This window comes from Tachyglossus aculeatus, chromosome X1 (assembly GCF_015852505.1).
Source record: "Tachyglossus aculeatus isolate mTacAcu1 chromosome X1, mTacAcu1.pri, whole genome shotgun sequence".
Classification (NCBI taxonomy): Eukaryota; Metazoa; Chordata; class Mammalia; order Monotremata; family Tachyglossidae; genus Tachyglossus; species Tachyglossus aculeatus.
In genome coordinates, this window is record NC_052101.1 from 123,324,223 (window position 1) to 123,390,385 (window position 66,163).

Sequence of the window (66,163 nt, forward strand, 5' to 3'; positions counted from 1 at the left end):
TATTTACCCCAGTGCTTAGAACAGTGCTTGGCACATAGTAAGTGCTTAACAAATACCATCATTATTATTATATTTTCTTCAATTTTAAAGAGAGGATCCCAAGGGCTCAGGAAAGCCAAGAGATTGCTTAGGTTTGGATGGCCAGTTGACAGCAGGGTCAGGAACATTGCCCTCTGGTCTCCTACCCCACAATCAGCAAATTGGCTGATGGGAAAGCTCACTAAGTTGTAGGCTCCTCGAGAGCAGGGACTGTGTCTACCAACTCTATTGTTTCATGCTCTCCCAAGTGCTTAGTACAGTGCTCTGCACACAGTAAGCACTCAATAAATATCATCAATTGATTGAGTGAGAGATTGATGGGGTGTGGGGTCGTTTACCCTTTGGAAGCAGGAAAAATACTGAGAGTGTCCTTAATGAATTGGGAAATGGTCATACAAAAAAAGATGGATTCCAAATGACAGAGGCTAGGGAGTGAGCGTAGGGGGTGAAAAACAAACCCAAAAAAGGATGGGAAGAGAGATTGGCGGGTACAATTACAGAAGGAAAAAGACTACCTAGTCATCATTAAGCAGAAGCTAAATATGAGTCAGCAGTGAACTGTCGTTATTTTAAAAACCAACTTGTTACTGGAATGAATCAATAGGAGGATGATCTGCAATGAAATAATCCTTCCAGTCAACAGCACTACTGGACAGACCACATTTAGCATTCTGCATCCAGATTTGCTTACCACATTTTCAACAGGTTGTAGAGAAACTGCAGAAAAGAATAAAAGTAATCGAATGATTCTGAGGAGCAAAGGTGAAATGAATTGAGGTGTTTAACCTAGAGAAGAAAAGGCTGAGGGGGCTGTCTTTCAGCCAGTGAAGTGTTTTTATTAGGAAAATGCTGGTCCGTTGAGGACTTAGATTAAAGCATCATATGGAAAGAGAGACAAGGGGGCAAAAGAGAAAAGAATATCAAGCGAAGCAAACATTAAGCATAACAGCACAAAAAGGCACGGGCTTTTTGGGTGCCCAGTAATAATAATAATAATGATAATTATAGTATTTGTTCACTCATTCATTCATTCAATAGTATTTATTGAGCACTTACTGTGTGCAGAGCACTGTACTAAGCGCTTGGGAAGTACAAGTTGCCAACATATAGAGACGGTCCCTACCCAACAATGGGCTCACAGTCTAGAAGGGGGAGACAGACAACAAAACAAAACAAGTAGACTGGTGTCAAAACTGTCAGAATAAATAGAATTATTGCTATATGCACATCATTAATAAAATAGAGTAATAAATATGTACAAGTAAAATAAATAGAATAATAAATCTGTACAAATATAAACAAGTGCTGTGGGGAGGGGAAGGAGGTAGGGTGGGGGCAATGGGGAGGAGGAGAGGAAAAAGGGGCTCATTTTGGGAAGGCAGTGAAGTGTTTTTATTAGGAAAATGCTGGTCCGTTGAGGACTTAGATTAAAGCATCATATGGAAAGAGAGACAAGGGGGCAAAAGAGAAAAGAATATCAAGCGAAGCAAACATTAAGCATAACAGCACAAAAAGGCACGGGCTTTTTGGGTGCCCAGTAATAATAATAATAATGATAATTATAGTATTTGTTCACTCATTCATTCATTCAATAGTATTTATTGAGCACTTACTGTGTGCAGAGCACTGTACTAAGCGCTTGGGAAGTACAAGTTGCCAACATATAGAGACGGTCCCTACCCAACAATGGGCTCACAGTCTAGAAGGGGGAGACAGACAACAAAACAAAACAAGTAGACTGGTGTCAAAACTGTCAGAATAAATAGAATTATTGCTATATGCACATCATTAATAAAATAGAGTAATAAATATGTACAAGTAAAATAAATAGAATAATAAATCTGTACAAATATAAACAAGTGCTGTGGGGAGGGGAAGGAGGTAGGGTGGGGGCAATGGGGAGGAGGAGAGGAAAAAGGGGCTCATTTTGGGAAGGCCTCCTGGAGGAGGTGAGCTCTCAGTAGGGCTTTGAAGAGAGGAAGAGAGCTAGTTTGGCGAATGTGTGGAGGGAGGGCATTCCAGGCCAGGGGAAGGATGGGAAAGTCAGGGAGAGGACAGGGTTTGGGAGGGAAGATAAGGAGTTCTCAATGGTGGGACAGGCAGGTTTTGGTGACGGATTGGATGTGTGGGGTGAATGAGAGAGCGGAGACAAGGATGACACCAAGGTTGCGGGCTTGTGAGACGGGAAGGATGGTAGTGCCATCTACAGTAACGGGAAAGTCAGGGAAGGCACAGGGTTTGGGAGGGAAGATAAGGAGCTCAGTCTTGGACTTATTGAGTTTTAGATGGTGGGAAGACATCCAGATGGAGATGTCCTGAAGGCAGTAGGAGATACGAGCCTGGAGGGAGGGAGAGAGAGCAGGGGTGGAGATGTAGATTTGGGTGTCATCAGCGTAGAGATGATACTTGAAGTCGTGGGAGCGAATGAGTTCCCCAAGGGAGTGAGTATAGATAGAGAACAGAAGGGGACCAAGAACTGACCCTTGAGGAACCCCTGCAGTAAGGGAATGGGAGGGGGAAGAGGAGCCCGTGAAGGAGACTGAGAATGAACGGTCGGAGAGATAAGAGGAGAACCAGGAGAGGACAGAGTCTGTGAAGCCCAGGTTGGATAGCTTGTTGAGGAGAAGGGGGTGGTCCACAGTGTCGAAGGCAGCTGAGAGGTCGAGGAGGATTAGGATAGAGTAGGAGCCATTGGATTTGGCAAGTAGGAGGTCATTGGTGATCTTTGAGAGGGTAGTCTCAGTGGAGTGTAGGGGACAGAAACCAGATTGGAGGGGGTCTAGGAGAGAGCTGGAGTTGAGGAATTCGAGGCAGCAAGTGTAGATGACTCATTCTAAGAGTTTGGAAAGGAAGGGTAGGAAGGAGATAGGGTGATAACTAGAAGGGTCAGTGGGGTCAAGAGAGGGTATTTTTAGGATCAGGAGACGTGGGCATGTTTGAAGGCAGAGGGGAAGGAACCAGTAGAGAGTGAGCAGTTGAAGATGGAAGTAAGCACTTACTATGTGCCAAGCACTGTTCTAAGCACTGAGGGAGATACAAAGTAATCAGGTTGTCCTACATCGGGCTCACAGTCATAGTTCCCATTTTACAGATGATGTAACTGAGGCACAGAGAAGTTAAGTGGCTTGCCCAAGGTCTCACAGCAGAATAGTGGTGGAGCTGGGATTAGAACCCAGGTTCTCTGACTCCCAAGCCAGTTCCCATTCCACTAAGCCACACTGCTTCCCCGCTGCTTCCCCGCGGGGAAGTATGGCTGGGAATCTGGATCCCGCATCCATTTTTTCAGCCACACCCACGCTCATAGGTGAACTTCACTGTCAGTGGTGTCAATCAATCAATCAATCGATTGATCAATGACATTTGTTGAGCGCTGACTGTATGCAGAGCATTGAACTAAATGTTTGGGAGAGTACACCACAACAGAGTGGGTAGACATGTTCCCTACCCATAGAGAGCGCAGATTGTAGAGGGGGAGACAGATATTAACAAGACTAAATAATTTATAGATATGCACATTATAGATATACACATTATACATTATAGATATATCCCCTCTAGATTGAACCTCGCTGTGGGCAGCAAATGTGTCTACCCACTCTGTTGTACTTTCCCAAGTGCTTAAACACTCAATAAATACAACTGATTGATTAAATGTGATTAATATACATGTGCATACACGTATGTATATACATATTTCTATACATTATAGATATCTACATATAGATATGTGCATATGTACATGTGTCATCTTTGAATAGTAATCAATTGCATTTATTGAGCACTTAATGTGTGCAAAGCACTATAATAACAATAATTATGGTATTTGTTAAGTGCTTACTATGTGTCAGGCAGCGTACTAAGTGCTGTACTAAGCACTTGGGAGAGTATGGTATAACAGAATATGAAAGAAAGCTACATACAAAGTTATATGTCATTATATTCAGTAAAAGTTTTACATAAATTAAAATAAAGATTTCAGTTAATCCTAAGGGAAGAACTTCTTGTCTGTCAGGGTGATAAAAACCTGAAATCACCATCCCTGTGGCTCTTTAAAGAAAGAGTAGATACCCTGCTCCTGGATAGTTAACCACTACCTTCTATCCAAACCGCTACCTTGTTAGTACAATCACTTATCATATCCCGACTAGATTACTGCATCAGTATTCTTTCTGATCTCCCAACTTCCTGTCTCTTCCCACTTCAGTCTATACTTCACTCTGCTGCCCAGATTATCTTTGTACAGAAACTCTCTGGGCATGTCACCCCCCTCCTCAAAAGTCTCCAGTGGCTGCCTATCAACCTTCGCATGAAGCAAAAACTCCTCACTATTGGCTTCAAAGCTCTCCTTCACCTTGTCCCCTCCTACCTCGCCTCCCTTCTTTCCTTCTACAGCCCAGCCCGCACGCTTTGTTCCTCTAACGCCAACCTATGCCTCCATCTCATCTCTCTCACCTCCAAACCCCTTGCTCACACACTCCCTCTGGCCTGGAACTCCCCCTTCATAGGCAATCGACCACCACTCTCCCCATCTTCAAAGCCATATCTCCTCCCAAAAGCCCTCCTTGACTAATTGCTCATCTCCCCATTCCATCTCCCCTCATGACTGCATCATCTCTGCACTCGAATCTATGCCCTGAACACTCAGGTACTCACTCCGCCCCCACCTCCACAGCACTTATGTACATCTCTTTATATTCTTCTGCCTCCCTCTACCTGACATTTATTTTAGTGTCTGTCTTCCCCACTAGATTGTCAGCTCCTCGAGGGCAGGGCTGGTGTCTACCTACTCTATTATCCTCTCCTAAGGGCTTTGTACAGGGCTCTGCACTCAGTAAGCACTCAATAAGTGCCAGTGATTGATTGATTAGTTGCTCAATTAAATCCTGTTGCTGATGATAGCGACTATAACCTCTCCAGCTCTCTTCAGCTCTGGGATGCTTGGACCGTCTTGCTTGCTAGTGCACCGGGCAGAAAGGATGGAAATTGTCCACCCAGCCTGGCCCAAACCTCTCAGTTCCCACTCCAGGAGACCACATGGTAATGACATTCACCCTACCCTCAACTCCTCAGCACTTACGTCCATATCTATAAATGATGTATTATAAATGATTTATTTTTAGTAATATCTGTCTCCCCCTCTAGACTGTTACCCCTTTATGGGCGGGAAACCTGTCTTCCAGCTCTGTTGTGTTGTATTTTCCCAAGTGCTTAGAACAGTGCTCTGCACATAGTAAGTGCCCAATAAATACCATCGTTTATGATGATGATGATGATGACGTCCAGGAGTTACGTAAGGGAGCTCAGTCTGTGTCTGAGTAGGCCCCCCAGAAGGGATGGGAGGGATTATAGTGGTGCCCACCAGGGGACACTGATGACCAGTGAGCCTTGACAGCAACGGTCGCGGGGGGCGGAGGGGGCCGCTAAGATTCCCCAGCAGCCAAGTGGGCTGCTTTGACCCAGTCTGTAGCTCCTTGTGGAGCTGAACTCCTCGGTGAGCCTCAGTGACAAGGCCTGATTCTCCCAAGCCTCTGAGACAGCAGACACGGAAAATACTCATCCTGCACGGTTCCAGACACCTCAACTGCTGCCACTCCTCTCCTTCTGCCCTGGCCCCTGGTTAGCACCATGAGAGATGGGCCAGGGGCCTCTGGGATGGGCCTGAATTTGCTGAGCACTATGGGGTGGGAGTTGAGGGTGGGGATTGTTGGGCTGGGAATTCTCCCCTTTGGCACCCAGGTGCGACCGAGAGAGCATCATGACCCGTACAGAGGTGGGAGAAAGCAGGGGCCGGGTTGTTGGGAGAGGAGAAAGCAGGATCGGAGGTGTGGCAGGGAGAGAGCAGAGAATTGAAGGGACTAGAACAGGACTGAGTGGCATTGAGGGAACAGAAGTGCTGGGAAGAGATTCCAGACTGGGTTTGGTTCCAAAGCACCCTGGGCCGTAGGCAGATAAGGACCCGAGAAAGGGGACTTGGGTATGGGCGGGGCCGTTAAGTGGCTGCTTTGCCCTCCCCCTCCTCTCCCCATGGACTGGTTAGGAGGGGGAGGCCAAAGGCCCCCTGGACTCGAGGCAGGGGCTCAGGGCCACATGGGGAGGGGGAAAGAGAAGCAAGAGGAGAAGGGGCTCAGGCTGGGACGCCCTGGATGGCTCCTTGGGGAACCAATGCCCAGCTACGTAGAGAGGGTCCTCCCCTTCCCCCTCCCCAACCACCCCCATACACTCACGCACACGCCCACACACACACACACACACACACACACACACACACACACACACACACACATTCTCACACCCACACTCGCACTCACACAGGGACAGTGACTGAGGGAGATTGTGCAATCTCCTTCCCCAAAGGGATTTAAAAATAGGAGCGTTGTTCCTCCGTTGGGAGGATTGAAGGCAGCTTTGCCTGGAGGCCGGGGGGGATGGTCTCTTTCAGACATACGGCCTCACATACGGACACAGGCACTCGCCGTTAAATACAGAGACACGCATGCACCACATAGAGACGCACACTCCCAGACAGAGACACAGATATACACGCACATACGCACTCACAGACGTGCACGAACATATTCATAGACGTAAACCCACACACAGACCCACAGTTCAATTGGATTCAGTAATATTTATTGAGCCTGTACTGGATGAGAGCGATGCACTAGGCTCTTGTGAAAGTACAAGAGAAATTAAAGGCACAGTCCCTGTCCCTGAGGAGATGACACCCATACTCACAGCCACTCATACTCACTCACACACCCATTCCCGCCCACACCCACACACACCCACACACATCCACACGCACTCTTCCCCGCCTCCGTTTCCACTAGCCGCATCACACCAATATCACAGCCCCTTCCACCCCCCATCCACCCACTGCTAGCGCCTCCTTCCACAGTGGCCTCCTTGGCCACATGGTTGGCTCTGGTGTGTCCTCAGGGGTCTGCTCTCCACAGCAAGCCTACACCAACGCCGTACCCCAGCAGGGCTCCCATATGGAGGTCCCCTATTCAGGGTCCCTGAGCATTTCCCCCACCCGCCCCTCAAGGCTCAGTTCTCCCGTCCCCCTCCCGCCTCCCCAAATCCCACCATTCCCACCGTCAGTGCCAGGGATAGGACTGAAAGAAAGACAGCAAGGGGGTAGGGGGTGGCCGCCTTTCACCGTCTTCGAGGAGCCCTGGATGTGGAGCCCGGAGAAAATGGTCCCCGGCCGAGCCTCCCCCCGCCCCACCATCCCCGTGCATCTCCCGGAGGTTTACCCCCGCCTCCCGCGGCCAGCTGGAGCCCGGAGGAGGGCGATCCCAGCTCGGGGCCTCTGCCCCCTTGGCCCCGGGCCAGTTCCCGAGGCTCGCGTGGTGCAACATCCTTCCCGGCAGCATCCTTGTCTTCTGGCCGGCGGTGCCAGCTGCCCACTTCCTTCCACCTTCTGGGCCGGCGGACGGCCCGCCGCGCTCAGAGGCTGCGCACGCTGGAGATACTGGACAGGGGCTCCCGCGTGCGCAGGCTGAGGGAGTGGGAGATCCGGAGGCTGTCCCGGGGCCGCAGGGAGCTCTCGGTGGAGGAGCCCGAGAGCACCTGGGCCCCGCCAGCCCAGCAGTCCCCGGGGCCCAGCCAGCCGGCCCGCAGGCAGCCGCAGCAGAGGAAGCCCAGCACGGCCCGGCGCACCTCGAGGCTGCGGAAGGAGTAGATGAGGGGGTTGATGGCCGAGTTGAGCACGGCCAGGGTCAGGATCCAGTCCATGCCCCGCAGGTACTCCCGGGCCCAGGCGGCCGAGCCGAAGATGTCGGCCAGCAGCAGGGCGAAGAGCGGGCCCCAGCACACGAGGAAGGCCACCAGGATCATGAGCACCGTGGTGAGCAGGCGCTGCGACTTTTGGCGGGCCCGGCCCCGGGAGGCCTGGCGCCCGGTGACGCGGACCAGGCGGAAGATGGCCCCGTAGAGGAGGAGGATGCCGGCGAGGATCAGGCTGAAGATGACCACGCAGAAGAGGATGTACCACTTGGAGTAGAGGGGCAGCAGGTTGGAGCAGCTGGGGAAGTCACACAGGCAGTTCCAGCCCAGCAGGGGCAGCAGGGCCAGCAGCAGGGCCAGCAACCAGCATAGCAAGATGAAGCCGTACACGCGGAACGTCTTGCTGGCCCCGTTTTCGGCCACCAGCCGCACCATGGTGACGAAGCGCTCCACGGCCGTGAAGAGCAGGCTGAAGGTGGAGGCGGCCAGGGCCATGAAGAGGACGCCCTCGCGCAGGAACCACTGGTAGGGGGTCAGCTGGAAGGTGTACCTGCCCGACAGGACGATGTTCACCAGGTAGGCCGTCCCGGTCAGCAGGTCGCTCAGAGTGATGTTGACGATGCAGTAGTAGACCCAGCGGCGGGACCGCATGCGGGTGACAATGGCCAGCAGCACCAGCAGGTTCTCCAGGACCACGAGGCAGCTGGCCGCCACGAAGACCCCCAGCAGGGCGTTGTCACCCCCGCCGCTCCCCTCCTCCGGCGCCCGCCGGGTCCCCAGCCGGCCCGTGTGGTTGTAGTGCTGGAGGATGACCAGGCTGGACTGCTCGCCCTCGGCCAGCTGCAGGCAGGAGGCCCGCTCCCCGAGGGGCGGCGGGGACCCCGAGATGTTCATGCCCGCCCGGGCCCGGGCCCCCCACCACGGACAGCGGAGGAGAGTGTCGGGGGGGCGGGAGGGGGGAAGAAGGGAAGGAGAGACGGCTGGCGTGCGGCGACAGCCAGGGCTCAAGAGGACTGAAGTTCCACCGGCGCAGGGTGGAGTCTCGCCCGGTGAAGGGTTTCCTGTTATTTGACATTTCCTGTTGTGAAGAGGCGAAAAGTCAGTGGCCCCAAGGGCGGAGGGCACTCTCGGGGGTAGGGGCAGCTCTACCCCCACACCCCGACCCACCCGCCCCCTCCCGCCCTCCGGAAGGGGAAGCCGAGGGCGCCCACACGGGCTCTCAGGAGGACCGGGGTTTGGGAGGGGGCGGGGGTGGGTGGGGTCCTAGCGGGGCTCTGGGGGCTCCAGAGCACGGGGAAGTTGGTGATTGAAACCTCCCTTCCCCCTCCATGCCGCACAGACCCATCCTCTTCATACAAATCACCTCTCCCACCGCACACACCACGTTCCCCCCCCCCCCCCGCCCCAAAGAGAAGGCTGAGGGGAAACCGAATTTCGGACTTCAAGTCACCAAAGGTGGTTTTCGGGGAGGATGCCGAGCAGCTGTTCTCCGTAGCCGTCCAGGATCCAACCAGAGAGAATGGCATTTCACTGCAGCAATGGACAGTTGGATCAGACACGGGGAAGAACTTCCTGATGGTCAGCAGGGAGGGCAGGAAAGGGGACTGCTGGGTCAGGTCACAGAAGGTGGCTGTGGAGTCTCCATCGCCGGAGGCCTTTCAAAGCAGAAGGGTGCCCAGGTGTCTCAGAGGGTCTGGGGGTTCCCCTGTCCGCGGGGGGGGGGGGGGGAGAGGGTGTTGGGTGGACCCTCTTGGCTCTGGGAGTCCACGAGTCCAGGATGCGCTCTCTCTCTCTCTCTCTCTCTCTCTCTCTCTCTCTCTCTCTCTCTCTCTCTTTCCTTTTCACAGTCAGGGTTGGAGGGGGCCGCTGCCCACCCCAAACTCCCCACCAGGCAGCCGCTTCAATCAATCACTGGTATTTATTGACTGTTTACCGTGTGTAGAGCGCTGTACTAAGCGCCTGAGAAAATACAATACAACAGAGTAGGTAGACACGATCCCTGCCCACGAGGAGCTTACAGTCTATGAGGGAGAGACTGACATTAAAATCAACTGCAGAGAGGGGAAATTATAGCGATCAGGAATATTTAAAGAAGAGTTGGGGGACCTGGGTGAGTATCAGAGTGCTTAAGGGGTACACAGCCAAGTGCAGAGTCAACCTGATTAAGGAAAGTAAAGAGCTTCATCTGGGAAGGCATCTAGGAGGAGATGTGATTTTAGAGCGGTTTTGAAGGTGGGGAGAGTGGTGGACTGTCGGACATGAAGGGGGAGGGATTTTCAGGCTCAAGGAAGAACATGGGCAAGGGGTTGGCGGTGGGATAGAGGAGAACAAGGTACAGAGAGTAGGTTGGCTTTAGAGGACCGAAGTGAGCGTGCTGGGTAGGAGATCAGCAAGATAAGGTAGGAGGGAGCAAGGTGATTGAGTGCTTTAAAGCCAAAGTTAAGGAGTTTCTGCTTGTTGTGGAGGTGGATGGGCAACCACTGGAGGTTTCTGAAGAGTGGGGAGAGGTGGACTGAGCCGTTTTTAGAGGGTGAAAAATGGACTTGAGTAGGGAGGAAAAGGAGGCAGGGAGGGTGACATTGTAGTTGAGGCGGGAAATGCAAGCTGCCCTGAGAACCACAGAAGGGAAGTTATGGAACCTAAGCCTCCTCCTACTTTCTCTTCACCCCACATGAGGCAGGACCTCACCCCAAGTCATGGAGGATGTTGGTGGGTGAGATCCGCTGGCCAGCAGGGGGCCCTAAAGGGCAAAGAGCCACCCCTCTCCCAGCTGTACCCCATGGATGACCAAAGGCATTCTCGGGGCATCGTGTGGCGGAGGGCCAACGTCTGCACACCTTTCAAAGTTGATGGTTACGTGGCTTCTCTCAAAGGTGGCTGGGTCCTGCCCTTCTCAAAGATGATGGCGAGAGGAGAGCGATCCATTAGCAGGTGGGTAAGTTGGCGTCACCCCTCTCAGGGTCGCACCTGGAGAGTTTCCAGGACTCTACCAGTCTCGACTACGGGAGGGAGAGTCAAGCAGAGGCCTACCCAATCCATTCCTAGCTTGGGCAGTGGCTAGTGAGTGGAAGGCGATCTGCTACCAGTCAAAACTCACTTGTGCTGGGCAGCAGCTGCATGGGAGAGAGTCGAGGGCGGAGACTCAAGTTCACTGTGTGGAAGAAGGCAATGGTAAACTGCTTCCTTATTTTTACCAAGAAAACTCTATGGATACACTTCCAGAACGATTGCAGATGGAGGTGGGACGTTCTGGGAGAGATGTGTCCATGGCATTGCTGTGGGTTGGAGACGACTCGAAAGCATAAGACAAGACAAAGCTGGGGTTTCGGAGTTGAGCTGCTTGGGGCCTGTGGCAGCTGGGGAGGAGTGGCCGTAACGGGGGTCACAAGAACCCAGCAGCAGGGAAAATCCCACATAGGTTGTTAGTCTATTGCCCCGTGCGCACAGTGGGATGGGCCTTGCCCCACTCCATCCTGCCTTTCCCCAACCCCTCCTCCCTATTCCCCTCTCCTCTCCCTCCCTTCCTCCTCCTCCTCCCCATCTCCATCTTTACCCTGTTTCACCCCATCTTCCAGCTTCCAGACGGTCTCCCCACTGGCTCCCTCTCACCTAGCTGCTCTTGCTCCCTCCCCACCCCAACCACCGGCTCTTCCCTCATCTCAGTTCTCACATCTCCTACCTGGTGTGCACACCCTTCCCCTGCCTGGGACTCCCTCATTCAATCAGTCAGTCAGTGGCATTTACTGAGTGCTTACCGGGTCCTGAGCATTGTACTAAGTGCTTGGGAGAATATCTCCCACCCCAAATCTGTCAAAGCAAAGCCCTCCCCTTCATCAAAGTCCCCTAAAAAGCCACCTCATCCAGGAGGCCTTCCCTGATTTATCCCCCACCTTCCCAATCAGGTTCTCCAAATTCCTCTCCTCCTCTCCTCCTTCCCCAGACTCCTGTGTTTGCTCTGCATTGCCTCCTTCTGGGGTCCTCTTCCTCATCTCAGCAAATCCAGTGCCCCAGAATCCCAGGCTGGTGCAGTGGGAGGGTGCAGAGCCCCCCACCAGCCCCTTCTCCCCTCCAGCCCCAGAAAGCCTGTCCCCTGCTTGGGCCCCTCCTGCCAGCTCCCTCCCAGGCAGCAGAAGCAGAAACAGAACTGAAAAGGGAAAGTAACATATCCATCTGCCAGGTGTGACTGTTTGCTCCCAGCCTGGGGCTCTGCAACAGTTTGGTGGGGCTTCTGAGAGTAACACTCCCCTCAGGTCAGTAACTGTGGAGTACCCTCTGGGGGCAGGGAAGTCAGAGCCCAGGAGGGAGAACACAAGCAACACTTCAGGAGCAGAGCAAGACCTGCCCAGTTAACCACCTCTTAGAGACACAGATCCTACAAGCAAACAGGTTGCTTTCATCCTCCCTTTGGAAAGAAAATGCCCCAGGATGTTATCCAGGAGGCTTGGTCCAAGAAGTGTACCACTAGGCCATATAAGTACCCCTGATTGAAAGGGCAGGGCCTTGTGGCAGGGAGGGTAGAACAGGACTCTCTCAGTTGTACAGTATGCTCTCCTCTCTCTCTCTCTCTCTCTCTCTCTCTCTTTCTCCCCACTGAGCCTTCTCTCCTTTTGCATGAAGTAACCTCTCTAAGCCCTCCCCTTGATCATAACACTTGAGAGCAGGGGCACTTCCTCCCTTCAAGGCCCTACTGAGAGCTCACCTCCTCCAGGAGGCCTTCCTAGACTGAGCCCCCTCCTTCCTCTCCCCCTCCTCCCCCCTCCAGCCCCCCAACCTTACCTCCTTCCCTTCCCCACAGCACCTGTATATATGTTTGTATGTATTTATTACTCTATTTATTTTACTTGTACATATTTATTCTATTTATTTTATTTTGTTAATATGTTTTGTTTTGTTCTCTGTCTCCCCCTTCTAGACTGTGAGCCCACTGTTGGGTAGGGACCGTCTCTATATGTTGCCAACTTGTACTTCCCAAGCGCTTAGTACAGTGCTCTGTACACAGTAAGCGCTCAATAAATACGATTGAATGAATGAATGAATGAATGGAAAAGTGGGACTGTAGGATCTCCAAGTTTGTAAGGGCCACCCCACCCCTCACCATCAGACCTGAGGAAGCCTGAAATTGGATGGGGGCATGAGTCACCCTGCTGCAGTCTAAATCAGCTGGAGGCCCATGCATGAGGCCAGCCAGGCCTCCTACTCCTCCTCTTCTAGGAAGTCTTCTCAGATTCACCCCTGCACCTTGCCAGTGCACTCTAGGACTCTCTCCTTCCAAGGAGGCATTAAGACCCTTCCCTTCCTTGGACCCTTATCTCAAGAGACCCAGACAACAGGAAATGCCTTTTCAGGTGGCTGTTGAGATTCTACTCCCTGCTCCTTCCATTTCTCACAAATCCGGCAGGCCCCTGAGCAGTTATGCAGGGTGGAGCCAACCCAAAATCTAAAAATGTGTCATCAAGCATCTACTGAATTTTTTAATAGTGGTCATCCATTCTTCTGATGTTCCATGGGCCAAGGCTGCCGAAGGTACTGCTGAGTCTCATGTCATGCTTTAGCGACTCAGCATGCCTTTCCCAGGCTTCCAACACTACCTGGTTTTCTTGCGTGACTTCAAAGTCAGGCCCCAGGGAGACAGTTCCAGTAATGGTAGGTTAAAATAGTCTCAGGCAGAACAAGAATTGTTAACGCGGGGTGGAGACAGAGGGTTTTTTTTAAATAGTATTCGTTAAGTGCCAGGTACAGGTACTGGGATAGATACAAGCTAATCAAGTTGGACACAGTCCCTTTCCCACATGGAGCTCACAGTCCTAGCCCCCATTTTATAGATGAAGTAACTGGAGGTACAGGGAAGTTAAGTGACCTGCCCAAGGTCACACAGCAGACAAGTGGTGGAGTGGGATTATAACCCAGGTCCTCTGATTCCCAATCTTATGTGCTTTCCATGAGGCCACGCTGCCCCTCGTTGATGCCAGGGGCGGGGTTGGTGGTGGGAAGGAGGCCAAGGGAGCCTGAGGTCTTGAAGGGAAGTCTGTATGAAAGTGGGGCCAAAAAATAACAATAGTAATAATATTTGATAAGCATTTACTATGTGCCAAGCACTGTATTAAGGGCAGGGGTGGATACAAGCAAATGGATTGGACACAATCCCTGTCCTGCGTGGGGCTCACGGTCTCAATCCCCATTTTACAGATGAGGTCACTGAGGCACAGAGAAATAAAGCAATTTGCCCAAGGTCACACAGCAGACATATGGCAGAGCCAGGATTAGAACCCATGACCTTCTGACTCCCAGGTCCTTGCTCTATCCACTACACCATACTGGACCCTAGGGGGCCAGAGAAGGTTCATTCATTCATTCAATTGTATTTATTGAGCACTTACTGTGTGCAGAGCACTGTACTAAGCGCTTGGCAAGTACAAGTCGGCAACATATAGAGACGGTCCCTACCCAACAACGGGCTCACAGTCTAGAAGGGGGAGACGGACAACAAAACAAAACATGTAGATAGGTGTCAAAATCATCAGAACAAATAGAATTAAAGCTATATGCACATCATTACCAAAATAAATAGAATAGTAAATATGTACAAGTAAAATAGAGTAATACATCTGCACAAATATATACAAGGTTGAGAAGCTGCGTGGCCTAATGGTTAGAGCCCAGGCCTGGGAGTCAGAGGACCTGGGTTCTAAACCTGATTCTGTCACTTGTCTGCTGTTTTACCTTGGGCAAATCACTTAATATCTCTTTGCCTCAGTTACCTCATCTGTAAAATAGAGATTAAAACAGTGAGCTACATGTGGGACATAGATTTTATCCAACCTGATTATCTTGTATCTACCCTAGCACTTAGTATCATGCCTGCCACATAGTGAGCATTTAACAAATACCAAAAAAATTTACAAAGTTGAGAAAAGGGAAGAAAGGGGGAAAGGGGAAAAGGAGAGAGGTGGAGGGGAAGGTATGGGAAAAGGGAAAAAAAGGGGGAAGCAAGGGGAAAAAGGCAGAGGTAGGGATGGGGGTGAGGAGGGGATTTGCTTCTGCCACCATCTCCAGCCATCCGCTGCTTTCCTCTATTGTCCACTGGCTCCCAGGCCATGCCAGCTGCAGGTATTCTTGGAGGGTGGCTGAGTGGCTCCCACTGGTATAGCCCAGCACCCCAGAAACATTCCAACTGGAGGGGTCACAAGGCAGCTTCTTCCTCCATTCCACTTCCTGCTACTGTCTTTGGACAGTAGCACCTTGGCTATCTGGTCCCCTCACGCCCCCAGCAGGAAGCAAGGCCTTAATGGATCCTTCCAGGGGCTTTTTAGTGGCAAGACGGAGCCCTAAAATTGGTGACAGGCCCGTTTTTTATTATTATTATTATTATGATATTTGTTAAGTGCTTACTGTGTGCCAAGCACTGTTCCAAGTGCAGTGGGTTGTCTGGTCATGATTAGACTGAACTCCTGGAAGGCAGGGACTGTGTGCCTTAATGCTGATGTGCTCTCCTGAGGGCTTAGTCCAGGACATTGTTTCCAGGAGGCACTTGATAAATAAGATCGGTTGATAGACATTAGAGGGGGAAGAGGGCAAAGGGGAAGTGAGCCTCAGTTGATCAATCAATCAGGTGGTATTTATTGAGTGCTTACTATGTACAGAGCCCTGGATTAAGTACTTGGGAGAGGACAATACAACAGAGTTGGTAGACACATTTCCTGCCCAAAAAGAGTTTGGAGTCCAGAGGGGGAGATAACTATTAAAATAAATTACAGATACCGACAGAAGTGCTGTGGGGCTGAGAGTGGGGTAAATATCAAGTTCTTAAAGGGCAGCATGGCATAGTGGATTGAGCACAGGCCTGGGAGTCAGAAGGTCATGGCTTCGAATTCTGGCTCCACCACTTGTCTGCTGTGTGACCTTGAGCAAGTCATTTCACTTCTCTGGCCCTCAGTTACCTCATCTGTAAAATGGAGATTGAGATTGTGGACCCCATGTGGGACAGGGACTGTGTCCAACCCGATTTGCTTGCATCCACCCCAATGCTTAAGTACAGTGCCTGGCACATAGTAAGAGCTTAACAATAATAATAATAATAATAATAATGGCATTTATTAAGCGCTTACTATGTGCAAAGCACTGTTCTAAGCACTGGGGAGGTTACAAGGTGATCAGGTTGTCCCACTTGGGGCTCACAGTCTTTATCCCCATTTTACAGATGAGATAACTGAGGCCCAGAGAAGTTAAGTGACTTGCCCAAAGTCACACAGTTGACAACTGGCAGAGCCTGGATTTGAACCCATGACCTCTGACTCCCAAGCCCGTGCTCGTTCCACTGAGCCACACACAGTTATTATTATTATTATTATAGATCTTAGTGCATAGATGGTGCAGAAGGGAGAGGGAATAGGGGAAATGAGGGTTTCAGCAGGGAAGGCCTCTTGGAGGAGAAGTGACTTTAGGAGGGCTTTGAAGGTGGGGAGAGTGGTGCTCTGTCGATATGAAGCGGGAGGGAGTTCCAGGGTGGTGGGATGGTGGTGTCACAGTCCCTCTCCCCCCCACCTCACCCCCCACCCACTGGCTCCCTCTTGAGTCTCTCGGGCCAGAGGCACTGATTTTTAGAGTAGCAAGATGGGAGGAGCTGCCATACTGCTCCTTGGGCCAAACCATAGCCCTCCCCTCCCCTCCCTCAGATCTATAATTATATAATTATAGTATTTGTTAAGCACTTACTATGTGCCAAGCACTGTTCTAAGCACCGGGGTAGATACAAGGTAATTAAGTTGTCCCACGTGGGGCTCACAGTCTTAGTCCCCATTTTACAGATGAGGTAACTGAGTTACAGAGATGTTAAGTGACTTACCCGAAGTTACACAGCTGATAAGCGGTGGGAAAAAAAAGTCCACCTCCTCTAGGATCACTTCCCTGACTGATCACACCAGGCTTTGGCCCCTCCAGTAACTCCTCCGCTCATGGAAATGTTTAGATTGCTTGGGTTCTTATGGGCCCTCTGCTTCTGATCTAGGGTTTTCTATCACTCTATCAATGGTATTTATTGAATGCTTACTGTGCACAGAACACTGTACCAAGAACTTGGGAAACACTGTCCCCGCCCACGAGGAGTTCCCAGTCTACAGGGGGAGGCAGACAGTAAAATACATTATGGAAAGGGGAAATAGTAGAGTACAATATTTACAGAAGAATTGTGGAGGTGGGGTATCAAAGTGCTTAAGGGGTCCACAGCCAAGCGCATAGGTGACACAGAGAGGAGGGTGGACAGGGGAAATGAGGGCTCGGTCAGAGAAGACCTCTAGGAGGCGTTGTGATTTTAGGAGGGTTTATGAAGGTGGGGAGAGCGGTGGACTGTCGGCTATGAAGGGGGAGGGAGTTCCTGGCCTGAGGAAGGACGCGGGTAACCGTTCGGCGGTGAAACAGACGAGATCGAGGAACAGAGTAGGCTGACGTTAGAGGTGCAAAGTGTGGGGGCTGGGTTTTAGAAGGACAACAGCGAGGTAAGCTAGGATGGGGTGAGGCGACTGAGCTCCTTAAAGCTGATGGGGAGGAGTTCTGTTTGATGCGGAGGTGGGTGGGTAACCACTGGAGGCTTTTGAAGAGTGGAAAAATATAAACTCAACAGTTTTGTAGAAAAATGATCCAGGCAGCAGAGTAAAGTATGGACTGGAGTGGGGAGAGGCAGGAAGCAGGGAGGTCAGGGACAAGGCTGATGCAGTAATCAACGCAGGACCAAGTGCCTGGATCAAGGTGGGAACAGTTTGGATGGAGAAGAAAGAGCAGCTTCTAGAGATGTTGTGAAGGTAGAACCGACAAGATTTCATGACAGATTGAATGTGTAGGTTGAATGAGTCGAGGAGAATACCAAGGCTATGAGTTTGTGAGACAGGGAAGATGGTATTGTTGTCTACAGTGATAGGAAAGTCAGCAGGAGGACAAGATGAGGAGTTCGGTTTTGGACACGTTAAGTTTGAGGTGTCAGGGGGACACCCAAGTAGAGATGTCCTGACAGCAGGAGGAAATAAAAGAAAGACTGTGGAGAGGGAGAGAGGCCAGGGTTGGAAAGGTAGATTTGGGAATCATCCACATAGATATGGTAGTTTTCTGCCCCCTTTCCAATGGATGCTTTGCCTTCCAGACCCTCCAGGGCTGAAACTTTCTCTTCCCCACCTGCCCTCCCCCCTCCCCACCAGTGCACAGTGCAGCATGGGGGGCAGGAAAAGAGGGGGGTGATGTCCTGTCTTCCCCACCAGATTGACAGCAGGGCCCTGGCTTCAGGCCAAATCTGCCACTTGCCCCACTCCACCCCCGCCAATTCCCTCTGACATCATCAGGAGAGAGTGTGCACACACAGCATAATGCAAAGACGGGACATTCAACATGAGGTGGAAGTGTTTCTCCGTTTCCATAGTGTCACCACCTCTAGGAGAACCAACTTTTCATTTGGATGAGCTTGGGGGTGGGGCTTTAGAAGTGGCAGACAGGAGAGGAAGAGGGGAGAAAAGAGAAAGGGCAGGAAGGAGAGAGAGGCAATAATTCACCAGCCACGACCGCGGCTGTGGATTTGCAGAAATAACCCTGTGGCCGCCGATCCTGGTCCGCCAGCCAATGTCGGCACCAGTGTTCTCTCCACTCCGACAATGAATTCGGGAGCCCCACACCCTGTGCCCCATGCTGAATCGTCCCAGGCCACTGGGTGCTCAGCTTCACCCCGCGGGATGGAGCCGGGATGAGGAGAACTCAGTCCATGCCCCAGACTTGCTCCTTTGCCCAGACCCCGCAGCCCCGGGACAACCAGAAACAGGACTGCGACATCCTCATCATCTTTCTCCACCAGCCAGCGGTGGACGAGAGAACCCTCTGATCTCATCCCAGCTCGCGGAATGAGAGGAGTGAGCTACGGCGGTGGGGACAAAAACGATGGTGTCGTCCACATGGTGCCAAGCTAGGAAGTGGACAACTTCGACCACCCCCATTGTCTCCCCTTGCCCGAGCACCATGGACAGCTCAGCTCTGAGACATTGACTAATGTCCCGTGAACATAGCCCCTTCTGTCCTGCCTCCATCTATCAACAGGGCAGAAAAGTCATGCAGTGGCTATTTTTGAGAAGGGTGGTGATGGCAGCCATCTCGGGGAAGGGGAGGAACACGGCCATCTTGGAGAAAGGCAATGCCTAGCCAGCGTCCTGAAGCCACCACTGACCTGGCTTATTGTCTGAAGCCGGCCATGACGGTTAGCCCCTTGAGAGCAAGGACCATACCTTCTCTTTCCTCTGACCCTCCCTCCAGCACAGTACAATGTGTGGTGTGCATGGTGTATGTGTGAGTGTGTATGCCCCAACAGACTGACAGCCCCTCATGGACAGGGACTGTGTCTTCTCTGTTCCTCCCCTCAGGGCTCAGTGTAGATTAGAAAACAGATGGGTGGACAGACTGAGAGAGAGGTGGGGTGAGCTGAGCTGCAAGGGGAGACAGGGGAGACTCCCCCAGGACTCTTTGGGGAAGGCAGGGACCATACCTCAGGCTCTCCTCTGTGCCCATTCCCTTCTGGGTGGCAGAGACGCTCCGGGTTGTCTGGGCAGGGTGCTAGCCCAGGGCAGGGGCACACCCGGCCTTGGCTTTGGCTGGGCAGGCTCTCACTCAAGCAGGGAGAGTGGGGGAGATAGGAATGGAGTTTGGGGATGGTGATTCCAATATTTCTGATTATCTTTCCCTGTTCAACTTGATGGCAACCATGCTGTGGGCTCATCCCGGGGGCTTAGTGGGTGGGGAGGGGGGACTTTGGGCACCAGAGACAGCAGAGAGAGTGAGATGGTGTAGCTCTGGGGTATTCCTTTGGGGCTACCCATTCTCTTGGCATCCAGACTGGTAAATGGGAGGAGTTGCTAGGTCCCTCCTCCAGTCCCAAGGGGAGCCAATCCCTTGCACCACCATAGCCCCAGTGTGCCCTTCCTCCTGCCATCCTGAATATCGGGCGGGGACTCATGAGCTGTAATGTTTATTTTATTGCAGTGATCTGGACCATAGAGGGTAGATAAGCTAGGCCATTGGTAGCTGATGGACTTGAAGGCCAGAGGAAGCTCTGCCCCAACCCCCACCCCGGGGCTATGACTATGACTACTGCTGGAAGGGCACTAGTGTGGCAGGGAAAAGTTGGAGGAATGGACTGCATGACCTCTGAGATCCCAGGGTTCTGAGCCCCTTTCAGTGGGAAGGAGTCAAGCAAGAAGGAAGCCAGGGGCCCTGTTGGAGATGGGAATGTGGTGGGAGATGGGGCTCTCTCCCCACTGCAGGGAAATCACACTGGTCCTAGAGAAAGCTTCCTGATCAAGAGCTGGATGGGAAGAGCGCCCCTGCTCCCCCGGCCCCTCACATTGGCTACCATGATGACTGCCTGATCCCCTATGATGATACCCTCCTTCTGCAGGAAGCTAGACAGCTCAGGTTCTCACTAGGAGATGGGGGGAATAGGGGAGCCAAGGGCTCTGAGATTTGGGGGGCTGGAGTGGTGGGGAAGAGTAGAGAAAGGAAGCAGCATAATCTAGGGGCATGAAGGCAGGCCTGGAAGTCAGACGATCTGGGTTCTAATCCCAGTTCTGCCTCTGACCTGTTGTGTGACCCTGGGCAAGTCACGAAGCCTCTCTGTCCTCAGTATCCCCATCTGTAAAATGGAGAGAATCAATACTTGCCTCTCTCTACTTCTCAGGGTGGTGGTGGTGAGGATAAAATTAATCAATAACATTCATGAAGCCCTTACTGTGTGCAGGGTACTGTACTAAGTGTACAGTATAACAGAGCGAGGAGACACGTTCCCTGCCCATGAGATCATTGGTGTGAAAACAGCCTGGAATAATGAAAATTTTGCGCAAATTCAAGCTGTTAGAAGTATCTAGGGAATGGAAGCCAGATCCACTGCCCTCCACTCCTTGGGGGAAAGAGTTCTTCCAAGCATTCTGGAGAGGCACTTGCCTGCTGGGTGACCATGGGTGAGTCACTTGACTTCTCTGGGCCTCAGTTTCCTCATCTGTAAAATGGGGATTCAATACCCATTCTCTCTCCCACCCTCTTAGACTGTGATCCCCGTATGGGGCAGGGACTGTTTTTCGCAGCGAGTTCCTTTTCTATGGATACAAAATTTAATTCTCCCCCTTCTAGACTGTGAGCCCGCTGTTGGGTAGAGACCATCTCTATATGTTGCCAACTTGTACTTCCCAAGCGTTTACTACAGTGCTCTGCACACAGTAAGTGCTCAATAAATACGATTGAATGAATGAATGTTTCGATTGTATTACAGTTACCCCAGCACTTACCATAGTGCTCGACACCTAGTAAGCGCAGAACAGAAACCACAGTTATTATTATCATTATTATTGTTATCATTAGGGGAACACATTTGTAGGTGGGGGGAGAGGTACAAAGAGGAAAATTCTGACCTGAGGGCGAGACCCACCTAGACCTACCAGTCTTAATTTCTAACGTTCCAAGTTAGCCCCCAACTTCCTGTTGCTTTCTTCTTTTCCTCTACCACAGCACCCACAGTTTTCTGATCAGCTTCCTGACTTTAGAAAGAAAAGAGCTCCTCATCCTTCTAGGATGGCTAAACCAGGAGGCAGGGGGATGGATGAAGTGACCTTTGGAGAAGCCTTCCCTCCAGTTCCTATTCCTTCCCTTCCAGCTCCCCCCTCCTTTCTTTCCAACAGCTTCTGCCCTGAGAGCTAAGGGGCTGGAGGGAAGTTAACGCCGCGGAAGGAGGTGGGGCACAGAGGGGTGGGGGTCAGGCCCCAGGAGCCGCAGCCCCTGCCCTCCCCCTCTAACCGTCTCCTCCGGCCGTTTAACACTGAATATCCTGCCTGAGTAAAGGGTGAGGTAGGGCAGGGTTTGTGGTTGGGGCAGCTGCAGCCTGGGTGGGTGGATAGATATTATTCTCCACGTAACCTTTGGGCTGGGCTGGGAACGGCTCAGCTGGGGGAGGGATGCCTTAAATCTCACCCCACCGGCTCATTCTGGCCTCACCCCCAGGTGGAGTTAGGTCGGGGGGGGGGGGCGGGGGCGGAGCAGGGAGGCGTGGCTTCTTACAGCCCAGACCCATCCCGCTGCCCACAGTCCGCCATGGACAGATGCAGATCATGGACTAGGCACCTACCAGGGCAGAGGTGACCCAGGCCGTGTCTTCGCCCTGATGTGAAGCCTCAGATTTTAATCTCTTGTCAGTGTTTCTCTTGATTCCCAGGACGGCCCACTAGCCTTTGTTCTGTCTTAGCCTCTTACAGCTAAAGGAGGGACTGGAGGTTCAGATTTTGTAAGGGGAACGATCCTTCCAGGGATTCCCAGGAGATCCAGGCTTTGGTCCATGCTCCGGAAACAGGACAGTTGAAGTGCAGTCCCTCCCGGAAGTAGGAGGAGAAATGTGGTGTTCTTTCACCCCAAGAGTCGGACCTCTCCCTACAAAGTGGTTTCCCCTTCTCCGGGTTTTCCCATCAGCCCTATTGTCACCGAGCTTCCTCACCCAGCGTCTGCTCAGGTCTCCAGGACCTCCCTTCTCCCCACCCAGTGAGTAATAAAAGCAACCGCTTTAACTCAGTCTCTTGCCTGGATATTCAGGATTCCATAGCAGAGACAAACCTCTCTTAGATCCTTTGTCATCCCAGCCAGAGGGAGCAGCTCTTTGAATTTCCCCTTTCCACTCTTCTCTAGGGGATTCCCACTAATGTCCCAGCCTTCTCCCACCTCTAACCTTCCCAGGAGTGGAGAAGGGGAGGAGAGGAGGAAAACATCCAGACATTGCCCCCATATTTTCCCCCCGCTCCCTGTTCCCTACTATCCCTCACAGATGCCAGTCAAAGGGTTCTTCCTCTGGAACCTCATGCCCTAAGACACTTTCCAGCCAATCTTGCTGCCAACACACTCCAATTGTGCCCTCCGCTCTTGTTAGCTCCACCCGGGATGGGGTCAGACTGCCCCATGGGAGTTGGTGAACCAAGATAGGCCCAGCCAATGAAAGTGGCAGGCAAGAGCCCCTTGCCCTCTGTTCCATGCCCTCCCTAGGGCCAGAATGGAGGTTGCCCCAGGCCCCTCTGGCAGATACCGGGCCCAGCACCCCTTCCAAAGGTTGCCCACCACTCTCTACATCAAGCACAAACTCCAAATCATCGGCTTTAAGGTGCTCAGCTAACTCTCTCCCAGTTCTTTATCCTCCCTACCTCCAACTACACTCCAGCCTCCAGGCTTCGTTCCTCTCAAGCCAACCTACTCCTTGCGCCTCACTCACATTTCTGTCGCTATGTCCCCTCCCTGTTCAGGGCCTCCCTCTCATCTGGAAATTCCCTCCCTCCTCACATCGAGCAGACCACTGTTCTCCCCATCTTCAAGGCCCTTCAGAAATTCCATCCCCTCCTGGAGGGCTTCCCTGATTATTTTCTAATCTCTCCTGCTTTTAGCCACCCCCCAACCTCTGCCTCTTCAGCACTTCTGCACCACCTGAGCTAGTCCTCACAACCTCTTGTAGCACTTTTGTATATACCTCACACACTGTATTATACACTGACTTACATACATAGCCCCTTTTCTTTCTTCCTCCTCTCTGTACATTATTTTAGTGCCAGTCTCCCTCACTAGATTACAAACTCATTGTTAACTCCAAGGTCCATGTCTACTAACTCTTCCAAATGCTTAATACAGTGTTCTGCACCCAGTAGGTGCACATTAAGTGCCAAACTGATGGATTGATTGGTTTTCTCTGCCCCTAAGCTGAATTTCAATGACACTGCTGCATCTCTCCTGGGGAGATGGAGCCAGGAGGAGCTGACTGGGAGGGGGCATAGGGATGGGGAGAGAGAAGGGGCAGGGGCAGAGTGACCAGTAGGGGCCAGCCCCTGGGGGTGGGGGGGCAAAGGCAGTGGATAATGTGCAAGTGGCAGTCCCTACCCGGCCTCGCCCACCTCAGTCTCACTGTGACACCAGCGTCTCCCCCAGTTCACCCACCCAGGGCTGGTGAGGGAGGCAGATGGAGTTGGGTCACGTCTAATGAGCCCCCAGCTAACAAATAAGTTTCCATCTGGCTCTCTCTCTCTCTGACCCTTTAATGCCTCTTTAATGTTCTTCTTCCCAGCGGAGGACCTGCAAGACCACTGAATAAATAAGGTAGGGGAGATAATCACTAAGGCATCATGGGCCATCTCCTGGTAAATCATCCAGCCCCCTCGCTCCTGGGGGCCTGTGGGAATTTCCAAGACAATTCGCCACCTTTCTTCCACCTGCTTCCTCCCCAAGCCCCAGACTCCAAAACTGGATCTACACTGTGAAGTAATACCACCAACTCTGATCGGAGCCCCTTGAAAGGGACTTAACCTCCCCCCTTCCACTAACCAGATTCGTTGACTCCACCTCGGGGAGGGGGAGGGGACATGTTGTCAGGGTCTTTTTCTCAGATGCTAATGAATGACTCACTTTGGTTGATTAGACCAGTTCCATCTGGTGGTGCTAGTTGGGCATGGAAAAGTTTCTTGTGCTGTGTAGACTACTCAGAAGTGGGTTACTGGACTAGTGTGGACCTGACCTTGGTTACCCTAGCCTGAGGGCTTCTCAGACAAGGGGAACTGAGCAGGACTAGAGGGGAAAGGAAACGTCTCACACACCCCCAGCCAAGTCTGTGGTTCCTCACCAAATCCAGTCCTCCAGCTTTCTCGGACCTCTTCCCATTGCATTGACCCTTCCACTTAGCTTTTCTTCCCCATCTCCACAAGTCTCCAGGCCCCTGAGCAGTCTGTTCTAAAACAGGTGAACTGAAGTCCCGGCAGGGATAGGCCTACTGCCCGAGGCCAGGGAACCCAGGTGTCCTGCCCCTGGCTCCTACCGTCGCCCCAGGGCAGCTCTGGCTTCCCAATGAGGGGGTCTGTCCTTCAAACTGCAACCAAAGTGGCCACCGGCTGGGATGATGGCCCAGGGCTGCATCCTGGGCTGTAAGATGGGCAGAGCAGAAGGCCTCTCAACCTCCACGTAGCTTCTACCCAAGTCAGCCCTGAAGCACTATGGGTAGGAGTGAAGAGTCAACCCCAGAAGGAGCCCCGTCACTGGGGGCTCCCTTTAAAGTGCTTCTTCACCAGTGTGTAGAGTGGGCCAGGGCTTGGGGGCCTGGGCGGCTATTCCCCATCCCCTCCCTCCCTCCCTCCCTCCCCAACCCCCATCCTCCCCAGCTTGACTGTCCTGAGACTCCTCCCCACTGAACAGCTGCTCTCTCAGAGGGCCTGAGTCACAGCAGATTGATCTCATCTAAGTAGCGGGCCAGGACCGAGTCCCGGACATCCTTGAAGACCTTGCGGATGTTCTGGGTGTCCGTGGCACAGGTGTAGTGGCTGAAGAGACGCCGAGACTTGGAGAACTTCTTGACTGGGCCCTTGTTCTCGTCCCGCGAGGAGCAGCCCATGTATATCTCTGTGTACATGTCCAGGATGAAGCGCTTTGCGGCCTCTATGTCCTGCTTGGGGCCTGTGGGGAGGGAGGTAGAGAGAGAGAATCAGTGGGGCCTAGTGGAAAGAGCCTGGGACTAGGAGTCAGAGGACTTGAGCTCTATTCCCGGCTACACCACTTACCCATTGTGCGACCTTTGGCAAGTAACTTAACTTCTTAGGGCTTCAGTTTCCTCATCTGTAAAATGGGGATTCAATGCCTGTTCTCCCTTCTACTTAGACTGTGAGCCCCCTGTGGACAGGGACTGTGTCCAATCTAATAAATTTGTATCAACGCCGGGGTTTAGAGCAGTGCTTGACACACAATTTGCACTTAACAAATACTATAAAAACAAGAAACGGCCAAGGGAAGTCAACTGAAGGAGGGAGCAAAGCCGTTCCCAATATCAACCACAGGTGATGAGGTAGCACCTGGGGGTGTCCTGCGCTGGGGGTGGAAACATTTTAAATACTCACCTCCAGGGATAAACAGGGTCTGGCTCTAAAACAGAAGGGGCCAATGTGTCCCTCATTGAATCTTGTCCCAGCATCCCAAGCACAGCCCTGCTGAACTGACCAGACTCTGCACTCGCTGGGCAAAGAGGACCTGGCTTCTCATGCCAGCTCCACCACTTGCCCTGCTTTGTGACCATGGGCAAGTAATTCCACTTCTCTGTGCCTCAGTTTCCTCATCTCCCTCCTCTCAAGTGCTACTCTGGCCACCTGTGCTTCTGACCCCATTCCCTCTCATCTAATGAAATCTCTCGCTCCGTCCCTCCTCCCCTCCTTAACTTCCATCTTCAACCGCTCACTCTCCACTGGTTCCTTCCCCTCTGCCTTCAAACATGCCCACGTCTCTCCCATCCTAAAAAACCCTCTCTTGACCCCACCTCACCTTCTAGTTATTGCCCTATCTCCCTCCTACCATTCCTTTCCAAACTCCTTGAATGAGTCGTCTACACGCGCTGCCTCGAATTCCTCAACGCCAACTCTCTCCTCGACCCCCTCCAATCTGGCTTTCGTTCCCTATATTCCACCAAAACTGCCCTCCCAAAAGTCACCAATGACCTCCTGCTGGCCAAATCCAACGGCTCCTACTCTATCCTAATCCTCCCCGACCTCTCAGCTGCCTTCGACACTGTAGACCACCCCCTTCTCCTTAACACGCTATCCAACCTTGGCTTCACAGACTCTGTCCTCTCCTGGTTCTCCTCTTATCTCTCCGGCCGTTCATTCTCAGTCTCTTTTGCGGGCTCCTCCTCCCCCTCCCATCCCCTTACTGTAGGGGTTCCTCAAGGGTCAGTTCTTGGTCCCCTTCTGTTCTCTATCTACACTCACTTCCTTGGTGAACTCATTCGCTCCCACGGCTTCAACTATCATCTCTATGCTGATGACACCCAAATCTACATCTCTGCCCCTGCTCTCTCTCCCTCCCTCCAGGCCCGTATCTCCTCCTGCCTTCAGGACATCTCCATCTGGATGTCTGCCTGCCATCTAAAACTCAATATGTCCAAGACTGAACTCCTTATCTTCCCTCCCAAACCCTGCCTTCTCCCTGCATTTCCTGTCACTGTTGACGGCACTACCATCCTTCCCGTCTCACAAGCCCACAACCTTGGTGTCATCCTCGACTCCGCTCTCTCGTTCACCCCTCACATCCAATCCATCACCAAAACCTGCCGGTCTCACCTCCGCAACATCGCCAAGATCGGCCCTTTCCTCTCCATCCAAACCGCTACCCTGCTTGTTCAATCTCTCATCCTATCCCAACTGGATTACTGCATCAGCCTCCTCTCTGATCTCCCATCCTCCTGTCTCTCCCCACTTCAATCTATACTTCATGCTGCTGCCCGGATCGTCTTTGTGCAGAAACGCTCTGGGCATGTTACTCCCCTCCTCAAAAATCTCCAGTGGCTACCAATCAACCTATGCATCAGGCAAAAACTCCTCACTCGGCTTCAAGGCTCTCTGTCACCTCGCCCCCTCATACCTCACCTCCCTTCTTTCCTTCTACAGCCCAGCCCACCCCCTCCGCTAACCTCTGCCGCTAACCTCCTCACTGTGCCTTGTTCTCGCCTGTCCCGCTGTCGACCCCCGGCCCACATCATCCCCCTGGCCTGGAAAGCCCTCCCTCCGCACATCCGCCAAGCTAGCTCTCTTCTTCCCTTCAAAGCCCTACTGAGAGCTCACCTCCTCCAGGAGGCCTTCCCAGACTGAGCCCCCACCTTCCTTTCCCCCTCTTCTCCCTCCTGCTCCCCCCGCCTTACCTCCTTCCCCTCCTCACAGCACCTGTATATATGTATATATGTTTGTACACATTTATTACTCTATTTTACTTGTACCTATTTATTCTATTTATTTTATTTTGTTAATATGTTTTGTTTTGTTGTCTCTCTCCCCCTTCTTTCTCAGTCTCTTTTGCAGGCTCCTCCTCCCCCTCCCATCCTCTTACTGTAGGGGTTCCCCAAGGTTCAGTGCTTGGTCCCCTTCTGTTCTCAATCTACACTCACTCCCTTGGTGACCTCATTCGCTCCCACGGCTTCAACTATCATCTCTACGCTGATGACACCCAGATCTACATCTCTGCCCCTGCTCTCTCCCCCTCCCTCCAGGCTCGCATCTCCTCCTGCCTTCAGGACATCTCCATCTGGATGTCCGCCCGCCACCTAAAGCTCAACATGTCGAAGACTGAGCTCCTTGTCTTCCCTCCCAAACCTTGTCCTCTCCCTGACTTTCCCATCTCTGTTGATGGCACTACCATCCTTCCCGTCTCACAAGCCCGCAACCTTGGTGTCATCCTCGACTCCGCTCTCTCATTCACCCCTCACATCCAAGCCGTCACCAAAACCTGCCGGTCTCAGCTCCGCAACATTGCCAAGATCCGCCCTTTCCTCTCCATCCAAACTGCTACCCTGCTCATTCAAGCTCTCATCCTATCCCGTCTGGACTACTGCACCAGCCTTCTCTCTGATCTCCCATCCTCGTGTCTCTTGCCACTTCAATCCATACTTCATGCTGCTGCCCGGATTATCTTTGTCCAGAAACGCTCTGGGCATATTACTCCCCTCCTCAAAAATCTCCAGTGGCTACCAATCAATCTGCGCATCAGGCAGAAACTCCTCACCCTGGGCTTCAAGGCTCTCCATCACCTCGCCCCCTCCTACCTCACCTCCCTTCTCTCCTTCTACTGCCCAGCCCGCAACCTCCGCTCCTCCACCGCTAATCTCCTCACTGTACCTCGTTCTCGCCTGTCCCGCCGTCGACCCCCGGCCCACGTCATCCCCCGGGCCTGGAATGCCCTCCCTCTGCCCATCCGCCAAGCTAGCTCTCTTCCTCCCTTCAAGGCCCTGCTGAAAGCTCACCTCCTCCAGGAGGCCTTCCCAGACTGAGCCCCTTCCCTCCTCTCCCCCTCGTCCCCCTCTCCATCCCCCCATCTTACCTCCTTCCCTTCCCCACAGCACCTGTATATATGTATATATGGTTGTACATATTTATTACTCTGTTTATTTATTTATTTATTTATTTTACTTGTACATTTCTATCCTATTTATTTTATTTTGTTGGTATGTTTGGTTCTGTTCTTTGTCTCCCCCTTTTAGACTGTGAGCCCACTGTTGGGTAGGGACTGTCTCTATGTGTTGCCAATTTGTACTTCCCAAGCGCTTAGTACAGTGCTCTGCACATAGTAAGCGCTCAATAAATACGATTGATTGATTGATTGATTGATTCTAGACTGTGAGCCCGCTGTTGGGTACGGACCATCTCTATATGATGCCAACTTGTACTTCCCAAGCGCTTAGTACAGTGCTCTGCACACAGTAAGCATTCAATAAATACGATTGAATGAATGAATGAATGAATCTGTCAAATGGGGCTGAAATTCCTGTTCCTCTTCTCCCTTAGAACATGAGCCTCAAGTGAGATAGGGACTGTTTTCCATCCCGACTGGCTTGGATCTACCCCAGAGCTTAGTGAAGTGTTTGGCACATTAGTAAGTGCTGAACCAATACCACAGTGATTATTAAAGTTAGGGGGACCAGCTCCCCTCTTCCCCTTACTAAAGTGTGGCTTACTCCACAGGCTGCCAGGCCAGTGCCCCATTACCCTCTGGGAGAGTGTGACCCTGGAGAGCCACAGGGAGAGGGGAGGCTTAAGGAAGTCTGTCTTGACCCAACCTTGGGAAGAGAGAGTCAGGGGGCAGAGGGAAGACAGGGAGGGAGAAAGGTCACCCAGCTGCCACCAAGAAGCAGTTGATTTTCTATGCCTAAGGGTCACGGGGTAGGGGAAGGGAAGGACAAGCCAGAGTTGGGGAAATTTTTACAATGAAATGAACAACCTGAAAATCCCCCACAAAGTCACTGCAAATCCACTCCCACCCTCTTTGGAACCAACAGCTCAGGATTGTTCCAGAGCAAAGCCATGAGGCCTAGCGGAAAGAGCCCAGACCAGGGAGTCAGAGGACCTGCGTTCTAATCCCAAGAGGAACAGGAATTTCAGCCCCATTGGACAGATGAGGAAACTGAGGCAGAGAGAAGTGAAATTACTTGCCCACGGTCACAAAGCAGGGCAAGTGGTGGAGCTGGCATGAGAAGCCAGGTCCTCTGTGTGACCTTGGTCACTTCACTTCTTGGTGCCTTAGTTCCCTCATCTGCAAAATGGGGATTCAATACCTGTTCTCCCTCTTACTTAGAATGTGAGCCTCACTTGGGCCCTGATTATCTACCCCAGTGCTTAGTACAGTGCTTGGCAAATACCACAATTATTATTATTATTAGGTTGGACTTTGCACATGGTAAAACGCTTTAATAAGTACATTCCACCCTGCCGGGAGACATTACTCCCACCCTAGCCCTTCACTTCAGGCCTTTCTGCACAGCACCTGGGCAGGAGAGACACGACTCACCAGGGAAACTGGGGAAATATGTGGCCAGATCTGAGGATGGGATCTTCTCTTCCAGGATGTCTGTCTTGTTGAGGAAGAGGATGACAGACGTGCTCTTAAACCACGGCAGTTCCAGGATGGTGCCAAACAAAGCCAGGCTCTCCTTCATCCGGTTCTGTTATTATTAAACAGGGATTTAGGAGGAGAAAGAGAAGGGCGGGGAGGAGGGAGGGGAGAGGGGGAGGAGGATTATAGGCAGTCAGCTCCTAGAAGGCATGATCAGGTCTACCACTGTATTGTGCTCTCCCAAGCGCTTAGTACAGTGCTCTGCCCACAGTAAGCACTCAATAAATACCTTTGACTGACTGACTGCTCCGCACACAGTAAGAGCTCAATAAATCTCATCGACCGATTGACTGAGGAGGAGGAGGAGCTTTTTGTTTTCAAGATAATAATAATGATGATGGCATTTGTTAAGCGCTGAATTTGATCTTTCCAGGTTATAACTTGAGCCAAGCCCATTTGAAATTGGCATCTGAAATTTCTGGCTTCATGATATCAGCATCCAGAAGAACTCTGCCTTCTGGACTGAAACCAGCCCCAAGTCTCAGAACTCGAAGGGACCTTGAGGAATCATCTGGTCCAACTTCCTGCCTCCCGGAAGGAGAACATCTAAACCATCCAAAGGCTTCAGGCTGCTGAGATCTGTTCCGTCTCCATGTTCATTTTCAGCTCCTCCACCAGGAAGAGCTACATACTTCTCCATCTTCTCTGTGTGTGTTCTTCAGATATTCCCATAATAACTGTGGTATTTGTTAAGCGCTTCCTACGTGCCAAGCACTGTACTAAGCACAGGTTGGACCCAGTCCCTGTCCCACATGGGACTCCCAGTCTAAGGGGGAGGGAGAGCAGGGATTTCATTGTTATTTGACAGATGGGGAAGCTGAGGGCCAGAACAGTGACGTGACTTGGCCCAAGGTCCCATGGCAGGCAGATAAGCAGCAGAACTGGAATTAAAACCCAGGTCTCCTGACTCCCAGACCGGTGCTCTTCCTGCTAGGCCACACTGCTTCCCTTCCCATTCAGCCAGATGCCCCCTTCTTTATTAACTGTAGCAAAAAGCAGAATATCTGGATTCTGTTTGCACTAGTATACCCTAGAACATCTGCTTTTCAACAGATTCTTGAGTTCATCCCTATACTATGGCTTGGATTCATTACCTAACTTGTCCTTGAAGATGAACCTTTTCATGTGCAATCTTAGCATCATAGATGGTATAATCTGCAGCAAGCCAGGTAGCTTGGAATAATAATAAAAAAAATCTCTTGGAGAAATTCATTGTTTTTTCTATTTCAGTAAGAGAGAACAGGAGAAAGAGAGAGTGAGATAGAGAGAGAGAGAGAGAGAGAGAGAGAGAGAGAGAGAGAGAGGGTTGTACTTTGAACTTGAAGACGGCACTGATGCGACTGAAAAAACCAGTAGAAGCTGGCTACAACATTGAAGGAACCCAGTGCTGTACAAAGAAGGCTCTCCTGGCTAAACTTCTGGGACTTTGGTGAAGCCAATGGCTTTAGTCAGGCTGACGTTTCAGAGAAATGATGTTATACTCAGGTTCTACCGACTGTACAAGCGATTATCCACTGTGTGGATTATCCATGGTGGATTCTACACTCCTATCAGCTGCCCCTGCCTTTCCTCTGACCTTCTGCCATGCTGTGAACTTCAGAGTCCAATTCAGCGGCTTTCCCAGGGCTGCCTCCCCAACATCGGGAAGACGGATTCTTGGGCTCCCTCCCTCAAGCGCCCCCGCCATGAGCACCAGCTGGCTCCTACATTTGTATCCTCCGTGGTTCTGTATTATCCGTGCCATTGCTTTCCTTGGTTGGCGGGGTTAATTGGAAGCTGTTGGGTTCTGTTAGCCTGCCTAGACCACTTGGGCAGGCTATCCTCGGACAGACCTGTCTCTGGAACTCTCCCAGAGTCTCCGGGGTCTTCCTCCTCAGGGGACAAGAAGGCTTTGGGTGACGCGGGGAGGCTCCAGATCGATGCTTGGGGAGAGGGAGAAGAGGAACCAGGGGGCAAAGAGCCCAGCCACAGAACGCGGCAGGGAGAGCTGTCGTCTTTCCCCGCTCGGGCCTCCCGCTCACCTCCTGGTTATTCTCCTCAAGGCACTGGTCGTACTCGCTGAGGGAGGCCAGGTAGATGAGGGCGATGACGTTCTCAAAGCAGTGAATCCATTTCTTGCGTTCTGACTTCTGGCCCCCGACATCCACGATCCTGTGTGGGGCAGAGCACAGAGCCGTCAGGGGTTCCAGAGAACCATCATTTGCCTGGAACCTGGCCCTCTCTCCAGAGCTGGGCTCCGGGGCGGAGTTGCACTGCAGGGGGCCAGAAACAGTGAGAGCCGGACACAGGTTGCTCGTAGTTTGGCTCCCTCCTGGGCCTCGGGGGAGCTCTAGTCCTGGGTGATCATCATTATCAGCCACAGTACTGACGGAGCTCACGTCTGCTGGCTGCCTGGGGAGGGCAGAGGACCGTATTGAGCACCTGCGGTGCGCAGAGTACCATACTGAGTGCCTCTGGTGTGCAGAGCACCCTACTGAGTGCCTGCTATGAACAGAGTACTGTACTGAATGCCCACTGAGAGCAGTGCACTGTACTGAACACCTGCTATGAGCGGAGCATTGTACTGAGCACCTGCTATTCAGTACACTATGTTGAACATCTGCTGGATGCAGGGCACTGAACCAAGTGCCTGCTGCATACAGGACTCTGTACTGAGTGCCTGCCACATGCAGGGCATTTACTGAGTGCCTGCTGGGTGTACAACACTGTACTGAATGTCCACCTTGGGCCTAGGGAACACTAATCTTGAGCTTGATGGGTACAGAACACTGTACTAAGCACCTGGTGTGTGCTGAGCAGTCTACTGAGCACCTGGTGGGGGTAGAGCTCCATGCTGTGTGCCTACATTGTGCAGAGCACTTTACTGAATACCTGTGTGTAGTGCACTGTGCTGAGCATTTATTGGGTGCAGAAGACTGTATTAGGCACTTGGAGACATACAGAAGTATAAAATGCAATCTTTGCTCTCAAGGAGCTTACAGTCTAATGGGGAAGCTAAAAAGATATAAACTAATGAATAAACAACCGTTAAAAAGAGTGAGATTTTGTAGATGTGATCAACATATGAGGGTAAATATATCAATTAGAAATAAATAACAAACAAATAAGAACATTAAGAGTGCAAAGAAGATGCATGACCAGGAAAGTAGAGGGTCAATTCTGGAAGGCTTCTGGGAGGAGGGTTTTCAAAGAGGGGAGGTTTGGGGAAGCTCGGAGGAGACAGGGGTGAGCAGGTGTGATGTGGGGAAGGCACAAGTGAGGGACAGTTGTCCCTCACTCAATGTAGGGCCCTTTCCTACATTGCCAAGATCCGCCCTTTCCTCTCCATCCAAACCGCTACCCTGCTCATTCAAGCTCTCATCCTATCCCGTCTGGACTACTGCATCAGCCTCCTCTCTGATCTCCCATCCTCGTGTCTCTCCCCACTTCAATCCATACTTCATGCCGCTACCCGGATTGTCTTTGTCCAGAAATGCTCTGGGCATGTTACTCCCCTCCTCAAAAATCTCCAGTGGCTATCAATCAATCTGTGCATCAGGCAGAAACTCCTCACCCTTGGCTTCAAGGCTCTCCATCACCTCGTCCCCTCCTACCTCACCTCCCTTCTCTCCTTCTACAGCCCAGCCCGCACCCTCCGCTCCTCTGCCGCTAATCTCCTCACCGTGCCTCGTTCTCGCCTGTCCCGCTGACGACCCCCGGCCCACGTCATCCTCCTGGCCTGGAATGCCCTCCCTCCCCACATCCGCCAAGCTAGCTCTCTTCCTCCCTTCAAGGCCCTACGGAGAGCTCACCTCCTCCAGGAGGCTTTCCCAGACTGAGCTCCTTCCTTCCTCTCCCCCTCATCCCCCTCTCCATCTCCACCGTCTTACCTCCTTCCCTTCCCCACAGCACCTGTATATATGTTTGTATATATTTATTACTCTATTTATTTATTTATTTTACTTGTACATATCTACTCTATTTATTTTATTTTGTTAATATGTTTGGTTTTGTTCTCTGTCTCCCCCTTCTAGACTGTGAGCCCACTATTGAGTAGGGACTGTCTCTATATGTTGCCAACTTGTACTTCCCAAGAGCTTAGTACAGTGCTCTGCACACAGTAAGTGCTCAATAAATACGATTGATTAATTGATTGATTGATTGACAGTTGGGGGTTCGTTTGGGAAGAACAGAGAACAGGACTTGGACACGGGTGGACATGAATTTTCCAACGGGCCCGGGGGAGATGGGTTGTTTCCAGATGCCCCACCCCATGGCATGGTCCAGAGGGGACCCCAGGCCCCCACTCATTTTTTTTGGTCATAATTATTAAGCATTACTTTATTCATTCAATCGCATTGAGAAGTAGCATGGCTTAGTGGAAAGAGCCCGGTCTTGGGAATCGGAGGTTGTGGGTTCTAATCCTAGCTCCGCCACTTGCCAGCTGTGTGACTTTGGGCAAGTCACTTAACTTCTCTGTGCCTCAGTTACCTCATCTGTCAAATGGGGATTAAGACTGTGAGCCCCACGTGGGACAACCTGATCACCTTGTATCCCCCCCACAGCGCTTAGAACAGTGCTTCGCACATAGTAAGCACTTAACAAATACCGTCATTATTATTATTATTTATTGAGCGCTTACTATGTGAAAAGCACTGTACTAAGCGCTTGGGAAGTACAAATCAGCAACATATAAAGATGGTCCCTACCCTCAACGGACTCATGGTCTAGAAGACGGGCTCACAGTATGTACTAAGTGCTGGGGTAGGTGCAAAAGACCATCCCTGTCCCAAAAGGAACTCACATTCCAAGCTGGAGGGAGTACGATTTACTCCCCATTTTACAGATGAGGAAATGGAGACACAGGGAAATCAAGCTTGGCCTTGGGCAAGTCACACAGCAGGCAGGTGGAAAAGCTGGGATTAGAACACAGGTCCTCTGACTTCCAGGCCCGGGCTCTTTCCATTAAGCCACGCTGCTTTTCTCCTTGATAAGTCTATACTATCCTAAGCCTCCTGGGCCTGTCAGCCGCCTTTGACATTCCCTTCTATTGGAAATACTATCCAACTTTGGATTTACTGACACAGTTCTCTCCTGGTTTTTCTAATACCTTTCTGGTTTCACCTTCTGTATCTTTTGCGGGGCTGGCTCCTTTGCCGCCTCTGGCCTCCAACTCTGAAGACCTCGCAAAGCTCTGCTCTGGGGTCTCTACTCTTCACACAGAGCTCATCCTCTTCCAGTTACTTCACCCTTTTTCCCGCTAGGAACTCACCTGCTCCTCAGAACCCTTGGCATCTGTGCTTTCCCAAAACACACCCAGGCCCCTGGGCTCCTCTGTGGAGGTCGGGAGGTGAGTCCCCCTTTCACCCCTGTCCCCCGCTGGGGGAGCCCTGGGTCGGCCCCTCCTGCCCTGACTCCAGTGTGGCCAGGAGGCCAATAGCACCCTAACTGCCGCTTGGCTGTGGCCTGGCCTGCATTCATCCATCCCAGGGCACTGTGGTAGGAAAGCCAAGCTGCTGGGCCGAGGGAGTTGCAGGCAGCCAATCCACAAAATCAGTGACAGTTTGGGTTCAACGAGGGGCCAAGGGGACCTGAAAGGGGAACTAATACAACTCTGATGGGAGAGGTCACCCCCTCCATATCCTTTCCTCTGGGCAGCCAGGGGCCTTCCCAGGAGATTCTCCTGAACAGAAAGCTCCCCTGAGATGAGGCGAATGTCCAGGTGTGCCCAAGTAGCTCCGCTTGCCCTGGCCCACCTCGACAGCAGTCATGGCCAAGCGGCTTTGCTCTTCCTATTCTGGCTTCTTAGAAATATGGGTCACTGATAGCAGCCCCACGTCATTTCCTGAGGAGGGATTATCTGCCGCAGCTGCCCCACCCGTCCGCCTAACGTTGGGTGGCCTGATGGCCCTCCGCTGCTACAGGAAATGTTGGAACAGGATCTGGTGAGATTTAGTAAGAGATTAGAAGCTTCTGGCCTCAGCTTGGTGTGGTGCTGGGGCGGGGGAAGAGCCAGAGGGAGCATATGGGGTTTCAGAGAGGGACCTTCCAGACAGGTCAGGCTCTGAAACAGGTGGGGCCAATGTGACCCCCATTGATGCTTGTACCGGCGCCCCGGGCATGGACTTAACAGTCCTTTGACATCTTCGACCGCTGTCGAATCCTAGAATCCCGGTGTAGGATGGAACCTCAAAGAGGTCGTGTGGTCCAGCCCCCTAACTCTGGACAGGTGAACACCAAATCCTCCAGGGCAAATTTGTTCATCTTTGAGACAACAGAGACCTTTAGGGTAAGGACAAGGTCTAATCGCCATGCTGAGGGACTGATGGATTGATTGAGTTTCTAAATGGCTCTCTACAGGGAATGGGAGTCCAGATGCACGTCTGTCTGGCAGGAAGCTTTCTCTTGTGTCTATCTGTGACCCCACCTGCTTCAGTAGAGGCCCATTTCCTCCTGTCTAGCTTACTCTAGACTGTAAGGTTGTTGTGGGCAGGGGATGTGCCCATTTATTGTTGCATTGTACTCTCCCAAGAGCTTAGTACAGTGCTCTGTACACACTAAGCACTCAATAAATATGATTGACTGACTTGACTGACTCCTGTTCATCCCATATCAAGCTGTGGGCCTGGGTTGAGTGGTGGGGGGTGGTTGAGAAGGTGGAGGAGTGAGGAGGAGGAAGTGGGGGAAGAAGAAGAGGAGGATAAAACTTTTCCCCTACTGAAGATGTTCCCTCTATAGACCCGGTCCTTGGTAAGATCTCTCGGGATCTCCCTCAACCTTTTCCCAGTTCTTCTCCCTTTGGCCCTCTCCCAGCACTGCACCGCAAAGCGGGGGTGAGTGGTCTGGGCCCTCAGCTCTCCCCCATCTCGTCACAGGGCTGACCCGCTCATAGTTTCTGAGCAAGGGGACCACATTTTGGTAGCTTAAAGTGGGCCTGGGGTGGGGTTTGCAAGGGGCGGGACTGAAAAGATAGGAAAGATGGAAAGGTAGAGAACCAGAGAAAGCCAGAGATAACGAGGAGGGGCAGAGAAAGAAGGGGGACCAGAGAACTGGAGGGAGGAGGGGGCAGGGGCCACACAGAGAATACCGAGACACAGATTCACACACCCCAGACACTACGCATTCATTCATTCATTCAATCGTATTTATTGAGCGCTTACTGTGTGCAGAGCACTGTACTAAGCGCTTGGGAAGTACAAGTTGGCAACATATAGAGACGGTCCCTACCCAACAGCAGGCTCACAGTCTAGAAGGGGGAGACAGACAACAAAACAAAACATATTAACAAAATAAAATAAATAGAATAAATATGTACAAATAAAATAAATAAATAAATAGAGTAATAAATCTGTACAAACATATATACATATGTACAGGTGCTGTGGGAAGGGGAAGGAGGTACGGCGGGGGGGATGGGGAGAGGAAGGAGGGGGCTCAGACTGGGAAGGCCTCCTGGAGGAGGTGATCTCTCAGTAGGGCTTTGAAGGGAGGAAGAGAGCTAGCTTGGCGGATGTGCGGAGGGAGGGCATTCCAGGCCAGGGGGATGACATGGGCCGGGGGGTCAACGGCGGGGCAGGCGAGAATGAGGCACAGTGAGGAGATTAGCGGCAGAGGAGCAGGCTGGGCTGTAGAAAGAGAGAAGGGAGGTGAGGTAGGAGGGGGCGAGGTGATGGAGAGCCTCGAAGCCGAGGGTGAGGAGTTTTTGCGTGATGCGTAGGTTGATTGGTAGCCACTGGAGATTTTTGAGAAGGGGAGTAACATGCCCAGAGCGTTTCTGCACAAAGATGATCCGGGCGGCAGCATGAAGTATAGATTGAAGTGGGGAGAGAAAGGAGGATGTGAGATAGGAGAGGAGGCTGATGCAGTAATCCAGTCAGGATAGGATGAGAGATTGAACCAGCAGGGTAGCGGTTTGGATTGAGAGGAAAGGGCAGATCTTGGCAATGTTGCGGAGGTGAGACCGGCAGGTTTTGGTTACGGATTGGATGTGAGGGGTGAACGAGAGAGCGGAGTCGAGGATGACACCAAGGTTGCGGGCTTGTGAGATGGGAAGGATGGTAGTGCCGTCAACAGTGATGGGAAAGTCAGGGAGAGGGCAGGGTTTGGGAGGGAAGATAAGGAGTTCAGTCTTGGACATGTCTTGGACTCACCTGGCAGCTGCAGCTGTGGCTGCTGCTGTTGATGTTCCTGTTTGTTTGTCTATAGTATTTGTTAAGCACTTACTCTGTGCCAGGCACTGTACTAAGCAATGGGATAGACACAAACTAATCAGGTTGGACACTGTCCATGTCCCACATGGGGTTCACAGTCTCAATCCCCATTTTAAAGATGAGGTAACTGAGGCACAGAGAAGTGAATTGACTTGCCCCAGGTCACACAGCAGACATGTAGCAGAGCTGGGATTGGAAGCCAAGTCCTTACCAATAGTAATAATGGCATTTGTTAAGCGCTTAACTATATGCCAGGCACTGTATCAAGCACTGGGGTGGATACAAGCAAATTGGGTTGGACACAATCCCTGTCCCATGTGGGGCTCACATTCTCAATCCCCATTTTACAGATGAGGTATCTGAGGCCCCGAGAAGTGAAGTGACTTGCCCACAGTCACATAGCAGACAAATGGCAGAGCCATGATTAGAACCCACGACCTTCAGACTCCCTAGCCCTGCCCAAGCCACCACAGTGGGTCTCCTGATGCTGCTGTCACCAAAGTGACACCGGCAGGAGCTCCACTGGCTTGGGCCAGATAGCAATGCCACCACCCCGATCCAGGCAGAGGCAGCAGGAGTCCTGCGGGCATAACTCAAACAGCAAAAGCAGCAGCAGCAGCAGTGCTAGGGATTTCCACCCTGTCAGTTAGGCTTCCTGCCACCACCGCTGGATGTATCCTATATCCAAGGCCCTCAGGGGCCCGGGGGGTGGGGGGGATGGGACTCTTGGGGTGGCATGAGGGCGGGCTGGAGCCCTCGAGCTCCATGGCATGGGCAGAAGGAGGGGGAGGCATCAAGTCAGGCTCCAGTGTAAGGGCAGTGGATTACCTCAGGTTGGTCTTCTGGACGGAGAAGCAGTACTCGTTGATACCCGTGGTGGGCATGCGGCTCCTGAGAACATCCTGGGCCGTGGGGATGTAGTCGTCCTCCGTGATGCGCTCCAAGTTGGACAGGTAACTGCAGATAATCGGGTAATCTGATCGTCTTGGATCTCCCCCCAGAGCTTAATACAGTGTTTGGCATGTAGTAAGCACTTAACCCACACCACCATCATTTTTATTACTACTGTGCAGACCAAGACCCTAAACTTACTCCTGGATCCTGGACACCCTCCCTAGACAACTTCCACCCACCCCAGATGCCCTCCCCAGCCCCCGCTGCCCCACGGGACTCACTATACGGCTGAGTCCAGGAGGTGAAATTCGCGGCGTCTCTCATAACAGGCCCGGATCCCTGCGTCCTTCCATAGCCTCTTGATGGCGTTGGCATACGGCTTGTCGAAAGTCACGACCTTGTAGGCGTCAATGCTCATGACCAAGAGGGCATGGTGCTGGGGAGGGAGGATGGAAGAAGCAATGGGGGACAGCAACCGAGACTCCTCAGGAGGTGAGAGGCAGGGAAGGGCCATCTCATCCCTCCCTCTGCCTCCCAAAGGGCCTCCCATAATCCATATCGGAGAATGGATTCAGTCTCTCCCCAGTCCTGCTCGTCAGTGTCGAACACTATCGGGCCCAACAAGAAGAGACTTTTCTTGAATCCTTCTGCTTGGTTTCCTTCAGGCTCTTTCCCCAGTTTCTGATAGGTCACAAGAACCTAGCCCCAGACTTAATTTTATTATTTATCTAATCTGTTTTTTGGTTGCCTAGAGGAAAGTGGAATAAATGGTTTCTTTGTGATAAGGTGATCAGAAATCTAGCCACCTTAAGTGGGATGGGAGTGGGGCCTCCAGGGGGTCAGGACCCAAAAGAAGAAGGGGAGGGGTCAGAGAAAGCTTTTCATTCATTCAGTCAGTCATATTTATTGAGTCCTTACTGTGTGCAAAACATTGTATTAAGCACTTGGGACAGTATAATACAACAACAAGGGGACACATTCACTGCTCACAAAGAGCTCACAGTCTAGAGGGGCAAAGAAGAAGCAAGAGGGAAGGGAGAGAGGGAAGGAGCCCAGGGTTAGAGGCAATTGTGGCCACCCAGGCCAACTAAAACTGAGCCTTTGGGCCTGGGAGAGGAGTTGCTCTTACAGGCAGATGAGACGTTTCGGGCTGCGTTGGACACTCCCTTCTCTGGCCCCTACAGGCCGATAGAGCCATGGTGATGAGGGCAGCGACTGCTGCTGCCCTCACTGAGGAAGGAGGAGGAGGAAGAGGAGGAGTAGAAGGAGGGAGAGGAGGAGAAAGAGGAGGGGAAGGAAGGAGAGGAGGAGGAAGAGTTGTCCCCCGTGGTGGCTTTTGTCTCGCCACCCTGGCCTAAAACAGATTCCATTGATTCGGGTAGCTCATCCACCTCAGTATCAAGCAGGAAGTCTTTAAAGCACTCAATCACCTTGCCCCCTCTTACCTCACCTCGCTCCTCTCCTACTGCAACCCAGCCCGCACATTTCACTCTTCTAATGCCAACCTACTCACTTTACCTCGAGCTCATCTATCCTGCTACTGACCCCTTGCCCATGTCCGCTCTCTGTCCTGGAACTCCCTCCCTCTTCATATCCAACAGACCACCACTCTTCCCACCTTCAAAACCTTATTAAAAATCACGTCTCCTCCAAGAGGCCTTCCTAAGTCCTCGCTTCCCTTATTCCCTCTTCCTTCTGGGCCACCTATGCACTTGGACCTGTCCCCTTTAAGCACCTGATGTCCACCCCACCCTCAGCCCCACAGTGCATATGGAAATACCTATAATTTTTTCATTTATATTAATATTGGTCTCCCCCTCTAGGCTGTAAACTCTTTATGGGCAGGGAATATGTCCACCAACTCTGTTGTATTGTACTCTCCTTAAGCACTTAGTACAGTGCTTTGCACACAATACCACGGATTGATTGGTTGATTGGCAGGCAGAGACTCCAAAGGTGGGTATCAAAGTGCTTACAGGGTACAGACCCAGGTGCATGGGTGAACCAGAGGGGAGGATGAAGAGGGTGGAGAAGTGAGGGGTTGGGTGTACTGTTTGCAGTGGAGGATATAAACGCTGACTAGAGAATAAACAATGGAGGAGAGGCCAATGGCAGTCCCTAAACTGGGGACTTTTGGCCTGGGGCTCAAGCCCCCAGATATATCAGCTATTTCAGAAACTGGCAGTGCGGGGAGGGAAGAATGACAGGGGACTGCAGGGATTTTTTTTTAAAACGGTATCTGTTAAGAGCTTACTATGTGCCGGGCACTGTACTAAGAGCTGGGATAGATACAAGGTTATCAGGTTGGACACTGAGTCCAGACTAAGCCCCCCTTTTCCTCTGCTCTTCCTCCCCTCCCTATTGCCCCGACTCCCTCCCTCTGCTCTACCCCCTCCCCGCCCCACAGCATTTGTGTATATATGTACGTATTTATTATTCTATTTATTTTATTAATGATGTGCATATATATCTATAATTCTATTTATTTATATTGATGTTGTTGATGCCTGTTTACTTGCTTTGTTTTGTTTTGTTGTCTGTCTCCCCCTTCTAGACTGTGAGCCCGTTGTTGATTGGGACTGTCTCTGTTGCTGAATTGTACTTCCCAAGTGCTTAATACAGTGCTCTGCACACGGTAAGTGCTCAATAAATACAATTGAATGAATGAATGAATGACACAGTCCATGTCCTACGTGGGGCTCACTGTCTTAATCTCCATTTTACAGATGAGGTAACTGAGGCACAGAGAAGTTAAATAATTCAAGCCAGTTGAGAGAAGGAGAGTTTGTGGTGGAAAAGAAGGAAGTGGAGTACGTAAGAAACTCCACTGCAGTTTTTCACGCACTTAGTAGAGTGCATTGCACTCAGAGGATGTTCGATAATTACTATTACGATGACTCTCACTACTACTATTAGTGATAGAGAAGCAGTGTGGGCCAGTTGAAAGAGCCCGGGTCTAGGAGTCAGAGGACCTGGGTTCTAATTCTGGCTTCACCACTTGTCTGTTGTGTGACCTTGAGCAGGTCACTTCTCTGTACCTCAGTGTCTTCACCTGCAAAATGGGGATTCAATACCTGCTCTCCCTCCTACTTAAGACTGTAAGCCCATGTGGGAACTGATTATCTTCTACTATCCCAGAGTTTAGAACAGTGCTTGACACACAGCAAGTGCTTAGCAATGATTATTGTTCCTTTTCTTATTATTATTACCACTGCTACTACTACTAGGGGAAGCAGCATGGCCTAGTGGATACAGCATGGGCCTGGGAGTCAGAAGGTCATGGGTTCTAATCCCGACTCTGCCACTTGTCTGCTGTGTGGCCTTGGGCAAGTCACTTCACTTCTCTGTGCCTCAGTTCCCTCATCTGTAAAATGGGGATTAAGACTGTAAGCCTCACATGGAACAGGGACTGTGTCCAACCCAATTTGCTCATGTTCACCCCAGTGCTTAGTACAGTGCCTGGCACATAGTAAGTGCTTAACAAATGCCACAATTATTATTATTACTATTACTACTACTGTTACCACCATCCCAAAACCCCAAGGTGCAATGCCTTAGGAGCAAAATCCCCTCAAATGTACAAAGGCCACAAAATGTATAGAGCGATTTATAGCACAAGCCTATCTCTGTAACTTCTGTGCACAACAACCAAAGATTCTAGGCAGAAGACGAGTGCAGACTGATTTGTAATACATGCTGATCTATGTAAAACTCCCAAAGGAGTTGGTTTCCAAATCCATCTAGAACCTATGCAGATCTATGCAAATATCATACAAATGTATATACCAGAAGGAAGTGGCTACCTTCCCAAATTCTCAGTCATTTCCCCTATATGTATGTTTTTTCAATGTCTATCTCCCCCAGTAGATAAGCTCCTTGTGGGCAGGGATCGTATCTACCAATTGTATTATATTGTACTCTCCTGAGTGCTTAGTACAGTGCTCTGTACACAATAAGTGATCCATAAATACCATTGATTGATTGATTCATTCATTCACTCATTCAATATTTATTGAGTGCTTACTGTGTGCAGGGCACTGTAATAATAATAATAATAATGTTGGTATTTGTTAAGCACTTACTATGTGCAAGGCACTGTTCTAAGCGCTGGGGTAGATACAAGGTAATCAGGTTGTCCCACGTGGGACTCACAGTCTTCATCCCCATTTTACAGATGAGGGAACTGAGGCCCAGAGAAGTTAAGTAACTTGCCCAAAGTCACACAGCTGACAAGTGGCAGAGCAGGGATTTGAACCCACGAACTCTGACTCCAAAGCCCGTGCTCCTTCCACTGAGCCATGCTGCTTCCCCTGTACTAAGCGCTTGGGAAGTACAAGTTGGCAACATATAGAGACAGTCCCTACCCAACAGGGGGCTCACAATCTAGAAGGCGGGCTCACAGTCTAGAAGTCTAGATTGATGGATAGATGGATTGATTAATAGTGATGGTCTCCAGGGAATTATTATTACGATGGCATTTATTAAGCACTTACCATGTGTCAAGCACAGTATTAAGCGCTGGGGTAGATACAAGTTAATCAGGTCGACACAGTCCCTGTCCCACATGGACTTCACAGTCGAAGTAGGAGGGAGAACAAGGATTGAATCCTCATTTTACAGATGAGGAAACTGAGGTTCAGAGAAGTCAAGTGACTTGCCCAAGGTCACGCCACAGACAAGTGGCAAAACCTGACTCCCAGACCCGGGCTCTTTCTGCTAGACCATGAGGAATTCTGTTAAGTGTTCCCCCCCATTCCACCACACACACTCTGGCTGCTTTTCCCTCCTCCCTCCTGGCCTCGACTCTCACTGGCCCCCTCAGGTCCCTCAGACTCACCTTGTTCTCCTGTCTGTGGTAAGCGATCTGCAGGTGGTCCATGGCCTCGATCAGGGTCTGCATGGAGGCAAAGATGTTCCGGTACACGAGCGGGGCAAAGCCCCTGCGGTCCTCCTCTGAGTAGCCTGCCCCATGGATGATGCGCATCTGCTTAATGAATGTGCTCTTCCCGCTCTCTCCTGTGCCTGGTGGGGAGAGATGGGGGACCACCCCCGCAAAAGCGAGCAGTCAGTGACCACATGGGTCTCTCCCGCACAACCTCTCCACCTCTCCAAAGTGGGATTAGAGCCCGTAAACTAACCAAGACCTAATGTGGAGGTAGGTTAATGTATATGGGGAACAAGTAGATGAGAAGGGAACAGGGCTCCATCTCAGTGCTTTGCATGGGTGCCTGGCACCTAGGAGTGCTTATTATTATTATTATATTTGTTAAGTGCTTACTATGTACCAAATACTGTACTCAGCACTGGAATAGATCAGTCATCAGGTCAGACAAAGTTCCTGTCCCACATGGGACTTGCAGTCTATTAAGAGGGAAAAAGGGTATTGAATCCCCATTTTACAGCTGAGGGAACTGAAACACAAAGAAGGGAAGTTACCTGCCCAAGGTCACACAGCAGGCAGGCGGGAGAGCCAGGATGAGAACTTAGGGCCTCAGACTCCCAGGCCCAGGCTATTTCTGCTAGACCACGCTGCTTCTCATAGACCATGCTACAAGACTATGAGCCCGTTGTTGGGTAGGAACCGTCTCTATATGTTGCCGACCTGTACTCTCCCAAGCGCTTAGTACAGTGCTCTGCACACAGTAAGCGCTCAATAAATACAACTGAATGAATGAATGAATGCTATTAATAAATTCAGTCATTATATCTAAGTGGGTGGCTACGTGTATGTGGTGTATGACTCTAGACTGTATGCTTGTTGTGAGCAGGAAATGTGTCTACCAATTCTGTTTTATTGTACTCTCCCAAGCGCTTAGTATTGTGCTCCAATAAGCACCTAGAGTAAACCTACAAATACAGCACCTACAGTAAGCACTTAATAAATATGATCGATTGATTGGTGCAGAGGAGAAAGAGTATGGATCTGGGGGTCAGGAGACTCGGCTTGGAATCTCAGGTCTGCCACTTACTGCTGTGTAACTTAGGGCGAGTTGCTTAACCGCTCTGTGCCTCAGTTTCCCTATATGCAAAAGGGCATTAACAATATCTACCTTTCCCAATCTCACAGGGTTACTGTGAGGATAAAGTAACCTAAGGAATGTAAAAGCGTTTAGGCAATAAAAGCACTATAATAATAATAGTGGCATTTGTTAAGTGCTTTACTATGTGCCAAGCACTGTACTAAGCACTGGGGTAGATGCAGGATAGTAGGGTCAGACACAGTCCCTATTCTACATGAGGCTCACAGTCTAAGGGGGAGGGAGAACAGATACTGAATCCCCATTTTACAGATGAGATAACTGAGGCCCAGAGAAGTGAAGTGACTTGCCCAAGATCACACAGCAGGCAAGTGGAGGAATCAGGATTAGAAACCAAGCTTTCTGCCTCCTGGGCTTTTTCCACTAGGCCATGATGCTTTGTTACATAAAAATCATGGTATTATGTCTATATGTAGATGTACAGACATCCCAACTTTTTAATTGGAGCACCGGGGTGACAAGGGGACAGGGATTTTAGGGGGGGATGAGGTTTTAGAAGGGACAGGCTTCATAGAGTGAACAGGCCAGGTGAACAAGCCACCAGTTTGGGTCTCCTCAACCACGACTGGCAACTCTCAGGTCTTTGTCCAAGCCTTGGGGTGAGCAGGTCTGGGAGTCCAGATCAGAAAACTTGGGGTCATAGTCCCCATGTCTCCCACGTGGAGCAGGCACGTGTGTGTGTGTGTGTGTGTGTGTGTGTGTGTGTGTGTGTGTGCGTGCGTGCATGCGTGCGTGTATACATGTATATATATACGGAGTGCTAAACTTTTAATGATCCACTCATGAATTCTCCCCAGTGAGGATTAATGGTGGTTAGTTTCTAATTTTGCAGCAGCAGTGGGCCTATCGTCCCTCTAGCCTCTCATACTGGTACCTGGAGCTCATGACAATGGCTCTCTCCAGGGCCTTCACTTCCATCACCCAGATGGGTCCTAAGCCTGCCACCCCCGACGGCCCAGACGGGTTTCGAGTTGCCACTTGCCCTCTGCCTAATTGGAGTCCGAACTGCCCACCCCATAGATGGCGTCAACACACAAAATTTCCCACAGCATGATGTCAGAAGACACAGACTTACCCAGACGGGGAACACCGGATATATCTACCAACCCCCAGGAGACCCAGTAGTTTTCCCACTCAGGCAAATGCACGCTGAACCCAGAGGGAGGCAGAAAATAAAGAACCAGCAAGCTTTTGTAGCTGTACCAGTCAAGCTGGCTCTGACCCTAAAACTTCAAGCCAGAAGAGAACAGTGTCACCTGAAATGAAGAAAGGGGATCAAGGGAGATCTGGGTAATTGGCATGCTGGAGGCTGGACTGGGCTGCGAGAGGGAAACAGGGAAGAGAGGGGTAAGAAAGGCAAGAAGGAATAGAGGGAGAGAGGGAGATGGGGGAGGAGCACAAAAAGGAGAAGGGGTGAGGGGGGAATCTCACCTTCAGCTCTGTACTGCCGCCTCCATCTTCTGCTGCCACCTCTGCCACCAGCCAAGCAGCAGAGGCTACAGCCCCCGGACCGGGCCCAGCTGGACCAGCTGAGCTGTGGTTGCTGCTGCTCAGGCAGTGGGGGGAAAGGAGGGACAGTGGGCTTTACAGAGCCACCGCAGTGGATCCTGAGCCCAAGCACTCGCCTCACCCCTGGGCACCCCCCAGCTGCTGGGCCCTGCCCAGGGTGACAGGGGTGTCCCAGCTGACCCCAGTAGGGCTTTGGGGCCAGGCTGGGCCAAGAGGAGCCTCAGCCTGGCCCCAGAATCTGGAGGGACCGAGAGAAGCCTGGAGTTTCTGGAGCCGGGCCGGGGAGCTGTGGCATCAGGAGAGGCCATCTTTGTATTCAGAAAGGAATTCTCCTTTTATAAAAGATATTCTCCTTTTATACAAAGCAGAAAATGGGATGGGCTGCCAATTCTGCCCTAAAGGCTGTGGGGGTCCTCCTTACCCCCACAAAGCTGGATCCCCTGATTCGGGGGGAGGTCCCGGTGACAAGGGATCCAGGAGCTCTTGCCCCCTGTGCTGCCCCTCCCCCCGACCTCAATCGAGCAGCGAGTGCCTCGGAGAGATGCCGACAGGATAGGACAGGAGCAAGGGATCGGAGGACGTGGGATAAGGGAAACAGGAGGAGACAGCGACTGGGGGGAGAGAAGACACTAAGAGGCTCCCAACCTCTCCCATGTAGGTTCGAAGTAAATTATTTGTCCTCAAAACCAAGCCCTCGAGCATCTAATCTCCTGTTGCCCACTAACTCAGTGACTCGGAAGAAGCCATTTCACCCAAAGGCGACTGCAGTGCTATGTGGCTTTGCAGTGTAATCTACAGAATCATTTGCTGAAGGGGCCAGAAGATGTCCATCTGAGAAACACTGGGCTTTCACTGGTTGAGACTCTCGGCCAATAGGAAGACAGTGGGAATGGGCTGCTCTTGCACCCTTCTTTTCTCCCACCCCATTTGACACTGGGCCAATTCTAGACATTTGGAGGTCCTCGACTGCCTCCCCTACCAACTTCCCCCACCTCCGCTCAATCTTCAACCCCCTCAGCTCAGACTCCCCCAAGGAGCTGGGTGGGGTGGGGCCCGGGGTGGGGGGGTGTCAAAGGAATAATTCTGCTACACCAGCTTATGCTTTAGCCATTTCAGCTACAGAATTTTGACTGTTGTAGAAAACAAGGCCAGAAATTGGACTATTTTGGTTTCCTTGCTTTTATCTGTGTATGTAGCAAAATGGGGCAGACACTTGATTGGTCAATCAAGAGCATTTACTGAGTGTCTGCTGTGAGCAGAGTGCTGTGCTAAGCTTCAAAAATTGGCAGTCTCGGGGAACTGCATGGTTCTCTTTCTCCTAAAATCAGCTCTAGTTTTACAGCTAGAGGAACTGAGGCCAGAGTAGTTCACTGACTTGCCCAAGGTCACACAGCAGATTAGCGGCACAGCTTAGCCCAGAGTTCTGGGCTCCTGGCTCCCAGGCCTTAGGGCCCTGTCCATTGGACCAGTATTCCTGAAGCCCTGGATCTGGAATAAGTCCCTCTCCTCACTGTGGTCGGGTCTCATTGGGACAAGCAAGACCCCAGGCCCTGTGGATTGGTTAAGGTGGGGGACAGGAAGGCTGAAACCTCAATCTTCTCCCCGACCTTCCCACCCCATCCCCCGGGCTGGTTCCAGGAAGGAAGGGTGGGGAGCAGCAAAGAGGGAAGATAGGGAATGGAGAAGAAGGACACAGAATGTGTCCACAGGCTGTGGACACAAAATGAGGAAGGAGCTTGGGAGGGGCAAGAGGAGAGGGAGGAAGGGGAGGGGGAGTGGGAGAAGGGGGAAAGGGGAGAGAGGAGGAGGAAGAAGAAGATGTGGTGGTGGTGGTGGTAATGGTAGAGGACAAGGAGAAGGAAAGGAAAGAGTAAGAGGGTAGGAGAGGAGAAGGAGAAAGAAGAGGCAGGAGGAGGAGGAAGATGAGATGCCAGTAGTAGTGGTGGAGGAGGAGGACAAGGAGGAGAAGGGAAAGAAGGAGGAACAGGAGGGTAGGGGGAGGAGAAGGAGAAAGACGAGGTAGATGAAGAAAAGGAGGAGGAGGAGGAGGAGGAGGAGGAAGATGAGGTGGTGGTGGTAGTGGTGGAGGAGGAGGAGGAAGAGGAAGAGAAGGAGGAGGAGGAAGAGGAGGAGGAGGAGGAAGAGGAGGAGGAGTGCTCCTTGAAAGCAGGGACCATGTCACTTGCTTCTACTGGACTCCCCCAAGTGCATAATCCAGTGCTCTGCACACAGCAATAAATCAATTAATCAGTAGTATTTACTGAGTCCTTACTGTGTGCAGAGTACTGGACTAAGCACTTGGGAGAGTTTGCTGCCCTCAAGGAGCTGATAATCTAGTGGGGGAATTTACAATCCTCCATTAATGGAGGAGGAGGAGGAGGAGGAGGAGAAGGAGGAAAAGGAGGGGAAGGACTAGGAGAAGGAGAAGAAGGAGGAAAAGGAGGAAGAGAGAGAAGACCCATGGCTGAATACAAAGATGATTTAGGCCACTAGCCCAGTTCCCTCTTGCACCCCAGCTCCTGGGTCTCTTCCCCACTTGGACAAGTTAGTAAAGGTTTTTGGGTCTAGATCCTGGACCAGGTCTATAGCCCTATTTGAGTTCTTGACCCCTTCCCTGAAGAGACCACATCTGGGGTACAGAGAGTGCCAATGGAAGCAATGGCTGAGCCTGAGGCTAGATCTGGCCTGGGTCCTGAGGCCGGGTTCTAGGGCTAGGGCTAGGGCAGGGACTGGGGCTGGGTCCTGGAGCTGGGGCTGGGTCCTGGGTCCAACAGGCCTGGGTCTCCGTGGAGGAGTCCACCAAAAGGGCCTGCTCCAGAAGGGCCCAGCCTCCCAACACCTGGCCAGGGGTCTGGGGAGCAGCTGAAGTCACTGCATTCCTATAGCCACTGACGTCAGCCAGATGGTGAGGGCCTGGGGGTGGGAGGGGGTTGGGGGAGGTAAAGTGGAACTTCCCTCTGACGGGGAAATAAGCAGCCACAGGGCAGGGCCTTCAGTTCTTCTCCACCAGCATGGAGGACCATACAAGAGGAAACTGGCCTGGGCTGCAGCCAGAGGAATTTGGGTTAGATAGAAGGAAGAACTTTCAGGTGTTGAGGGTTGTTAGACACTGGAATGTTGTTAGACAGGAAGGTGGTAGAAGCTCATTCCCAAGAGGCAGTCTCGTTGATCTGGAATGGTTTGGGGTTAGTGTGGCCCGGAGGCAGGGGATTGGCTGGAATGATCTCTCAAGGGCCCTTCCTGCCCAAGGAGATTGTGACTAATGGTGAGAATTCCCGAGAGGAAGCCGGCAGAGAGCCGGGCAGACCACCCCCCCCTCGTCCCTAGAACAGGTTTTGGGACTGAGGAGAGTAATAAAAGCACTTATTTTGGGCTAAGCACTGGACTAAGCACTGAGGATGATACAAGATCATCAGGTTGGACACAGTCCCTGTCCAGATGGGGCTTACAGCTTAAGTAGGAGGGATTATGATTGACTCCCCAATTAACAGATGAGGAAACTGAGGCACAGAGAAGTGAAACGATTTGCCCAAGTTCACCCAGCACACAAATGGCGCAGCTAGGATTAGAACCCAGGTCCTCTGAATCTCTTTACAGATGCTCTTTCCAGTAGCCTCAACCCCCACCTCCTCGGGCACTCCCCTAGATTCCAGTCGAGCGGGAATGAGTGAAAGGTGGGCCCAAGCCCCTCCACTTTGAATAGTGACACATCTCAGTCAGATCCAGGAGCCAGGAAGCCCGCTGGTCCCCACAAGACTGGGAACAGGTCAATGTTCCACTCAGAGTCCAAGCTGACCGGCCTGGAGGGCAGGGGAGGGTTGGGGAACGCTCTTAGATGGTGGATCCCAAAATGAGTTGTGGCCAGGATTCCTGGCTAGGGGTGGTGGCTCCATGCCTACCCCTGTTTGGGGTCTTCTTGGAGCCCTGGACATGGGCGAGAAAACTGGACATGTGTGGAAACTCCTTGTAGGTCCCCAAGGCTACAAGTCCCAGGATCCCCCCAAGCTCACCCTGCCTGCATAGCCCCACCCCCACTGGGAAGAGCAGTCCAGTCTCACAGGCCTGTCCACCTTCAGGGCCAGGGCAGGGCCTCTCTCCTGGGCCTTGGCCCAGGTCGGGCCCCAGGGTTGCAGCCCGGACAGGTTTTTACTTGCTTCTCCCTCCCGCTTACCCTGCTCTCCCTGAGTTGTCCCGCACTCCTGGGTCTCTCTGCTGCACCTGACGTAGGCGGGGAGGGGGCAGCTGGGAGAGGAAGCAGGATACCAGAAGGGGAAAAATCAAACCACAGCCACAGAACAAGATTGACATATGATCTTGAAAGTGACTGGAGATTAGACAGCAGATCTATGGTGGCCCATGAAAACAGCATGCAAATCAGATCACGGCCCAGCTCACTCTTTCTCGTGCCTCATGGGAAACTCCTCAGTGGATCTTGAAATCAGGGAGGACCAAGGAGCTGAAAGGGACTGATTGGAGAAAGAGAAGGCCCCAAGACCAGGCTTCCAGCTGGTTTGGGTTTCCTTTGGTGGCTGGGGTTTGGCTTCCTCACTGAAGAGTGTGGCCTGGCTGGGGATCTCCCAAACTCCCTTCTTGGGAGAGAGGCTTTTCTGATTGCCGCCTTTCCCAGCTTCAAGGGAGGGCCTGGGTTCACTGGTGCTGTGGGAGTCTCTTCTGGGTTTGGCCTCAGCACATACGTACAGAACCATCTATAATGTATTTTCATTTCTGTCTCCCCCTTCTAGTCTGTAAGTCCCTGTGGGCAGGGATCATCTATACCTACTCCTTTGCATCATGCTTTCCCAAGTGCTCAGTGCGATGCTCTGCCCACAGTAAGGACTCAATAAATACCACTGATCGATCAACTGATTGGTTGGGCCAGGGAGTCCCTCAGAGGAAGTTGATCTGAGATGAGAGGACTTCTGTGCGACTGGAACTTTTGTCTGCCTGGGGCTCGTGGCTGGATCGGACAGCTCAGGAGACTCGGAAGGCTCATCTGTCACCAAGTTGGGGGCAACAGGAAAGGTAGAACAGGGAACTAGGCCGCTGGGGGAGGGACTGGCAGAGTCAATTGGACAGCCCAGGACTGGGTGGGCAACAGGAGAGCTGAGTTCCAGTTGGGGCTTGGCTGTGTGTTCCCAGGCAAGTTACTTAACCACTCTGGGCCTGTCTCTCCCTCTATAAAATGGGGAGAATTCCCTCGGCCCCTTCCTAAAGCTGGCACCTGGTAGCGGTGATATGAGGACAAATGAGATCACTGAGAAACAATCCTTTGGCTCCTACTCTTGGTCCCGAGGACCGATCCTTGTACCCCTCCCACAATCCCAACAACCAGGGTCCAATCGGAACCTCCCACTGGCCCGACCGTCCCCCAAAGCACGCACGCACACACACACACACACACACACCCCAGACCCACACTCTTTTCCCGTTCTCGGCGGGGACTCACCCAGCAGGAGCAGCTTCAGCTCCCCCCGGTCTCTCTTCTTCTGCTCCATGAGGATTTTGTTGATCTCCCGGTCGATCCTGGCGGCCGCCTTCTCGTCCTCGGTGAGGCACCAGGACCACCAGGGGCAGAGCCACGAGCCGGCCATGGCATCGGGCTGGGGCGGGGAAGGGCCCCGCTTCCCGGGGCCGGCCGGGCGGCGGCGGCTAGAGCTCACGGGGCACCAGCCGGAGGCATCCCCGGCCCGGACGGCCGGCAGTTTCTCGCCGGCGGGGTGGGAGGCGCGGCCCGCTCCCCAGCCCCGGTTGCCCCGCGGCCAGCCAACCAACCGCCCCCGCCCCCCCGGGGGGCCCGTCCGGCTCAGGAGAAAGCCCCGAGCCAGCCACCACTGACGGGAGAGAGATGGGGTTCGGTGACGAGGACGGACTTTCGATGGCTTCAAAAGGCTCGCTGAACTTTGCTTCTCCAAAGCAGGCCCTCCGCCACCCCCGCAGGCAAAGTGGCCCGTCAGGCGGCCCGGACTCCACGAGTGAAACGGGCTGCCCCAGCGGAAGCCTCGGCTAGCCCGGCTCCCTGGCCCGGAGGAGCGGGGGCCCCTCTCCGATCGGGGCGCGGGACGGGGAGAAGTGAACGGGGCGGCTGGGGGTGGGAACAGGAGGAGTGGAGCGGGGCGGAGGGGGCGAGGAGGGTGGAGGAGAAGTTAGAAAAGCGGGTGCGCGGAGGAGGCGGAGGAGAGGAGGGGGAAGAGGAGGAGGACGACGACGAGGACACTCCCCAGACCCAGCTCAACAGGTTAGCAGTCGTGGCGGCGAACGGCAACCTCACCAGTGAACCCGCCCTCTCGCTCTGCAGCGGCGGCAGCGGAGCGAAAGGCCACGCACACACATACACACACACAACAGACATTTGGCGCTCACCCCCCGCTCCCGCCCCCCCCCCCCCCCCCCCCCCCCCCGCACAGACACACAGACACACACACACACACTCGGGGAAAAAAAGTCTAAACCACATGTAGACTCATGTGCCGTCACCGCATAGCTGGCTTCTTCCTCATTCATGAACCAACAACTTCTCAGCCCGCACGCCCTCCCCAGAAGGCGCAGGGTGGCTCCCCCTGACTCAGATTTTGGGGTGCACCTTCGCTGGAAGGGTGGAGCCCCTCTGGCCCTTCCTTCTCCTCAACCTTCAGGGCTTTGATTTCTCCCTCTCCATACCCTTCACCCTCTCCCCCTTTTTCCAACCCTTGTTAATAAAGGGAACCGAGTAATTTCCGGAGGGGAAACTGAGCTTCCAAGTCCAAGCGGCCTGAGCCTCGGGAGAGGCCACACACGAGACAAGAACGTGCAGAGCCCAGGGGCTTGGAGCTTCTGTCCCTTGAGGGGAGGCCAGGAGAGGGTCCAGGGGCTCTTGACTGGAGAGACCTATACCCCCTCAATTTCTCCTCCCCCCCACCTTCTGCACTCCCCAGCTCAGCCCCGACAGGATGAATTGGACCCAGACGTCCTGACCCTCCAGGCTCCTCTTTCCCCTCCCCCACCCCTTCTTTGCAACGGTTTCGATAAGCTCCTCTACAGACTACAAACCCTAAACAGCCCAGCCATGGGACGGGGGCAGCACCTGCAGTGGAAGCCCAAGCCAGCAGATTGAGGGAGAGGGGAAGCTTGTGGCCTGCCTGCCCAGCCTTTGCAATGAAATGGGTGGAAGTCACTGGTCGTAGGGGTCATCCACTCCAGCTCTCTGCGTCCATGCCAGGCTGCCCCGTCAGCCTTTTAGCTTGGGTGGGAGAAGCGAGCCGGCCCCCCAAGCCGGGTCCCCATATCTCTGACTGCAGTAATCTAGAGGCACCCACCCCCACTTCGTTTTTCTCCCCCTTCTTTCTCTTCCTCCCCCCACCCTTCTCCACCCCTTCTTGAGGCCCCCTGACTTCCTACTTTGGGACTAACAAAAAGCAGAACCAAGCAAAGGCTCCAGAGAGGGCCTCGGTTCTGGGCTGGCCTGAGGCAGGAAATGGAGGCATTTCCTCTCAGACCCTCACACTATCCCATCCCTTGCTCATGCCATCTTCCATCTTCCACCTACAGCAGGGGACTGATTCCCCCACCCCTACCCTGCACTTGTCTGCAGCCTCATCCTGGCTTCATCCAAGTGAGAGACCTTAGAGTTGGGGAGAGGGAAGAGAAATCAGGGAGGGAGGGAGGGGAGAGGAAATAAGGTAAAGGATGTGGAGAAGGGTGGAAAGTGGGGGAGGGAGGGAAAGATGGCAAGGGGTGGGAGGAAGACAGGGCCCCGTGTAGGAAGGAGCAGAAGGAAACAGGGAGGGACAGAGAGAGAAAGAAAGGGAGAGGATGATCTGAAAGACCAACAGAGAATCCCAAAAGCTAGAGTTCCAGCTTTTCCCCTCTTCCCCCCTCCCTACTTGACCTTGCTCTGTTTCCCCCTTTGATAATTACACAGGTTATTAGGAATAGAGGAAAGTTTTATTTCCAACCACCTTTCCTGTAAATGTACTCTTCTAGAATGAATAAGTTCAGGGTTATTTTATTAAAACGCCCCCCTTCTCCCCTTCCCTCCTCCAACAAAGACCCCTCTCAATTTATACATGGCACCATCTTAGCTTTTTTTCCAGAACACCATCCTTTATCCCAGATGACAGAGGAAGAGATTGGAATTAAAGTACGAGAGATGTAAATCTGCCCAGACAGAGTGGTACCTAAAAGACCAAAGTCCATGGGCTGTCATTCTGGAGCCAGAACCATGGCCCATCCAACCCAGTGTTCTGTCTCTATGGCAACAAGATGCTTGGAGACACTGTGTGATGATGGAGGACACCCATCACTATAGCTATGGATGGGACCAACTCATACCAAACCAATCCTTCAGTTCCGTGTACCGAACACCTATTGAGTACAAAGCACTGTACTATGTCCTTAGGAGTGCCCACCAAAAAGAAGACACATGTTCCCTGCCTTCAAGGAGCTCATATTCTACAGGAAGAGACAAACAGACAAAAACAATTTATAAATAGTACATGAAGGGGTATAATGGAAAGTGGTCGGAGAATATCGGGATGAAGAAGTAGAACATCAGTGGCTATACTAATGAAAATCCAAATAAAAATATACACATCTACATGAGGATAGGAAATAAAATAAAACACATAAGTGTTAAGGGCTGACAGGATGTGGGTGCTATGAATGTTAGGGGAAGGCTTCCTGAAGGAGGAGGTGGGGTTTTGAGAAGCAGTGTGGCTTAGTGGAAGGAGCACGGGCTTGGGAGTCAGAGGTCATGGGTTCTAATCTCTGCCCCCTCCACTTGTCAGCTTGTGACTTTGGGCAAGTCACTTAACTTCTCTGTGCCTCAGTTACTTCATCTGTAAAACGGGGATTAAGACTGTGAGACCCATGTGGGACAACCTGATTACCTAGTGTCTACCCCAGCGCTTAGAACAGTGCTTGGCACATAGTAAGCGCTTAGCAAATACCATCATTATTTAGGAGGGCTTTGAAGACTGGAAGAGCAGTGGTATAGTGGATCTGGGGGCAGGGAAGTTATATAAGCAGAAGGTTGGAGTTGGGAGAGTCAGAACTGAGGCAAGCTGTGATGGTGCACTTGGGAGGAACCAAGCTTGAAGCCAAGTTTTTGTTTGATGCAGAGGGAAACGGGAAGCCAGAATGGGGCTTTGAGGAGTGGAGAGACATGTGCCCAGCAACACTTCAAGAAAGTGAGCCAGGCAGCCTCATGTAGTATGGACCGGGATGAGGAGAGGCTGGAGGCAGGGAGACCTGCATGGAGGCTGATAAAACAGATATGACAAGCACTAGGGCCAGGGAGGTGGCCATGTGAATGGAGAGGAAGGAGTGGATTTGGGAAATGTATAGGCAGAGCTGGAAGGGTTGAGTGATAATAATAATATCAATATTTGTTAAACGCTTACTGCCAGGCACTGTACTAAGTGTTGGGGTGGATGCAAGAAAATCAGGTTGGACACAGTCCCTGTTCCATTCATTCATTCATTCAATTGTATTTATTAAGTGCTTACTGTGTGCAGAGCACTGTACTAACTGCTTGGGAAGTACATGTTGGCAACATATAGAGACGGTCCCTACCCAACAGTGGGCTCACAGTCTAGAAGGGGGAGTTCCACATGGGGATCACTGTCTTAATCCCCATTTTTCAGATGAGGCAACTGAGGTACAGAGAAGTTAAGTGACTTGTCCAAGGTCACACAGCGGGCAAGTGGTGGAGCCGGGATTAGAACTCAGGCCTTTCTGACTCCCAGGCCCATGCTCTATCCCTTTCCTCCATCCTAACTTTTCTCTCTATTAATAATAATAATAATAATAATATTTGTTAAGTGCTTACTATGTGCCAGGCACTGTACTAAGCACTGGGGTGGATTCAAGCAAATCTGTCCCTGTCCCTCATGGGGCTCAAAGTCTTAATCCCCATTTTACAGATGGGGTAACTGAGGCACAGAGAAATTAAGTGACTTGCCCAAGGCTACACGGCAGACAGGTGGTGGAACAGGGATTAGAACCCATGACCTTCTGACTCCCAGGCCCATGCTCTATCCACTACACCATGCTGCTTCCCATTACACGCTGCTCTAGTTACCCATTACAGACCTCTCATCCATGAATCTCCCCAGACCTTTCTTGGACTTGCTAATAATTTCACACCCTTGCCCCACCCCTAAATAAGTGAAGAACTTTCCCCTAGTAACACTGAGGCAAATGTAGTGAGTCACCATGTTCCTGAGGCTGGCCCGGGCCTGTCTTGGAGGTCACCACCCTAACTGTCAGGAAGTTATTCCAGATATCTAACTGGAATCTATTCTGCTGTAATTTCAACCAACTGCTTTGTTCTCTGGAAAGATGGATCTTGATATCTCAGAGAAAAAGTTTCTGAGGTACTTCTGCAAAGAAACTGAAGGGAAATCTGCTGCATTTGGTTAGATTTTTAAAGACTAGGACCGCCTCCCCTTTCTTCTACATCCATCTCCTTCAGATAACACAGCTGCAGTTCTGCTTGGAGGCAGTGGATTGGATTCAATGACATTGTGAGGTCCCTTCCAATACCAACAAAATTGGGGATAAAAATGGACTTATAATTAAGAGCCAAAGATTTGTCACCCCATAGTCTTATTGTTCTGTTTGTCTTTTCCCACTTAGAATGTGAGCCCTTGGAAAGGCAGGGATTATGTTGGATTCCTTTTTTGTAATGGCCCTTGTGAAGTACTTACTATGTTCCAGGCACTGTACTGAGCACTGGGGTCGATACAGCTAATCAGGTTGGACACAGTCCTCGTCCCATGTGGAGTTCACAGTCTTAATCCCCATTTAACAGGCACAGAGAAGTGCAGTGACTTGCCCAAGGTCACACAGCATTCAAGTGGGGGAACTGGAATTAGAACCCAGGTCCTCTGACTCGCAGGCCCATGCTCTTTCCACTAGGCCATACTGCTTCTCCAACCTGGTTTATCTTGTATCCATCCCAGTGCTTAGTACAGTGTTTAGCACATAGTAAATACTCAATAAATACTATAGTAATCATGGAAGTAGTAGCAATAGTAGCAAAGGTACTGTACTAAGCACTTGGGAAAGTACAACAGAAACACAAAGTATGTTCCCTGACCACAAAAAGCCTTCATTCACATGGGGGAGACAGAAATAAAAATATGGACAATAATAATAATGATGTTATTTGTTAAGCGCTTACTATGTGCCAAGCACTGTTCTAAGCGCTGGGGTAAATACAAGGTAATCAGGTTGTCCCACGTGGGGCTCACAGTCTTAATCCCCATTTTACAGATGAGGTAACTGAGGCACAGAGAAGTTAAGTGACTTACCCAAGGTCACACAGCAGACAAGTGACAGAGGTGGAATTAGAACCCATGATCTCTGACTCCCAAGCCCGGACTCTTTCCACTAAGCCATGCTGCTTCAAATAGCATAATCCAAATAAATAAATTGACTAAACAAGTCTTTCCCTCTTCCCACCAAGAGTTAATAAAAGGAAAGAAACCGAGTGCCCAAACTGCCATATCATCCTCCCTCTGCACCCCTGTAACACTTAATGTAATTATCTTTACACTCTATTGCTTCCCCTTACCTGTCGTTTATTTTAATGTCTGTCTTCACTGGATTATCAGATCCTTGAGGCGGGGATCATGTCTACCTACTCTGTTGTACTGGACTCTCCCAATCAATCAATCAATCAATCATATTTATTGAGTTCTTACTGTATGCAGAGCACTGTAATGAGCACCTGGGAGAGTACAATATAACAGAGTTGGCAGATACATTCCCTGCCCACAACAAGCTTACAGTCTAGAGGAAGCATTTAGTACAGTGATGGTGATGATGATGGCATTTGTTAAGCACTTACTATTTGCCAAGCATTGTTCACTCATTCAATCATATTTATTGAGTGCTTACTGTGTGCAGAGCACTGTACTAAGTGCTTGGGAAGTACAAGTCGGCAACATATAGAGACGGTCTCTACCCAATAACGGGCTCACAGTCTAGAAGGGGGAGACAGACAACAAAACAAAACATGTAGACAGGTGTCAAAATTATAGCTTTAGCTATATGCACATCATTAACTAAATGAATAGAATAGTAAATATGTACAGATAAAATAAATAGAGTAATAAATCTGTACAAATACATATAAGTGCTGTGGGGAGGGGAAGGAGGTAGGGCGGGGGGATGGGGAGGAGGAGAGGAAAATGGGGGCTCAGTTTGGGAAGGCCTCCTGGAGGAGGTGAGCTCTCAGTAGGGCTTTGAAGGGAGGAAGAGAGCTAGATTGGTGCATGTGTGGAGGGAGGCCAGGGGAAGGACGTGGGCCAGGGGTCGACAGCGGGACAGGCGAGAACGAGGAACAGTGAGGAGGTTAGTGGCAGAGGAGCGGAGGGTGAGGGCTGGGCTGGAGAAGGAGAGAAGGGAGGTGAAGTAGGAGGGAGCGAGGTGATGGAGAGCCTTGAAGCCGAGAGTGAGGAGTTTTTGCTTGATTCATGGGTTGACAGGCAACCACTACCAGCGTGGCTCAGTGGAAAAGAGCCCGGGCTTTGGAGTTGGAGGTCATGGGTTCAAATCCCTGCTCTGCCAATTGTCAGCTGGGTGACTTTGGGCAAGTCACTTCACTTCTCTGGGCCTCAGTTACCTCATCTGTAAAATGGGGATGAAGACTGTGAGCCCCCCGTGGGACAACCTGATCATCTTGGAACCTCCCCAGTGCTTAGAACAGTGTTTTGCACATAGTAAGTGCTTAATAAATGTCATTATTATTATTATTATTATTATTATTTTTGAGGAGGGGAGTGACATGCCCAGAGCATGTCTACATGCTCTGTTCTACAGTAAGCACTCAATAATCACCACTACTTGATTGATTGATCTTCCCTTACTTTCAACCTCCGTATTCAGTCCATTGCTAAATCCTGTAGGTTTTTCTTCCCCACCATTCTCTGGATCTGCCCCTCATTCTCCACCCAAAAGGTCAGCGCTCTAATCCAAGCTTTTATCATCTCCTGACGAGACTACTGCAACAGCCGCCTCACTCATCTCCCTGCCTTCTGTCTATATGCTTCACCCTACTGCCCAGATAATTTTTTCTCAAGCATCACTCTGCACGTGTCTCTCCACCCCTCAAACACTTCGAAGGGGCACTCATTCCTCTCTGCATCCAGCATTCCTGGCCATTGGTTTGAAAGCACTTATGAGTTTTCTCCCTCCCACCCTTCTTCTCCTAACTCACACTCTTTGTTCCTCTCAGGTTAACCTACTTACTGTGCCTCATCTTGTCTCTTTTACCGCCAGCCTTTTGCCCTCACCCTCCCCACTGCCTGGAACTCCCTCCCTCTTCAAATCTGGCAGACCATGGCTCTCCGCATCTTCACAGCCCTTCTGAAATCACATCACCTCCAGGAGGGTTTTCCTGACTAACCTCTTCTCCCCAAGTTATGTCACCCCACTTCGGGCCCTTCCCCAATCCTGTCTGCTTGAACATTTTCTAGTGCCAAAGGGATGGTCACCAGTGATCAGAAAAGTGACATGGAACAGCAGAGGTGGAGGAGTCAACCAGCGAAGCCCATGTGAGTCGCTTCCCCACTCCTGAGCTCCTTTAATTCCCCATCCTCGAAATCCAGCTGCTAGGGAAAGGTACTACCCTATCGTCCACCAGAATACTCACTGTAGACGGCACTACCATCCTTCCCATCTCACAAGCCCACAACCTTGGTGTCATCTTCGATTCTGCTCTCTTGTTCACCCCTCACATCCAATTCGTCACCAAAACCTGCCGGTCTCACCTCCGCAACATCACTAAGATCCATCCTTTCCTCTCCATCCAAATCACTACTCTGCTGGTTCAATCTCTCATCCTATCCTGACTGGATTACTGCATCAACGAGTTGTCTACACGCGCTGCCTAGAATTCCTCAACAACAACTCTCTCCTCGACCCCCTCCAGTCTGGCTTCCGTCCCCTTCATTCCACGGAAACTGCGCTCTCAAAGGTCACCAATGACCTCCTGCTTGCCAAATCCAACGGCTCATACTCTGTCCTAATCCTCCTCGACCTCTCAGCTGCCTTTGACACTGTGGACCACCCCCCTTCTCCTCCACACGTTATCTGACCTTGGCTTCACAGACTCCGTCCTCTCCTGGTTCTCCTCTTATCTCTCCGGTCGTTCTTTCTCAGTCTCTTTTGCAGGCTCCTCCTCCCCCTCCCATCCTCTTACTGTGGGGGTTCCCCAAGGTTCAGTGCTTGGTCCCCTTCTGTTCTCAATATACACTCACTCCCTTGGTGACCTCATTCGCTCCCACGGCTTCAACTATCATCTCTACGCTGATGACACCCAGATCTACATCTCTGCCCCTGCTCTCTCCCCCTCCCTCCAGGCTCGCATCTCCTCCTGCCTTCAGGACATCTCCATCTGGATGTCCGCCCGCCACCTAAAGCTCAACATGTCGAAGACTGAGCTCCTTGTCTTCCCTCCCAAACCTTGTCCTCTCCCTGACTTTCCCATCTCTGTTGACGGCACTACCATCCTTCCCGTCTCACAAGCCCGCAACCTTGGTGTCATCCTCGACTCCGCTCTCTCATTCACCCCTCACATCCAAGCCGTCACCAAAACCTGCCGGTCTCAGCTCCGCAACATTGCCAAGATCCGCCCTTTCCTCTCCATCCAAACCGCTACCCTGCTAATTCAAGCTCTCATCCTATCCCGTCTGGACTACTGCACTAGCCTTCTCTCTGATCTCCCATCCTCGTGTCTCTCTCCACTTCAATCCATACTTCATGCTGCTGCCCGGATTATCTTTGTCCAGAAACGCTCTGGACATATTACTCCCCTCCTCAAAAACCTCCAATGGCTACCGATCAATCTGCGCATCAGGCAGAAACTCCTCACCCTGGGCTTCAAGGCTGTCCATCACCTCGCCCCCTCCTACCTCACCTCCCTTCTCTCCTTCTACTGCCCAGCCCGCACCCTCCGCTCCTCCACCACTAATCTCCTCACTGTGCCTCGCTCTCGCCTGTCCCGCCATCGACCCCCGGCCCACGTCATCCCCCGGGCCTGGAATGCCCTCCCTCTGCCCATCCGCCAAGCTAGCTCTCTTCCTCCCTTCAAGGCCCTGCTGAGAGCTCACCTCCTCCAGGAGGCCTTCCCAGACTGAGCCCCTTCTTTCCTCTCCCCCTCGTCCCCCTCTCCATCCCCCCGTCTTACCTCCTTCCCTTCCCCACAGCACCTGTATGTATGTATATATGGTTGTACATATTTATTACTCTATTTATTTATTTTACTTGTACATTTCTATCCTACTTATTTTATTTTGTTGGTATGTTTGGTTCTGTTCTCTGTCTCCCCATTTTAGACTGTGAGCCCACTGTTGGGTAGGGACTGTCTCTATGTGATGCCAATTTGTACTTCCCAAGCGCTTAGTACAGTGCTCTGCACATAGTAAGCGCTCAATAAATACGATTGATTGATTGATTGATTGATCAGCCTCCTCTCTGATCTCCCATCCTCCTGTCTCTCCCCACTTCAATCTATACTTCACGCTGCTGCCCGGATCATCTCTGTGCAGAAACGCTCTGGGCATGTTACTCCCCTCCTCAAAAATCTCCAGTGGCTACCAGTCAACCTACGCATCAGGCAAAAGCTCCTCACTCTCGACTTCAAGGCTCTCCATCACCTCGCCCCCTCCTACCTCGTCTCCCTTCTTTCCTTCTACAGCCCAGCCCGCACCCTCCATTCCTCTGCCGCTAACCTCCTCACTGTGCCTCGTTCTCGCCTGTCCCACCGTCGACCCCCGGCCCACGTCCTCCCCCTGGCCTGGAATGCCCTCCCTCCACACATCCACCAAGCTAGCTCTCTAGAGCTCACCTCCTCCAGGAGGCCTTCCCAGACTGAGCCCCCTCCTTCCTCTCCCCCTCCTCCCCCTCCCCATCCCCCCCCACCTTACCTCCTTCCCCTCCCCACAGCACCTGTATATATGTTTGTACAGATTTATTACTCTATTTATTTTACTTGTACATATTCACGGTTCTATTTATTTTATTTTATTGATATGCTTTGTTTTGTTGTCTGTCTCCCCCTTCTAGACTGTGAGCCCATTGTTGGGTAGGGACCATCTCTATAAGTTGCCAACTTGTACTTCCCAATCACTTAGTACAGTGCTCTGCACACAGTAAGCGCTCAATAAATACGATTGAATGAATGAATGAATACTCAGACTCCCATGAGCCATGCCAACTGAATGTTGAGAAGGCCACCGCCAGAACCACAGCTGGGACTTCTGGGACTCTTGGTCTGAGCTGGGAGGAGCCTGAAGTCCATCAGTCAATCAAACAATCATATTTATTTAGCACTTCTGGGATGTAGAGCTCTGTACTAAGCGCTGGAGAGAGTTCAATACAACAAAGTTGGTAAACACAATCCCTACCCACAATTGTTAAGTGGGTATCTGTATAGTATTTCTTTAATATTAATGTCTGTCTTCCCCTCTAGACTGTAAACTTGTGGGCAGGGAACATGTCTACCAATTCTGTTGTGTTGTACCCTCCCGAATGCTTAGTACAGTGCTCTGCACCCAGAAACTGCTCAATAAATACCGTCAATTGATTGAATGATCTGTAATTTCTTTCAACCTCCCCTCCTATCTTTTGTGCTTCTCCTGTTCTCCCCCCATCCTAGATCTGATGTAAATACCCATGGCTGGAATGGAGTTAGAAAACAGCTTACAGGAACCCAGAATGAGGGAGAAAATGGCTTCTTGGAGGGACCAGAGAGGGGGCCAGGAGCAGATTGACCCAGGTCAGGCTCAGATCCATCACTGGGTGGTCACGCCCTCTGCCATAATGGTGGGAGGAAGCTGTCCCCATAGCCCCAGGGTGGCTTATCTCCGTTCAATGGGGAGAAACTTTCCTTTAAGTCATTCATTCATTCATTCATTCAATTGTATTTATTGAGTGCTTACTGTGTGCTGCATACTGTACTAAGCGCTTGGGAGAGTACAGTACAACAGTAAACAGACACATTTCCTGCCCACAACGAGTTTACAGTCTAGAAAGGGAGACAGACATTAATATAAATAAATTATAGATATGTACGTTAAGTGCTGTGGGGTTGGGGGGTGGTGAATAAAGGGAGTGTCAGGGTGACACGGAAGGGAGTGGGAGAAGAGGAAAGGGGGGCTTAGTCAGGGAAGGCCTCATGGAGGAAATGTGCTTTCAATAAGGCTTTGAAGTGGGGGAGAGTAATTGTCTGTTGGATTTGAGGAGGGAGGGCGTTCCAGGCCAGAGAGAGGACATGGGCGAGGGGTCAGTGGCAAGATGCTTGCCAAATCCAACGGCTCCTACTCTGTCCTAATCCTCCTCGACCTCTCAGCTGCCTTTGACACTGTGGACCACCCCCTTCTCCTCAACACGCTATCTGACCTTGGCTTCACAGACTCCATCCTCTCCTGGTTCTCCTCTTACCTCTCCGGCCGTTCTTTCTCAGTCTCTTTTGCAGGCTCCTCCTCCCCCTCCCATTCTCTCACTGTGGGGGTTCCCCAAGGTTCAGTGCTTGGTCCCCTTCTGTTCTTGATCTACACGCACTCCCTTGGTGACCTCATTCACTCCCACGGCTTCAACTATCATCTCTACGCTGATGACACCCAGATCTACATCTCTGCCCCTGCTCTCTCCCCCTCTCTCCAGGCTTGCATCTCCTCCTGCCTTCAGGACATCTCCATCTGGATGTTTGCCCGCCACCTAAAGCTCAACATGTCGAAGACTGAACTCCTTGTCTTCCCTCCCAAACCTTGCCCTCTCCCTGACTTTCCCATCTCTGTTGACGGCACTACCATCCTTCCCATCTCACAAGCCCACAACCTTGGTGTCATCCTCGACTCCGCTCTCTCATTCACCCCTCACATCCAAGCCGTGACCAAAACCTGCTGGTCTCAGCTCCACAACATTGCCAAGATCCGCCCTTTCCTCTCCATCCCAACCGCTACCCTGCTCATTCAAGCTCTCATCCTATCCCGTCTGGACTACTGCATCAGCCTTCTCTCTGATCTCCCATCCTCGTGTCTCTCTCCACTTCAATCCATACTTCATGCTGCTGCCTGGATTATCTTTGTCCAGAAACGCTCTGGGCATATCACTCCCCTCCTCAAAAATCTCCAGTGGCTACCAATCAATCTGCGCATCAGGCAGAAACTCCTCACCCTGGGCTTCAAGGCTGTCCATCACCTCGCCCCCTCCTACCTCACCTCCCTTCTCTCCTTCTACAGCCCACCCCGCACCCTCCGCTCCTCCACCGCTGATCTCCTCACCGTACCTCACTCTCGCCTGTCCCGCCATCGACCCCCGGCCCACGTCATCCCCCGGGCCTGGAATGCCCTCCCTCTGCCCATCCGCCAAGCTAGCTCTCTTCCTCCCTTCAAGGCCCTGCTGAGAGCTCACCTCCTCCAGGAGGCCTTCCCAGACTGAGCCCCTTCCTTCCTCTCCCCCTCGTCCCCCTCTCCATCCCCCCCATCTTACCTCCTTCCCTTCCCCACAGCACCTGTATATATGTATATATGGTTGTACATATTTTTTACTCTATTTATTTATTTATTTATTTATTTATTTTATTTGTACATATCTATTCTATTTATTTTATTTTGTTAGTATGTTTGGTTTTGTTCTCTGTCTCCCCCTTTTAGACTGTGAGCCCACTGTTGGGTAGGGACTGTCTCTATATGTTGCCAATTTGTACTTCCCAAGCGCTCAGTACAGTGCTCTGCACATAGTAAGCGCTCAATAAATACGATTGATTGATTGATTGATTGATTGAGATAGAGGAGATCGAGGTACAGTGAGAAGGTTGGCATTAGAGAAATGAAGTGTGCGGGCTGGGTTGTAGTAGGAGAGTAGCTACGTGAGGTAGGCAGGGGCCAGGGGATTGAGTGCTTTGAAGCCGAGGGTGAGGAGTTTCTATTTGATGCATAGATAGATGGGAAACTACTGGAGTTTCTTGAGGAGTGGGGAAACATGGCCTGAATGTTTCTGAAGAAAAATGAATCAGGCAGCAGAGGGAATTATGGACTGGAGAGGGGAGAGACAGGAGGCTGGGAGGTCACAGCAGGGAGGCTGATACAGTAATCAAGGTGGGATAAATCAGGGAGATGGGGGGTGGGGAGGGAAAGAGAGCATGCAAAGGTGTTCGGGTGCATGTCCTGGACCATGGAGTGGGGCCAGAGATCCCTCCCCACTCATGAGAGAGGACAACGGGGAATGGGGAGGGCCTTACTGGATAGAACATGGTTGGATACAGTCCCTGTCCCTGTCCCTGTCCACAATCTTAATCCTCATTTTACAGATGAGGTAATTTAGGCCCGGAGA

The 66,163-nt window shown here is 51.6% G+C and overlaps 2 protein-coding genes and 1 non-coding gene across 3 annotated transcripts; 1 reads left to right on the forward strand and 2 right to left on the reverse strand.

Moving 5' to 3' along the window:
- Positions 1–7,491: 7,491 nt before the first annotated feature.
- On the reverse strand, positions 7,492–8,664 carry S1PR4 (sphingosine-1-phosphate receptor 4). Its single transcript, XM_038740813.1, has one exon. The coding sequence runs from the start codon at positions 8,662–8,664 to the stop codon at positions 7,492–7,494; it is 1,173 nt and encodes a 390-aa protein (XP_038596741.1).
- Positions 8,665–10,719: 2,055 nt separating this feature from the next.
- Positions 10,720–10,857, forward strand: LOC119920272. Its single transcript, XR_005448030.1, has one exon. It is a non-coding gene; the product is annotated as a small nucleolar RNA SNORA7 (small nucleolar RNA).
- Positions 10,858–24,983: 14,126 nt separating this feature from the next.
- Positions 24,984–52,434, reverse strand: GNA15 (G protein subunit alpha 15). Its single transcript, XM_038739987.1, has 7 exons — positions 52,290–52,434; positions 44,134–44,318; positions 39,578–39,732; positions 39,231–39,359; positions 32,235–32,364; positions 30,109–30,262; positions 24,984–25,245 (listed from the first exon to the last, which is right to left on the reverse strand). Exons 1-7 carry the CDS (start codon positions 52,432–52,434, stop codon positions 25,010–25,012), a joined length of 1,134 nt encoding a protein of 377 aa, XP_038595915.1. The 3' UTR covers positions 24,984–25,009.
- Between the last annotated feature and the right edge of the window lie 13,729 nt (positions 52,435–66,163).

Coding starts and splice junctions, on each gene's coding strand:
- S1PR4 (XM_038740813.1), bottom strand. CDS start 8,664: ATGAACATCTCGGGGTCCCCGCCGCCCCTCGGGGAGCGGGCCTCCTGC.
- GNA15 (XM_038739987.1), bottom strand. CDS start 52,434: ATGGCCGGCTCGTGGCTCTGCCCCTGGTGGTCCTGGTGCCTCACCGAG. Junction 39,733..44,133: donor ACCACAGACAGGAGAACAAG/GTGAGTCTGAGG, acceptor CTCCCTCCCCAG/CACCATGCCCTCTTGGTCAT. Junction 25,246..30,108: donor ATATTTCCCCAGTTTCCCTG/GTGAGTCGTGTC, acceptor CCCTCCCCACAG/GCCCCAAGCAGGACATAGAG.